This window comes from Diabrotica virgifera, chromosome 1 (genome assembly GCF_917563875.1).
Source record: "Diabrotica virgifera virgifera chromosome 1, PGI_DIABVI_V3a".
Classification (NCBI taxonomy): domain Eukaryota; kingdom Metazoa; phylum Arthropoda; class Insecta; order Coleoptera; family Chrysomelidae; genus Diabrotica; species Diabrotica virgifera.
Window position 1 is genome coordinate 154605738 of NC_065443.1, and position 66109 is coordinate 154671846.

The 66109-nt window shown below is 31.5% G+C and overlaps 1 protein-coding gene and 1 long non-coding RNA gene across 3 annotated transcripts; one reads left to right on the forward strand and one right to left on the reverse strand.

Moving 5' to 3' along the window:
- Positions 1-23875: 23875 nt before the first annotated feature.
- Positions 23876-53333, reverse strand: LOC114334400 (putative leucine-rich repeat-containing protein DDB_G0290503). Of its 2 annotated transcripts, XM_050641650.1 has the most exons (3): positions 53003-53333; positions 30600-30798; positions 23876-25778 (listed from the first exon to the last, which is right to left on the reverse strand). In XM_050641650.1, exons 1-3 carry the CDS (start codon positions 53225-53227, stop codon positions 23941-23943), a joined length of 2262 nt encoding a protein of 753 aa, XP_050497607.1. In that variant the 5' UTR covers positions 53228-53333; the 3' UTR covers positions 23876-23940. The 2 variants fall into 2 exon arrangements, with proteins under 2 accessions (XP_050497607.1, XP_050497608.1); XM_050641651.1 differs by lacking the exon at positions 30600-30798 and having other exon boundaries at positions 53003-53152.
- A 100-nt stretch (positions 53334-53433) lies between these two features.
- On the forward strand, positions 53434-56622 carry LOC126878767 (uncharacterized). The gene is made up of 2 exons (XR_007695773.1): positions 53434-53882; positions 54213-56622. It is a non-coding gene; the product is annotated as an uncharacterized LOC126878767 (long non-coding RNA).
- Positions 56623-66109: the final 9487 nt, after the last annotated feature.

The following is a 66109-nucleotide window of genomic DNA, read 5'->3' on the forward strand; positions in this document are numbered from 1 at the left end:
CCGTGCCGGCTCCTGAAAAGAATTTTTTTTATATTCAAATTACAACATAATGTCAATATAACTTATAAAAGATATAATAATGAAGTTTTTAGAACCATAGATAATGTAAACTAGTAGATTCTTCTCCTTCCTGGTCTGGTCAGTCCTTTGTCTTTGTTCCTGTATTTTTAAGCTGATGATGGCTCGGGAAGAGCCGAAACGCGTCCTTGTATGACCTTTTAATATATACATTTTGTGGTACTTCTTTGAGTTTTTGTACTTCGTTACCTCGAGAAAACATTTGAGAATGGATACTTCTCTTCATGTTAATAAATCGTTAGTTTATAAGAAGAAAAAATAGTTTATAAGAAGGATTTGCGGACCAGTGGCGTAGCTAGCCTCACAGGGGTCCCATATCAAACTTTGTCGCGGGGCCCTTTTCCACCACTGATTTGACATAGCGCTAAAAAATGTTCAACAAATGAAGCAAAAACGCTTGTATAGAATACAGTGCCAGGCATACGTTAGAGCTATAGAAAATTATGCTCATTTTCAAAGTTGATTTTTTCGTGAAGAGATTAACGGATTCCGCTATTTTTTTATTTTTAGATTTTTCTTTAAGATTTAAGCAGTTGTGCAAAGGTTTATTCAAACTTCGTTTTTCTACTTATACCGGGTGCAAGAAATGAAATGTCTTTCTTATGTTAAGTTTGAGACACCCTGTAGGGAGGACGAGGTACAAATGTGAGTATACCTACATCGGATCGTATTGTAGTCTTATGTTTTGTGGACATTTTGTTTTTTGAATCTCCCTGACATCTTTAGAAACAAAGAAAATAGGGGGTTTTACTCTTTAACACAATTTATCTGAAACAAAACTAAATTAACAATAAAAAATAACAAAAAACCATGAAATCCTTTATAAAAGGTATATTTGTTAAAATCCCTATACAGGGCTACATCATAAAACAAACATAACTAGTTTTCAATCGGTTGACAGATCATCATCAGTGTTTCTTGAATCAAACATGCTAACCACCAAAGTAAAAATATTAGGGTAAAAACCCTTTAAAATTAATACGTCATAGGAACATATAAAAATGATGTGACTTTACACATGGATGTATAAAATATCCAATGTTTCACGCTCGAGGTATCATTGAGCTAAATTTGACTTGTTCACATCATGACTGTGTGGAAGCAAGTATTGCTTCCACATGATGTATGACATCTTTGGAGATAAATTATTTTCATCGCCAGTTATTTTTACATACCGGAAAATAAAACTAAGCTGATCGTATTTTGAAATATCTTGAGTGGTATCAAATGAATAAAAACAATTTTTTAACAACTCTTTCAGTTTCTTGAGTCAGAAAATTTATAACTTCGTCTTGTTTTTGGGGGCCCAAGTAATTTGTTTTTAAGTTATTGTTTTTATCAATTAATTTAGCTAAAGCAGGACCATATTTAGCTAGTAAAAGAACCACTGACAAAACGCTGGACGGAAGGGCCGGCCGAGAACTTTATCGTACCGATCTATTATCGTTATCGTACTAGATACTGGCATTCTATAAAAATAACAAAGTTACTCGTTATTCTGATATTCTAGAAACACCTTGTATACTTGAAAATATTTTATGGTTCTACGCATCATTAATTCCTGCATTTGAGAAAATGTTCGATGCCATATTTCGGGGACACACTATAGATATATAGATTATTGCATAAATCAATAGAATATTATGGTAGGGGAGCCCAAGCTGGGATTTTTGCAGTTACTCAAGCGCGTCAGATTATTACATGGGGAGATTATTACCTTGTACCCTGAAAATGTACCTCTACCATATATTGGCTCTTAATGCAGGGGAGTTCGTTAAGGGAGGGCCGAAAAAAAATATATCCTTAGAAAAACTCGAAATCGTCAGATTAAGATAAGGTAAGTTAAGTATTCAAAACAGTGTATATTTCAAAAATCTGACGATTTGAGCGGGGCGTAAGGAAATGGCCGAGTCCCAAAGTTACACAAGAAAAAAAGCGAATATTTCGCGAAATGAATGACAGATCGAAAAATTAAAAAATACAAAAAATACGTACTCAATATTTTTCAAAAATCTATCGAATGATACCAAACACGACTTCTCACGGAGAGGGGTGGGGGTAAAGTTAATATTTTAAATACGAATCCCGCGATATTTCGCGAAATGAACATCAGATAGAAAAACTAAAAAATACACTTATTCAATATTTTTGAAAAATCTATCGAATGGCACCAAACACGAAACCCCACGGAGGTAGGGTAGGGACTTTAAAATCTTAAATGGAGCCCAAATTTTTTATTGCAAATTTGGATTCCTTACATAAAAATAAGTAACTTTTATTCGAAACATTTTTTCCAATTTAGGATCCCAACAAACATATAATAGCTGGTCAAGCTAAATACTGAGTACTGCAGCTGATTAGTAGTCGCATAAAAGTGACAAAGGCTGTTTAAGCTATTTTGCTGTTTAATATGTCGAACAAACACTGCTTCAGGTTATTTGTAAGCCCTTTTGCAGCCAATTGACTTAAGCTGAATATTAGACTGGAGAAGCGCTATTTAAGGCACTTTGTATTATAGTATTCAGCATTTCTTATTCAGCTGAATGCTAAGCTGAACTAGCGCTGCTGGAGAATTTTTGTCTACTTTTGATCAACAATGTAAAAAAACTGAACAAGAGGCTGGGGAAGCGCTATTTAAGTCAGTTCATAATACATTATTCAACCTTCTCTATTCAGTTATATTCTGGGCTGAAATAGTGCTTGTCCAGAACTTTTGTAAGTACTTTTAATCAGCAACTTTATAAAAGCTGATATAAAGCTGAAAAGGAGCTTTAATTTAATTAAATCGTTCATATTCGTTGCAAAAGGTGTATACTTAAGTTCGATGAAAAATGGCTTCTGCAGCTGATGATTTTAAGTATTATACAATTGCTTATATTTGCTATATAATTTTAATTATTTAGATAAAAGGTATACACTGTGCTTTACTTAATATTTAAAAAATATGGATAAAAAATCAATTCAAAATTAAAAAAAAAATAAAAAAATCTGGCCATTATTACCGAAAATTAAAGGTAAACCGTTCAAATTATGAAGAGTTTTTAAAAAATCTATATGCACCAAGTAGTGTTTCTTCTCATTCAAAAGCTTACGACACAGCATCATGATCAGGTAATTTTGTTTTAATTTTGTGAGTATATTTTAAATAAAAAATAATTTGTTACATAGGTTCTAAAGAACAGGAGTGTATTTCTAGCACAGCAAGTGATCTTGACGATAATCTAATGGAAACCAGTGAAACATCAGATGATGGTGACCAGTTTATTGATGAAGACATTTTTAAAACAGAAGATACTGAAACGCAATTATTGCCTTGTTCAAGTACCGAATTAGGAAATTGGGCAATCCGACATAATATTACACATGCAGCTCTAAAAGATCTACAAATAATCAAGAGTCAGTATGATTCTAGTTTATTTATCGATGCTAGAACATTATTAAAAACGCCACAAAATACGAAAAAAAGTTGTAAAGTTATACAGGGTGGAGAATATTGGCATCAAGGTCTTGACGTTTGTCTAACGAACACTTTTAAAAACTTGTCAAAAGACATGTTAATACAGCTCAATGTAAATATAGATGGGTTGCCAATATATAAAAGTTCCAAACGTCAGTTTTGGCCAATTTTATGTAGCATATATGAAATGCCTGATATACAACCTATGATTGTTGGCATTTTCCATGGAAATAACAAGCCTCTAGATATAAATGAATTTTTGGAGCCTTTTGTTGAGGATATTAAGCAGCTGCAATCAAATGGACTCTGTGTTAATGGGCATATGATTCACATAAAAATCAGATGCTTTATTTGCGATTCACCTGCACGGGCATTTATTAAAGGTATCTGTTTTTTTTAATTATATTGCTTAAATTGACTAGTTTATTTTACAGGTGTAGTCAATTTCAATGGGATTAATGGATGCCTTAAATGCACTACTGAAGGCGAATATTCTTATCTTTCTCGAACTGTTGTATTTCCTGATATAAAATGTCCTCTTAGAACTGATGCAAAATTCAGAAGTAAACATTATGGTAAGCACCATAAAGGGCAAGAGTCACCAATTTTGAAAATTTCCGAAGTTGACATGGTGCAGGATTTTATAGTAGCACATGAACTACATCTTTTAGAGCTAGGTGTGATGAAGCGTTGTCTAACAGGATGGAAAGATGGTTCTATGGGTTTCTCAAGTAAGCTATGTGCTCGTGATATTGAGAGGATCTCCAAACATTTAATATCTGTGAAACTTCCATCTGAAATTCATCGTTCCACAAGAGGATTAGATTGCCTGGCATACTGGAAAGGAGTAGAATGGCGCAATTTTCTTAATTATATTGGAATTGTTATTTTAAAAGATGTGTTGAACACTGACGTTTATAAACATTTTTTACTTCTTTTTGTTGCTGTTAGAATATGTTCTTCTGACATGTATGCTGAAAATCGTTCGGTTGCCCAATTAATGTTTGAAAAATATATTGATGATTTTAAGATTATTTATGGCGTACAATTTATTACAAGCAACATTCATAACTTAGAACATGTGGTTGATGATATTAATAGATTTGGACAACTTTTTACAATATCTACGTTCCCATTTGAGAATACATTATTTCAACTAAAAAAATTCTTGCGCCAAGGAAATAACAGTTTGCAGCAAATTGTTAATAGAATTGGCGAAAGAAATTTAATATTGAGCAATGATACAAACAAGACAAGTTTACAGCCAGAAATTAAGAAAAGGGGGAATGTTATCAAGTGCTACATTTATTCTCATAATTTTTGTTTAAGTAATGTTTTCAAAAATTCATGGTTTTTAACAAATGACAATGACATTGTTCAAATGAATTCTGCATCAGAAAAAGGTGGTAAAATATTCATACATGGAAAATCTGTTAAGAAAAAAAAATTTCTTTAGTTATCCCATTCGATCATCAAATTTACACATATATATTTGCAACATTACAAATTTAAATAATATGAAACTTTATTTGCTAGAGAATGTTGTTTGTAAAATGGTTGTTATAAAATACAATGAAAGTAAAATTGTTTTTATTCCTCTTCTACACACTATTAAAAAATAAACAAAACTTGAATGTAAATTAAAAAGTTTTTTTAATAAAAATGTTCTTTTAGTCCGTGTCTGTATCATTATTATCTTCCTCTTCAACCTCGTCATGTTCTATTATAGCATCTTCACCGTCAGCTTCATATTCTTCCATACCATATTCATCGTTATCTTCATCATATTCTTTTTCTTCTTTAAATGATTGCTCATTTTCATTAAAAATTTCATTTTCGCCTGAAATAATAATTTTTATGTTATACATTTTTTTAATATAGGTACCTTTACCTTGTCTTTGAGCAACACCTTTTCTGTTTCCACTTAAACGTTGTTTTTTGACCATTGATTTTTTTCTTCTATGTATTGAAGATTGGCGGATGCCTCCAGTTAAACTACGCTTCTTTGCATTTCTTGTAATTCCAATTATAAATTTTTTCAACAATGCCTTCGAAAAATCTTTATTGGAACTTTGGACTATTGTAAAAAACACTTCTAAAATATTTTTGCAATTTTTAATACAACATTTTTCAGTGTTGCTTCTACTTCCTCCCGTCCACGAACACTGCACCATAAATTTTTTCTCAAAAAAATAATCTACAATACTATAGCAGGTATCCAAACCATTACTAGTATCAGGAATATTACCAATATTTTTTTTTAATAATTTCTCTAGAAAACAATATCAACATTAAATTTAAAAGATTAAATGAAAACTGAAATAATATAACTTACTACTTTCTTTTCATAATTTGGATCTTTGAGATTTTCCTCTAATTGACTTAACTCCTGTGAGGTAGAAACGGCATGAAATTCAAATTGAATATTGTCATCATCCTGATGATTGTTTTTAAAATTCTGCATTGCTGACAATAATTTGGCATCAAAATCTGATTTAATTGCCGCAACTGCCTTCACCAACATATCTTTTACGCTCTCTGTTATATCATTTTTAAACTGATTAAATTTTTGCTCAATGTCATTCAACTTGTTAATAATGTCGTTTTTACTTTCTTCTCCAATCAAAGACTTATAATTAAGGGTGCAAAAAAAGTAATTAAAGTAATAATTTTAAATGTTTCCAATAAAAACTTACCTGTTCGATGACATTTAAAAACTGCGCATTTGCAATTGCTTCAGGAGAAATAATTGCCTCATCCGAAAAATTGGTTTCCAAAATTATATTTTCGCTTTCAACAACAGGCTCAGGAGTTTCTTCCGGTATGATTGGTTGAAACGAACAAAATTTTGACGATGATGATGCAAACAAAGATCCAACATTTTGTTGACTAGTGACCTTTTTTGTGTTTCTTACTTTATTTTTTTCTTTCATTTCTCCTAAAACCTCGGAATTAGTTGAAGACGTTGACGAACCTCCCGACATTTCTAAAAGTTCAGTTTCAGCTGCAATGCGATTTTTATAATAATTTCTTTTGATGCGACATATTATTTTATTCCACGTAATGTCTGGAGTAGAATTGACATCCTTTATCAGATTTTTCACGTTTTTTGGTGGCCAAAATAAAATTTTGTTTTTTATCCACTTATGTGGAACAACAGTTAAGACCGACTTTCCAGTTTCTATCGTCTCAACGATTTTAAAATGGGGTTCTGTAATAAATTAAACTAATTAAAATTTCAAATATTAACTACAATATTACATACATAAGTAGAAAAAAAGAAGTTTTAAATTTCATCCAATGCATAGGCAACTCATATTACGTTTTTATAATAAAAGTATACTTTTTATTTACCCATTATTTTAATAAGAAGATTTGTAACTTATTAGTAGTTTGTTAATATCAGTCTCCTTATATAAATAAATATATCCCAGGTTTATTCTAATTATTTAAGACCAAAATATTTCATAATAAAATAAGTTTAATACTAAATGTAAAAAATAATTAACCTAACTTTTTTTAAATGTATAATATTGATAATTATTAATATCCATTTTTACGAACACTTTATATACTTAAAGAATAAATAATAAACAACGTACTTACCTGGATTACAATTATTCATTTTGACTTAAAACTTACGCAAAATTCACTATAAAAATAGGAAAAACAAATAAATTTTGATCTCCGTTTACAGACAAGACAGTATTTTCGCGGTAAATCCAAGGAGTGTTTTGTTCTGCTAATAATCAATCTCAATTCATCTAAAATTTAGTGAATGTGGCGTTGTTTACTTTTGTAGCAAGTATTCAGAAGTTATTCAACTAAAATTCCGATAATTATTTTCAGCTTTTGTTCGACAAATAAACAGCGCTTCTTCAAATTTATTTCAGCTGTTGTTCAGCTTCCAAAGCTTTTCCTTTATACAATAAAATACACATTTTTGGTAAGTACCAGATTAGCTCAGTGGGATAGGCAGTGATATATGGATCGAGAGGTAGCAGGTTCAAATCGCACAGAAGACACTATAAAATAAAAAAAGTAAGTATTACGATTTTAAATAAAATAATAAAATAAGTGTGAAATTGAAGTTAAAAGAAAGCTAATGTCGATAATAAATCGTAATAAATATATAAAAAAAACATTTTTGTTTTATTTATAAAAAGCTGAAGAAGAGTTGAAAAATAGACTGTATAATATCTGCAAAAGCTACTTTTCAGCAAGGAAACAAATTATATAACACGTGAAAATTGGTCAAAAGCAGCTGAACAAAGGCTGAAAGTAAAGCTGTTTAGAACTGAATAAGTATTTCTTCATTTTGCAGAAGTGGTACAGTAGCAATATGAATAGCCATATAAAAGTTGAAGAAGCGCTTATAAATGCTGCTTTATTCAGCTTTAAGCTGATTATCTTCTCCTTTTTCGCCTGTTTAGAAACTGAACATATGCATAAACAAACTAATCGACTACCTTTGTTCAACATGCAAGCTTCTAAAATTAGCTGATGAAACGTTAAATCAACTTAAAATGTTTGTTGGGATAGATCGCGTTATAATCTAAAAAAAGGATTGTTGGAAGTGGAAAATTAAATTTAAAATGGGCAAGTCCCCACTAAAATGGAAAACTTTACTTAACTTTTTTTGGTTTTAGGACCTACTCTTCACAACCTAATAGGTCCCCAAAGCGCTCGAGTGAGGAGTGACTGCACATTTAGCATCCTTTGCTCCCCTACCATTATAGTCATACTTTCATTTCAAATTAGTTCATTTTTCTGAGAAATTAATAGTTTACAATATTTGCATTTCATTCTATTTCTATTACGCCAGTCAATGCGCGAGATTAAGAACAAGATATTATCTCCGAATTCTATCCTACTGCATGGATTTTAATAAAATTTTGGGAATAGCCCAATCTCCTAATCCAAAGTCTATCCTATATACTATGACACTTTTATCATGGGGGCGGTTCCCACCACTTCTCGGGGGTGGAACATTTTTATTTTCGAATTACGAATTACATAGAAAAAAAGGAAGATTTTTAAGAAAATTTAAAAATGCATTCTATAATTTGATCACATTTTTTACAAAAACCATTCATTTTAAACCCGTTCAACTTTTTGAAAGTAGAAATAACACTGTATTAAAAGGTATTGCAAAAGAAAAACAATGCATTCATATTCTGGTGGATGAGGGGTTAAATGTATGTACTTCTCATTTTTTCTTAAAGTACATTAGTCATATATTTTTTTGCACCATATCTCGCTTAGTTTGAATGTAACCGACATTTAACGGTGCCCGTTTTAAAGGCCTTTTCAAACACTACAAAAGGCGTTGGTAGCATTATACACCTATACAGAGCCAAATACCTCTGTTATTTCAAGTTGAATATACCAATTTGAGCATGCACAAAAAACAAACTCTTTTTACCTACCATATATCTTTTTGTATTATAAATAGAACATTTACGAAGGAACGAATCTCTTTGTTATTTATAATCTAAAAAAATGTTTTACGTAGTGTTTTTAGTTCGATATATAGTTTTTAAGGTACATATTCACAAAAAACCGTCCGAAAAGGTGTGATTTTTCAAAGAAAATGGCCAATTTTCAACTACGCATAACTCAAAAAGTATTGAGTTCTCAAAAAAAAAGTATAGACCAGTTTTTGCTTAGAAATAGGTTCTCTAGCCACTTCCGTGCTTATTTTGACCAACAAATTTTCCACCCCCTTGAAGGGGTGGGAACCGCCCCAAGATAAAAGCGCCATAGTATATAGGGTAGATTTTGTTTCTTGAGCTATTTCCTACTTACTGTGAAAATATCAAGTACATCGATGTAGTAGGATGGAATTCGGAGCCAAATACTCTCATTGACTGCCCTATAATAATGCTCTGCTACCTACTATCGCGTGAGAGAGGACACACACAAGATTATAGCAAAATTTCTATTTACTGTAATTTTTCGAGTTTTTGAGCTACAGCAACGAGTTTTATGTCATGGGAAAGGTAAATTTGGATTCTTTCAAAATATGTAAAAATATACAGGGCATATCTAAAAAAATTAAAGATTTTTTTTTCATTTCCGGTTCAACCGGAAGCCATATTTTGGGTAAAATTTATTGTAATAATAGATAATAAAGTACCATATATGTCCGCAGAATTTCAAATTTTAGTGTCTATTACAAAGGAAGTTACGGGCACTCGAATATTTTTTTATAAAAAATTCATAACTCCCCTCCTATGGGGAGTTAAGAAATCTGACTAATGCCATTCAATTTACCGATAGGATATCAAAAATATGTATATCAAAAAATAAACAAATTCCTTGAAGCCATTTTTGATAAAATCTAGTTCAAAGTTATGTCAAATTTTGACCCCTTAAATATAGGCAACCCATAACTTTTTCTGAAAAACGATATTTTTCTTATAGCCCCATCTTTAGGCTATATAACGACTTTTTCAAATCAAACTTATCTTATAGCCCAATAAATGACCGTTTTGGAGTGTAATTTCCAGGGGCAACTCCGAATTGCATGAAAATTTGGATTTAGGTTCTACTTACCCTCCACTTCAAAGTTGAATTTGTGCCGTTGGTTGCTTTTACTTGGGGGGTGACATTTACCCCTTCTCCGGGGGTGAAAAACGCGTGTTTAAAATAAGGTCGGAAATGGATAAATTGACTTATTTTAAGCACCTTTTGTTCTATAAAGTTTTTTACGTAAGTCAATACTTTTCGAGTTATTAGCGATTTAAAATGTTGATTTTTCGACAAAAAGACTACGTTTTCAGACCGTTTTTCCCAAATAACTCAAAAAGTAAATATTTTATCGAAAAAAATATTTTTAGCAAAAGTGTAGCCTATAAAAAAACGAAAAAAACGGTGTACTAGTAAAGTCTGCAAATTGAGTAGAAGCAAAGTTGGAGCTCATGAAAAATACGTTCTTAATTGTCTAATTCCAAATCGAATAATTCAACGCGAAATCACCGAAGAAAGAAGGGTTTTTCGGGAAAACCTTATTAACATTTTTAAAGTATCGAAAAAAGGCTTATTATTTGTTTTTTTACAAAAGTTTACAGCATCAAAAATAAACGAGTTACACTGAAAAAAAAAGTTAGCCCCTTTTTTTGGTAAAAAAAATCGTGAAACCTCCCTCTATTTAGCACCCTAAATGAAATTAATCGTTTGGCTTTACCATCTATTTTAACTGTATGTGTATTGTTTATATGATCTGTAAGTTTGATTGGTTTGAATTGCTTATTTTTAAAAACATTTGGTTTTATAGTAAAAAAAATTTTTCTAAAAATTTTTGAAAAATTTCATTTTTTCAAAATAACTTAAAAAGTATTAGTGATAAGAAAAATCTTTAAGAGTAAAAAAAATGTAGATTTTGCTATTATAAATATGCTAGTTTCATTTTGTTTCTCCATTGGTTAAGATATGGCTGTTCAAAATTTGCATACACTCGTGATTAGTGACCCATTCAAGCTTTCTCAATTATAACCATTTTAAAAATAAACACTTTAAACCGGTGAGACTGACAGATCATATAAAAAATAGATAGGTAAGTAAATTGTTTGTAAAGCGGTAGCGATTAATTTTATTTGGGGAGCTAAACACGGCGAGATTTTCATGATTTTTTACAAAAAAAAGAGGGCCAACTTTATTTTGAGCGTAACTCGCTTATTTTTAATGCTAAAACTTTTGTTAACAATTAAAACAAAGCTTTTTATAAACACTTTAAAAAGGTTAAATGGGTTTTTCCCGAAAAGTGCTTAATTTTTCGGTGATTTCACCTTGAAATATTCGATTTGGAATTAGACGAATAAGAACGTATTTTTCATGAGCTACAACTTTGTTTTTATTTGATTGATAGACTTTACTGATAAACCATTTTTTTGGGTTTTTTATAAGCTACACTTTTGCTAAGAATATTTTTTTCGATAAAATATTTACTTTTTGAGTTATTTGCGAAAAACCGTCTGAAAACCTAGTTTTTTTGTCGAAAAATCAACATTTTCAATGGCAAATAACTCGAAAAGTATTGACTTACGTAAAAAACTCTATAGAACAAAAGTTGCTTAAAATCAGTCAATTTATCCATTTCCGGTCTTATTTTGAACGTATGTTTTTTCACCCCCGAGAAGGGGTGACTGTCAAGTAAAAGCAACCAACGCCACAAATTCAACTTTGAAGTGGAGGGTAAGTAGAACCTAAATCCAAATTTTCATGCAATTCGGAGTTGCCCCTGAAAATTATACGGTATCGCCGAATTTCCCGTTCAGTTACTGGGCTATTAAACAAGTTTTTAGATCGGTAGGGAAATGTGTCGGGTGGGCGGTCGGCCATGTTGGCCGTTATTTTGAATTTGGAAATGTCAAATTCCGTATTTAAAAAAACTAATAACAAGACGCCTTCTTCAAAGAGCTCTAGCCTGTAGCTCCTTTAGGAATCATTTTCGGACTAGGTGATTTGGGTTAAACCTTAATATTTTGAACCCAGGTATCTATAGTTAAAATATTTCCAATTATTAATGAATATTGCAAAATGTATAATGTGTGTGTGTTCACAAAGAGGGGATGGCATTAGATAAACTTTTTGCCACAGATATTTGAAAGTTGAAGAATGAAGATGTCATATTAAATTTTTATTTTAGAATCTTTAAGAAATTGTATGATAATATCATTAATAGTTTTGGTATTGAAGCTTAGTAGATGTGAAATATTCAGCGGTAAACTTACATTCCGCTCCTGAAGTCTAGCAATTAGTGCTTTCGTATGGTTTTTATTAAGTTCACAATTAAAGATTATATGATTTAAATCTGCAATAGAGTAGTTATCACATGAACAGAGAGAGTTGATACGCATTCCTATTTTAGCTAAATGTGCAGGAAAATTGCCATGGTTTAATCTTAAGCGACTTAGGGATGTGGAATAAAATCGAGTAACGTGATAATCAAATATATGTGGGATATTTTGCGGAAGTTGTGGGTGTATGTGAGTGTATGGATTCCTCGAAGTTTGTACAAACTTAAGCCAAATAGTTTCCCATTTCTTTCTTAATTTTTTATGCAATTCTGGAATGTAATCGCTGGAGATTGTTAAATCTACTATTTGATTTAAAGTTGCTGAATTCTTTGCCATTTCATCCACTATCTCATTTTCTTTGATTCCGGCATGTCCTTTTACCCAGATAAAGACCAAGTCACTGCTATTATTTTTAAATCGAGCGATTGTCTTTCTAATATGGCATAACAACTCATTGTTGTATTTTTTGATTATTGGTTGTGATATTGCCTCGAGAGCAGATAAAGAATCTGATAGTATAACCGTGTCTCCAAAGTTCTGTTCAACCGCGTAAGTTAGGGCTCTTTCAATAGCATAAAGTTCGGCAGTGAAGATAGATGTACATTTAGGTAGTCTAAAAGAATTACCACTTTTTATATTAGAAACATAATAAGCGCTACCCACACTATTACATGTTTTTGAACCATCTGTATAGATGTATTTATAATTAGAAAATTCAGATAAGATTAATTTTATAATTTTATTGTTTTGGCATGGTAAGTTTCTGTATGTAGGTTTTATGATCTTTGGAAAGATTGCGATTTCCTAAATAGAAAGGTTATATATGGGTAATATTTGTTTAGTGTTAATGTTAAAGTTGTTAGTTTCTAGATAAGCATCTGTAAGAGGGGGAGAAGTTTAATTCTCCAATAAGAATTTGTTAAGTTATATTCAGTGAGACTGTTAATTTTACTTAATAATTTATGTGAGTCTAAAGCCCTGGTCTTTAATAGAAACTTATTAGACAAGAATTCTCTTCTAAGGTTTAGAGGAGGTTCCTGCGCTTCTGCTAGAATTGCAGCACATGGCGTTGACTTAAACGCACTAATACATATACGTATTGCCTTATACTGAATATGATCGATTTTTGATAAATTAGATTTTGACGATGAACCATATAAAAAGCATCCATAATCAATGACTGATCGAATATACGATTTATACAACATTAATGCTATCTTTGGGTCGGCACCCCATCTAGCTTTACATATGTAACGAAGCATGTTTAAACCTTTTTCGCATTTGTTGATAATGTGATTCACATGGAGTGTCCAGGTTAGTTTTTTGTCCAAAACCACGCCCAGATACTTATCAACATTACTTAAATTTATACTGGTAGGGGAACTTAACCTATGTCTAGTGAAAAAGGTGATGCTAGATTTCTCAGGGGATAACGTGAAATTAAAAGCCATAGACCATCTTTTTACACACTGCATTATCAGTTCCAAATCGCATAAACACTCATCATATGATTTACGGCTGCTGTATATACAGAAATCGTCTGCATACTGACTGATTTTAATTGTATTATTTGTTTCATTTAACATGTCATGCAATTCTGCAGTATAGATATTAAAAAGTACTGGATTTAGGACTGAACCTTGCGGAATTCCGACTGATAATAATCGAGGGCCGTAAATGTGATTTTCTGAATCTCGAATGAAAACTTCTCTGTCCCTATACAAATCTGTGATTCTTTGTGCGAATTTATAATTTAGACCGTATTTTATGAGCTGTACAGTTAGAATATCAATATCTAGAGTATCATAAGCCTCTTTAATATCTAAAAACAAGCATGCCGTTATAAGATTAACGGAAAGTGCATTCTGAATGTCGGAAACTAATTGAGCTAATGCTTCAGAGGTGCCTTTGCCTCTGCGATATCCAAACTGATTAATAGGTAATAAACAATTACTTTCAAAATGCAATTCCATTCTTAATTTGATAATTCTCTCAAATGTTTTTGTAATGCATGATATTAATGAAATGGGTCTGTAAGAGTTAGGTAGACTTAAATTTTTGTTGGGTTTAGCAAGTAAGCAAATTACAGTTTTTTTTAAACTTTGGTCATATAAACCTTGCAACCACCAACTATTAAAAATATTTAAAAGAATTTCTTTAGTAATTGCAGGCAAGTATTCAATCATTTTATATGTAATGCTATCAAAGCCCGGTGCTGTACTTTTAGATTGTTTGATTGCTAATCGTAATTCCTCCAAACTGATAGGCATATAAAATGATTCATTGCATGCTACATTACTATTGAATTTACTGAAGTCGATTTTATTTGATGCAAATTTGGGAATAAAAAACTCAAAAAAATCGTCCACCATATCAGCTGATATACTGTACGATCCCGTTTGATATTTTTTTTATAAATTGCCAAATTTTAGTAGGGTGCGTGTTTTTATTAATACTGCTTATGAAAGATATCCAGCTATCTCGAGCTTTTTTAGAAAATAGTAATTTAGTTTGACTAGCTACATTTTGGTATTGACAATAGTTTGTATAGTTTGAGACACGTTTATACTGGTTCAGGGCTTCTTTTCTGCGACGAAACATATAGCATTCGGTATCCCACCATATTGGACGTTGAGTTACTTGTTGTCTTGCTCTTTTTAGGGGAATAGTTGCGGATGCTGCCTCTGAGACCTTTTCCATAAAAATAGAGAAGCTTAGTAGATTGGAGTTTAGATTTTGGTTTGTACTAATTAACGAATTTTCCAGTATAGTGGAGTATGCAGACCAATCAGCTAATTTATCATTCCATTTAGATGCTGGATTTTTATTTATTATAACTCTATCCCTAATAATTTCAAATTTAAACAATGATCTGAACCTAACGCATCTGGTACGACGTCCCATACACAACAATCACTAGCCAAACTAGCAGAGCAAAATGTAATGTCTACCGCCGAAGGTAGCTCTTCTGGACGAGAAATTCTAGTTGGTTTACAATTACTGAGAACAACATAGTTATTATCATCTAAGGCTTCTACTAAATGATTACCACAAGCTTTATTAATATGAGATCCCCAAAGTGTATGATGGCTGTTAAAATCGCCACAGAAAATAACAGGAGAATTAAATTGCCGAAAGATATTTGACCAATCTGATTTAGAAACATTTAATTTAGGTGGTTTATACACCGATACTAGTATGATATTTAAGGACGGAAATTTAACTGCGCAAAGTTCTAAATCTTTTTTATGTGCAAAAGTAATAGGAAAATTTATAAATTTAATGTCTTGGCGAACTGCAATGGCAACACCGCCAAAGCCATTTGTACGATCCTGTCGGATAATCTTATACCCTTTTAGTTTAAAAGAATGGTTTGGTTTTTTGAAGGTTTCTGATAAAGCTATAACATCTACAGGATTATTGTGTAAAAAATTTAATAAACTTGGATGGTTTTTAGAGAAAGAACGAATATTCCATTGGATAACTTTAATGTTTTTACTATTGAGTGTACTTATCTTATTAGTGCATTGAATCATCAGAACAAGATTCAATATCGATTTCTGGAATTAGATTTGAAGGACTTAATATAGAGGAGATCATATTTCTAATATTTTCTTCTAAATTGTAATTGGTTTCGGATGAATCTGAATTAACTACTTGTTTAACTACGGTTATTATCTGACTTGTTAGTTTTTCCTTATATTGGATAAAGTCATCTCTGTGAGGATTTGGTATTATGGGATTATGTGAAGATTTGGTTTTTTTGATTGAAAATGGGAAGAAGTAGGCAGAGACTGAGAAATAGGTGGAGACTCCGGAGCAGATGGTTTCCGTTTTTTCACTTGTCTTTTGGGTGAAGTATTTCGAACAATGGGTTTACGTAGCAAAAAGCTAGAATTTGAAGTTTGGGACGTACTAGGGAGTGGCAGAGAGGGAAAATTAGTGGAATTATTAAGGACTGAAAATCTATTATTTGTAGAAATCTTGGCATAAGATGGATTATCATGCAATCTTTCAGCTTCTTTAAATGTAATATTTTCCCTGGCCATGAGTTGTTTGATATTTTTTTGTTTCTTATATACTGGACAATCTCTGGATGTAGAGCAGTGTTCATTATTTTGGCAATAAATGCAGAATTTTTCGCAAGAAGAGTCTGACGTATGATTTAGGCTAGAACAGTTTCGACAGTGAGAAGATTTGGTTTTACATTGCTTGGCAGAATGTCCATATCTCAAGCAATTAAAACACTGAACAACGGGGAATATATATGGTTCTACAGAGAAATTGCATAAATTAATTTGTATATTTTGAGGAAGTTCATTTCCTACAAATTGAACAATAACCATTTGTCTGTTTACATATGAAACATTACCGTCTTTATCTGTTACCTTTCGTTTCATGCGTTGAACTTGAACCACCTCTTTATTAGATATTATGGCATTTTTTAAATATTCTTCAGAAAAGTATGTGCCAATATTCCTCAACACACCCTTCTTGTGTGTAAAAAATTTGGGTATATACGCTACTAAGTTATTATTAGACATAATTTTATTATTAACTAGATAATTAGCTTTTTCATACGACTTAAAAATAACTTTAACGCGATTAAGACCAACCGATTTGATATCAAGGACATCGGATTTTATATAATTGTCAGTCAACAAAACGTGACCAATCCGGATTGGGAAAATTCTTCCCAAATGCTTACCATTACTCTCAATATATAGAAAATATGGACCTTTATCCTCAGTTCTATATCTATTATTTAAATCTATAAAATTATTTACATACCTATCCTCCTCTGCGTCCTTATTTTCGGGTGGCGAAGTGCCACCCGAGGTCTCATCCATTATATATTTTTTTAATCACTTACCTAACCTACCTATTATAAACAATAAAGAAAATTAACAAAAGGAACACTAATTAACACAATAACACACAATACACCGAGAACTGCTCGTTTGTATCGTTAAAATCAAACTATTAAAATGCGGAGAATAAAAATTCGTGTCCACGCTTTGACAGTTATTTGACAATGAAATGTATAATGAATATTGCAAAATTTAAATAAATTGCATATAGTGGAGTCACTGAAGGTTTTCACCTCCGATTTCGTTGAACCTTCATCGATTTTCATGAAACTTGGTGAGGAGTTAGAAGATACTTCAAGGAACAAAGGCGACATGATGCCAACTTGCGGTTTTACCCTGGGGGTGGAAGCCACCCCTTCTCGGGGGTGAAATTTTTTTTAATAAAAAAATACCCGAAATCGATAGAGGGGCAACTTCTAAGCCAAATTTGTTATATAAAGTTATTAGAATAAATCAATACTTTTTGAGTTATTAAATATCAAAAATTTTATTTTTTCTTAAAAAAATGCATGTTTTAAAGCTGTTTTTCACGTATTACTCAAAAACTATAAGCTTTTGTAAAAGAATTATTATAACCAAAATTAAAGATAATAAAAAATTTAATACACTCCCTACTTAAAGAACTAAACTAATGTTATTTCAGTATAAGTGAGTAATGGGTAATTGAATGTATATTTTTTTCGACGAGTACTCAAATCTAAGTATTCAAGCTTATATAACGGGAAAACGATGCATTTTATAGAAGATACTTGTCAAGCACTTGTCAAAGTACTTCAAAGTACCTATCAAATGAGCTCCAGTAGAAGTTAATAGCATTAAAATTAAGTAAGTAATGATGAAAGTAAGAGAACCCTTTCCATTTTTTCGGAAAAAGTGAAAAATAAAACATACGCCATTTTCACAAAAATTAAAATTTGTAGTAATCCTCACAGGAATTTCTTTAGGTTAACTTAGTTAATGATTTCAACAATTTTCACCGGTTTAGAATGCATATTTTTGAAAAAAAGTTACAATTAAAAAAAATCAGAATTTTTAAAATTATCGTACTTTTCATTTTCTTTTGATAATAACTTCAAAAATACTCAATATACATAAAAAATGATATTTAACTAAATTTTAGTTTTTTCTGTTAAAAATACTTTACCCATTTCACTATTGCCGTAGAGTAAAAAATAACCGAGATGGAACCGTTTAAAATTTCAATTTTGCTGCGAGAACCATGTAACCGGGGCCATTTAACCTTTTATTGTTAAAAAAGTGAGAGGTTTAAAAGACAAATTTTGACATTTTTTAATAGCTCTTGGAATCAACTTTTAAAAATTTTTTAGTTGACCTGATATCTTAAAAATTACCGGAGATATTTACAAAAATACAATAACATTTTTTGGAAAAATTTTTAAAAGATACATTTTGAAACATTTTTGGTGCATAAATTTTAATGCTATCAACTTGTTCGAGGACTTATTTGATAGATATTTCTATGAACTTTGACAAATGTTAAATAAGTTTACGTTATAAAATGCATCGTTTTGCCGATATTTAAGCTTGAATACTTAGATTTGGGTACTCGACGAAAGAAATATACATTCAATTACCTATAACTTACTTTTAGTTAACATAGAAAGGTTTTTCTAGTAAGAAATTTATTTTATTTTTTATTAGCCTCAATTTTGATAATAATAATTTTTTTGTAAAAACTTATAGTTTTTGAGTTATTTATGAAAAATCGGTTAAAAACATGCATTTTTCTCACGAAAAATTAAAATCTTTGATCTCAAAAAGTTTTGAATTATTTTAATAACTTTATATAACAAATATTGCTTACAATTTGTCCCTCTATCGAATTGTGGGGTTATATTTAATAAGATAATTTTCACCCCCGAGGAGGGGTGGCATCCACCCCCAGGGTAAAAGCGCAAGTTGGCACCATGTCACCTTTGTTCCTTGAGATATCCTCTAACCACTCACCAATTTTCATGCAAATCGATGGAGGTTCAACGAAATCGGAGGTAATAGCTCATACCCACCTTCAGTGACTGCACTAATAATACAACCTTAGGAACTAATAAGTTCTGCGTATAACACCCAAATATAGATAAAAATAATAAACCAAATAAACTCTAATAAACCAAAGTCGAAAAATAGATTTGAATTGTTGAGACTCATTGTTTGAAAACAGATTCAGTTTTTTCAAGCTAAGGGTGAATGAAATTACACGAAAGTGTCGATATCTTAACAATATACACTGTTTCAAAGCGTTTTAATAGTGAAATAATCGTAGAATATTTTGTTCAATTTTTTTAAATGGAATTTTGTTTCGACATGCCACGCTGGGGTCCCTGAACGACGGGGGCCCGTATAATTGATACGGCTGATACGGTGCGTGGTAGCTACGCCTCTGTTGCGGACATAGGTTTATGAAGCAAACGGTCATTATTTTCTAATGCATAATTACCCCTTAAAGTTTGTCGCACTTATTTAGAAACACACCCTGTATTGATAAAGAACATGGCTAGTTGTTAAAGTCCCTAACTTTTTTATTATCCAACATAAGTGAATAAATAAAAAAACAGAATGTTTAGAAAATCTGGGGCTATAGTTGGGTTTTAATTTCAATATTTTATAAAGGCTAGAATATTCCACAGGGTGTTGTGAAAATTGAGAAAAAAACTAAGTTTGATTGGTACACCCGGTATACAATGAGAATTTACCTGTCTAGCAACAATATTAGTACAGCGATATTGCTAAAGAATAAGGCTATAACATATTAAAAAAAATATTTAAATCGGACAACAGGTTTAGGAGATACGAGACATCAAAATAACCCATTTTTTGGGGTGCCTGTTTTCGTGCCGGTCAGTCTATATACATGAGTAAATTTGTTAATAATAAAATAAAGCAAAACGAAAATAATTTATTATTCTGGCTTTTGATTTAAGAAAAATATTGATTTGTGACATCAACAACTTGGCTTTATAGAAAACTTGTAATACTTGAAATAAATGACAATAGGCGGCGACACTAAAAACACCGACTATTCTCCTTAACCATAGGCAATTTACATTGCCCCAAATAAAATTTTTGTGAACATGCTCTTATTCGATTCTATAAAACGCAATAAGAACAGTATAGTTTGCGAAAATATTGCGTATTCATTTTTAAATGTAATAAATAGACTTTGACTAAAAGTAATAGACTTTGCAAAAAAAAAATTTGGTATAGACATGTGCCTGCAGGAACTAATAAAGAGGAACTGCAGGGAAACATCACTATAAAAATGATATCTGACAGCCGAATCGACTCCAAGTCAGTTTGGAACTATCTTCAGAATCTGATTCGCATCGGAAAAAGTAACAAAGTAAGTTTACTCCGGATTACTGGATATGCTGGCATTGAAGGGAACGAAAAAGCAGACCTACTTGACATGGGAAGGATAAAAGAAACATTCATAGGCCCATTGGCATATCAAGAAGCACAGCCAAAAGAAAACTATGAGACTGGGTGAAACGGATGAACCTTATCTAGCTATTGGTACGCACAAGTGGGCCTTGAAACATTCGACGGCTTTTACACATGAACCGTCAAAGAAGAGATCCACTAGATATGAATAGAATGATCTGCGAATTATCGTAGGTCACTATCACCTCAAGGGGCACATGAATAAAATCTGTGCACTATGAACAGAACAGCTTCTGTGCACTTGCTCAAAGTTGGATATAATAAGGCTATATTTGAGAATTATCAACTCCAGCCCAATGACATCATATAATTTTCAACAAATTATGTCGTAATACACTTTGTTCAGCTGGGCTGAACAGGACAACTCTAACCTAGGGATGGGCTACAATAGACCTTTTAGATCGAGTGGAAGGATGGTCAACCGCACACTCATATTGAGCCTTACCCCACGGTTCTTAGACATACTACGGTTGCCCAGATCGTCGGTGGTGGAGAGACTTCAATTTTTTACTTTACGTATTACGTCACAAGAATACAGAATCCCATATTTTTAAATGATTTTCGATCATTGAATGCGTATTATTGTGTATATATGTGTAGTATTTGTGTTATTATTAAATAATAAGACAAATAATACACATTTTATCTTATACCGGGTGGTGAATCGTAAAACGGGCAATAGGAAACTCAATGTAAAATTCTAAACTGTTGAATTCCTGCTTCCCTAATTATTTTAGACCAAAATTCATGAGAGAATATTTGTAGAAAATTGAAATCTGTATTAAAATCAAAAGTTAAAATTGTTCTATGATTTAAACGCATTCCAAAATTTTGAAAAATATAATACATTTGCCACATTTGTAAACGTTAGGCCACACGTTACTATTTAACTAACAGTGCTCACACCATTGACTGAATAAAAAATCTTTATTATACCCTATTCCACGAACATACGCCTGTTTTGGATTACTTCGACAACGAATATTTTACTGTGCAAAATAAGAAGAACGAAAGTAAATTGCAAATTACATTGTTCTTTATTGGAATAATTATTAGCGCCATTTACTTTCGTACTTATGTTGCACAGTAAAATATTCGTTGTCGAAGTAATCCAAAACAGGCGTATGTTCGTGGAATGGCCCATATTAATACTTTCTCCGCAGCTGAGGATATCTTATCAACTGTATTGCTATTAATGATAAAATAAAAATATCGACAGTTCAAAAATGTGAAAATAATAACTTCATTGTGACACATTATTGCACAGTGTGTGGCCTAATTTTGGGCTGAAAAACGTATTTTTACTTTACGCATTTTTACAAAATTTTGGAATATGTTTAATTCGTAGCACAATTTTAACAGTTGTTTTCAATACAGATTTCAATCCTCTACAAATAGTTTCTAATGTCTTTTGATGTAAAATAATTAGGGAAGCAGGAATTCAACAGTTTAGAATTTTACATCGAGTTTCCTATGGTCCGTTTTCCGATTCACCACCCGGTATATCCTAGTTTACTTTATATTTTTGTATTTGTAATTTTGGTGTTGTTTCTCGTAAAAACTTATTTTGAATTATTCATGAAATTTGTACATCGTACCTATTGTAGGAGTTTAAATAAGAATATATATTTATAAGGTAGAAAACGTTAAAATTCCATTATGTATTAACGTAATAATAATGTTGATGATATTTTAGAATGCCAGGTACAGGCTGTAGTGTGGCCAAATTTATTATAGTTTATTTTTTAACCAGGAGTACACTAAAAAGACTGATTCACCCCCAAGAAATACACTAGAATAATAACCAAATACATCTTCTTTTTTGGTTGATCTAGTCGGCCCTCAACGGTAATCCATAAATATTATATTAAATTAATACTTCGCTAGAGAGTTCCAAAAACAACTGCTTTTTATATAAAAGCAGACTAACAATCTAAAAATTAAAGGAATAACACAGAAAACACAAAAATCGCCGATATAACTTAATTAACCTATGAAATGTCACTAGTGTCAAAATTTGATAAATGCCATTAGTGTCAAAATTTTATAACAGTGGCATAGCCACCTTTACGTGGTGGCTATGACAGTGGAGTAAACATAGATGTAATAACAGAATATATTTGGCCAGTCCGAAAAATAGCATAACGCGGAGCAGTTCGGGTCGGTGGTCCATCTATTTCTCTCTACCGGCGCTTAGCTTTCTTTCTCTAGCATATGAGCCTGCCGCCTTTGTGTCACTGTCGTTCCATTACTCCCACCTCTTGGTAGATACGCTCACACTCGCACGACAGACAAAGATAGCTAGACCACCGTACTTGATATCGGCGTTACACCCCGATGCATTAAGTGGCATATGACTAGCCAGATCTATTGTTGACATATCTCTGGGAGTAAACTTGCCTGCGGTTGGACCAATTACAAACAAGCAATAGCGCGGTAAATTTGAATCACTCCTCTTGGTTAAAAAACAAACCATAGGAAACTATTATTTAAATTCTTCGACAAATTTTCAGTGTAGAATGGAGATTGAAGTCCTAGATTTCCGTAAATATTGCATGGATAAATATCAACAGTTTTCCATAATTAGGTACATATTATAATCCACATCTTTATTTCTTAACTATTTTGACTATTTTTCATACATCAAAGACATATAAATACCGATTAAGGGTAGGAGCAAAATGCAAAATTTTGACGCACGTCAAAATTCTCAATGTGTTTTAAATGTATTAATTTTTTTCGAATCCTGAGAAAACTAATAAATATTTTTGAAAAATTTAAACGCAGCATGAAAGACTACATTATTACCGAGGGCCGAAAGTCCCTGAAAACTTCTATAATGTTTATTTTAATAAGTTACAGGGCTGAAAATAAAAGAGAAGTGTGATTTTTAATTGCAAATATTTCATTCAAAAGAAACTTTTTATTTACTCTAAGGGACTTTTGGCCCTCGGTAATAACGTAATCTTTCATTCTGCGTTTAAATTTTTCTAAAATACTTATTAGTTTTCTCAGGATTCGAAAAAAATCATATTATGATTCAAATGACAGTATACTCGTGACGAAGTCGCACCCTTAATATTCATTGGTTAGTCGATCTGGGCAACCTTAGTAATGTCTAAGAACCGTGGCCTTACCCATTCTTTCACTTAACGCCTAAAAGATGTGCCAACTCAGCTTCGATTTATCTTATATTCGTCTAACAACAGTTTCAATTTAAAAAAGTTTTATATTTATATAATAAATAAGTAATCTTTATTTATATAATCGATATCTAGTCTATATTTATACAGTCTATATCTGATTGATCAGCATCTAAAATAATGCCTTCACCATCCTCTGCAGCGCTGTTATTACCTTCATTATTTTCTTCACAAACCTTTTGTTTTTTAACGTATGTACTTAATTTTGAATCATCCTCTGCTGCGACACTTTCTTGTTGTTGAGTGTGGTTGTCCAATTTGTCTACTGATGCCCCTGATTGTTGATTAGTTTTGGAGGAGCTGGATTTGATTTTATCTTTAACTTCTTTATTAGTTTTGCTATTACGAGAACCCTTATTTTGAAATGAATTATCTTTGTCTTCTGAATTATCCTCAGTTTGATTTTCAGTGATTTCTTTTTCATGGCCCGAGTTTTGAATTTTGGGGGAATTGGATTTGATGGTATCTTCAACTTCTTTATTAGTCTTGCTATAACGAGAACTCTTAGTTTGAACTGAATTGTCTTTGTCTTCTGCATTATCCACAGTTTGCTTTTCAGTGATTTCTTTTCCATGGCCCGAGTTTTTAGTTTTCGGAGAACTGGATTTGATTGTATCTTCAACTTCTTTATTAGTTTTGCTATAACGAGAACTCTTAGTTTGAACTGAATTGTCTTTGTCTTCTGCATCAACAATTTGCTTTTCAGTGATTTCTTTTCCATGGCCCGAATTTTTAGTTTTGGGAGACCTGGATTTGATTGTATCTTCAACTTCTTTATTAGTTTTGCTATAACGGGAACTCTCAGTTTGCACTGAATGATCTTTGTCTTCTGCATTATCAACAATTTGCTTTTCAGTGATTTCTTTAACATAGTCCGAATTTTTAGTTTTGGGGGAACTGGATTTGGTTGTATCTTCAACTTCTTTATTAGTTTTGCTATAACGAGAACTCTTAGTTTGTAATGAATTATCTTTTTTTTCTGCATTATCAACAGTTTGCTTTTCAGTGATTTCTTTTTCATGGCCCGAATTTTTAGTTTTGGTGGAACTGGACTTGGTTGTATCTTCAACTTCTTTATTAGTTTTGCTATCACGAGAACTTTTAGTATGAAATGAATTGTCTTTGTCTTCTGCATTATCAACAGTTTGCTTTTCAGTGAGTTCTTTTCCATGGTCTGAATTTTTTCTTTTTTGTCGGTGTTTTACCTCAGTAGCGACATCAACCACGGACTTTTTTGATTTACCCTTTGGAAGAGGAATTTCCGATATAGAGTTTGCACTGCTCTCACTGACGGAATCGTGACTTTTCTTATTCATCCCATTTTGTCCAGCTTCTTTGATTATTGAATTTTTAATGATTCTGACAGTTCTTGTAAAATTAGTCGACGCTGTATCTATCATAACATTTTTCCAACTTGTACTACTACTTTGATCTTCTTTGTGGGTCGATTTCTGGATTAATTTGGTTTTATTTTTAGCTACTGCATTCTTTTCCATTTCAGAGTCACTTTCTAATTCGTTGTCTTCTGCTGCTTCCTCACCCTCAGTATCACTAGATGATATTATTATTTCTTCATTCTGTGGACTTTCTACTATAATTGCATCTTCTTCATCACCCTCTTCATCCTCGATTTCATTACTAGGTGGGGCTGTTTCAGCAGGTTTAGTGGATTCCAAAACTAGTTGAGATTTTATAGCTCTAGCCCTGGCTTGAAGTTCCAGTAGTTCTAGTACACTCATCAAATTCTTTTGACTCATGGGGTTCGGTTCTGTTTCTTCTTTTTTGCTTTTGTCCTTTCTGTACTTTTCTGAAGCATGATCCTTGTCCTGTTTTTCTTTTTTTATCCTTTTGTGTTTATGTTCTTCTTTTATTCTGGTCCTATGTTTTTTACCCTTCTTCATTTCAGAATCTAAAAATAAAAATTTAATTATTACAAAAATAGAACACATAATATTATTCAAATTTAAAATTTCGTTGTGTACGTATCAAATTCTTCATAATCAAAAAAAGGCCTTAAGCTATCTTTATTAGAATCTATGAAGAATATGAATAGGATCCTTAATAGTAGATACATTACTTATACATCAACTATTTATTAAAAACTGGCTTTAAGCAAAAAAATCATCGGAATAATTATCCATAAACTGTAATAAAATAACACTTCAAAGTATCCAGGAAACTTTATTCAACAATATTCAAGTCTCTGGTCAAATTATTAGATGCACCATAAGAATTTATAAAAAATGTTAATTACGAGGTGATACTAAATAGGCTTTTCATATGTATCAGACAAAATGTATGTTGAATGTTGTTTGGTTGTCCATTTAATTGTCTATATATTATCACAAATAAAACATCAGTAATGAACAAATATTAGTCCTGAATCCCGCGTACTAAAATTTAATAGAAATTTATTCATAGCTTAACGGTGTTAAATCGGACAAACTTTGATATCTCGGAACACTGGAACAGGGGCAGTTTTAATTGTGGAACACGATAAACGTGTCCTCCTGACAAGTTTATGATTGTGAAAAATAGCAAGTTGTGCAAGTTTTTTTTAAGATTATTCAATAGCCAACATTATATATAATATATGAAAAAATGTTTGTTCGACAAAAATATTAGGCAGTTTAATGAGTCCGACATGTAGAACATGTCACATGATAGGAATTATGTTGGTAATAAATATCAGTCTGATTTTTGCATGAGAGTGTAATGAAAGGTTAAAAATCAATTGGAAGTTCTGTCCGACAAAAGTAGATAATGGGAAGTTTTCGTAGTCCGACGTTCTAAACCTGTAAGATATAGACAAAAATGCTGGTGATAAATAGCATGATAAAATTTTGATTTTTTTATGTACACATTATATTTTGAAACGCCAAAAGTTATATGTGAGACAAAAAGTTTGGGAAAATAGAAGGAAATAAATCAAAAATCATTTTTTCAGAATGGCTTAGTTGCATATTGATAAAGCTACACTGGGGTGCAAAATTAACCGGACACCTTAAAAATGGGTCATTTTTGATGTCTCGAATTTTCTAAACCTTTTGTCCGATTTAAGTGATTTTTTAATATGTTATATACAGAGAGAGTCTGTAAAGTGGAATAAATTCAATATCTCAAATACTAATTGTTTTTTTGGAAAATGCTCAGACCCGTCGATTAGTATTTCAAATTGTCCTTTTTGACATTCAATAAAAATGTATACAGGGTGTCCCAATTTAGAGATATGACGTCATCGTCGATTTTCTTAAATGGCAACACTGTCATTTTGATAGCTAATTTGATAGGGTTTGTAAAGTTATACATAACTGCAAAATATCAAATTTTTATTCTCTACCATTTACAAGATAATAGAAAATAACAAAGTTATATCTGTAATTTGGAATATATTCAATAATTAAAATACTAACTGTTTTTTTGAAAAATGCTCAGACCCGTCGATTAGTATATCAAATTGTCATTTTTGACATATAATAATAATGTATACAGGGTGTCCCAATTTAGAGATATGACGTCATCGTTGATTTTCTTAAATGGCAACACTATCATTTTGATAGCGTGTGCAAAGTTATACACATCTGAAAAATTTCAAAATTTTATTCCCTACCATTTACAAGATAATAAAAAATAACAAAGTTATGAAGAACAAGAAGTAATCAAATAATAATTGAATTTATTTATTTCAATTAAGCAAATGCTCATAACGTTGCCCATTGACAATTTGACAATAATTGAGGGCAACATTATGAGTTTTTGCTTAATTTATTGAAATAATTAAATTCAATTATTAGTTGATTACTTCTTTTTCATAACTTTGTTATTTTTTATTATCATCTAAATGGTAGAGAATACAAATTTGAAATTTTGCAGTTGTGTATAACTTTACACACCCTATCAAAATAGCTATCAAAATGACAGTGTTGCCATTTAAGAAAATCAACGATGACGTCTTATCTCTAAATTGGGACACCCTGTATACATTATTATTATATGTCAAAAAGGACAATTTGATATACTAATCGACGGGTCTGAGCATTTTTCAAAAAAACAGTTAGTATTTTAATTATTGAATATATTCCAAATTACAGATATAACTTTGTTATTTTCTATTATCTTGTAAATGGTAGAGAATAAAAATTTGATATTTTGCAGTTATGTATAACTTTACAAACCCTATCAAATTAGCTATCAAAATGACAGTGTTGCCATTTAAGAAAATCGACGATGACGTCATATCTCTAAATTGGGACACCCTGTATACATTATTATTGAATGTCAAAAAGGACAATTTGAAATACTAATCGACGGGTCTGAGCATTTCCAAAAAAACAATTAGTATTTGAGATATTGAATTTATTCCACTTTACAGACTCTCTCTGTATAACCTTATTCTTTAACAATATCGCTGTAATCATATTGTTGCTAAATATGTAAATTTTCATTGTATACCGGGTGTACCAATGAAACTGTGTTTTTTCTCAAACTTCGCATCACCCTGTGGAATATTCTAGCATTTATAAAATACTCAAATTAAAACCTAACTATAGCCTCATGTTTTCTCAACATTCTGTTTTTTGATTCATTCGCTTATGTTGGACCGTAAAAAAGTTAGGTACTTTATCAATTAGCTATGTTTTTCATCAATACAGGGTTTTTTTTTAAATAAGTATGGCAAACTTCAAAGGGTAATTCTACATGAAAAAATAATGACAGTTTGCTTTATAAACCTATGTCCGCAAAGTTTCTGAGATAGAGGGTGTTAAAATTTTTCTTACAAACCGACGATTTATTTATTGCTTTAAAACCGGTTGAGATATGCAAATGAAATTTGGTGAGTTTTAAGACGTAGTTATTGTAAATTTTTTCACATACAAGTAAGATTTTAATATTCACCACTGTCATCAATTTCACACAATATTCACAATGGAGAATAATAAATTCTTACTTGTATGTGAAAAAATGTACAATAACTACGTCTTAAAATACAGCAAATTGCATTTGCATATCTCAACCGGTTTTAAAGCAATAAATAAATCGTCATTTTGTAAGAAAAATTTCAACACCCCCTATCTCGGAAACGAAGCATTTGCGGACATACCGTTTATAAAGCAAACTGTCATTATTTTTTTATGCAGAATTACCCCTTAAAGTTTGCCATACTTATTTAAAAACACCCTGTATTGATGAAAAACATGGCTAGTTGTTAAAGTACCTAACTTTTTTATTATCCAACATAAGCGAATGAATCAAAAACCAAAATGTTGAGAAAATATGACGCTATAGTTGGATTTTAATTTCAGTATTTTATAAATGCTATAATATTCAACAGGGTGATGCGAACTTCGAGAAAAAAACACAGTTTGATTGGTACACCCAGTATACATTGAAAATTTAACTGTTTAGCAACAATACTATTACAGTGATATTGTTAAAGAATATGGCTATAATTTATTAAAAAAATCACTTAAATCGGACAACGGGTTCAGAAAATTTGAGACATAAAAAATGACCCATTTTTAACGTGTCCGGTTAATTTTGCACCCCAGTGTATTTTAGTTGTATGTTGTTATGTTGTTATTTTTTATATTCACATACTTGCATTTGTATATACATACACGCACATTCCAAAAACAGTGAGGTAAGTATAAATGTATGTATATATTTAAAAAACTTGTTATTTTTTTTGGGTGGAATTTGCTGTAGATATCTATCATATTTTTAGGGTTCTCAAAATGATAAAAGATAATGTCATAGAACATGTGAAAATAATCTCTTTTAGGGTTTTCTAATTAGGCGTATCAGAAAGTATGGAAAATTTCCTACCAAAAAACGTTGTATGCATTTTTTTAATAATCAAATCTAATCCTGTAAAACGAGGTTGAAAATGTGAAGAATGTAAAAATTCGGTGCTTATCAGCATAGACGTAAATATGACACATGATTAGAAGTATGCGAATCAATCCGCATTAACATTTTGGTTTTACAATAATTGGTTGTGTGACTTGGCATCTTCTACAATTTTTCTCCATTTGTTCCTGTTTTTGCTTATGGTTACCCATTCTCTGACTCCCATCTTCTTAAGGTCCTCGACTATCTGGTTCTCCCATCTAGTTTTGGGTCTTCCTCGTGGTCTGCCTGATACTGGTCCCCATTTGGAAATTTTCTTGATAACGCCTTCTGGATTCCTCCTTTCTATATGTCCCATCCATATGAGTCTGTGTGCTTGATAAATCTGACGATGTCTTCTCCTTTCAGAAGTTCTCTTACTTCGTGGTTCATGAGTTTTCTAAATTCATCATTACCTAAGTTTAGTGGGCCTGCTATACTCCGAATTATTTTCCTCTCTAGGATCCTCAATCTTTCTTCTCTTTCTGTGTCAGACACATTCCTACAGCACCACATGTGATTATGGTCTACTTACTGCTTTGTAAATGTTCAGTTTAGTATTCTGAGTAAGTTCTTATCTTTGAGGAAGTTAATATATTTCCAGTAGGTTCCGCTTCCTGCCTGGATTCTTTCATTAATTACGATGCTTCTATTATTAGTTCTATTATGAGAGACACATACACACACTCAAATAATGAAGGTGGTGGATATGGAGCCATGGGCAACTCAGTCTTATTTTGAGTGTGCACTAATGGATATCTTGTAAATACATATATAAAAATAATTAATTACCAACAAGTAATACCAAATATGCGATGATTAAAAAATAAAAAACATTAACCTTGATCCAATTCTATAATTTCCAAATCATCATCACTAATGTCATCTAAAGATATAATATCATCAGGCTGGTCCTCTGGATCAGTTGAACTACTTTCCTCATTCAGATTTTGTCCATTGAAAATATATTTTAGCCTTTTATTAGATATGCCTAGGAGTTCTTCCAACAGCATTGAATTAATTTCTTCATTGTCCATACTCTATAAGATAATATATATTATATATATTAATTTTACAATAAAAAAAGAATGTATTTAAAAAGTACATGACAGGACAATAGTGCGCTTCATAAAAAAATACTCTTTTGTTTATTATGTGTATATCAATTTGCGTGCATATAAATCGGCCCACTTAAAATTTGGTAATTTTGATGTCTCGAATTTCCTAAACCTGTTGTCCGATTTAAGTGATTTTTTAATAATTTATAGCCTTATTCTTTAACAATATCGCTGTAATAATATTGTTGCTAAACAGGTAAATTTTCATTGTATACCTGGTGTACGAATTAAACTGTGTTTTTTTCTTAAAGTTGACATCACCCTGTGGAATATTCTAGCATCTATAAAATACTGAAATTAAAACCCAACTATAGCCTCAGGTTTTCTTAACATTCTGCTTTTTGATTTATTCGCTTATGTTGGATAATAAAAAAGTTAGGTACTTTAACAACTGGCCATGTTCTTTATCAGTCCAGGGTGTTTCTAAATAAGTGGGACAAACTTTAAGGGGTAATTCTACATGAAAAAATAATGATAGTTTGCTTTATAATCGTATAATCGCAAATGCTTCGTTTCCGAGATACGGGATGTTGAATTTTTTCTTACAAACTGACGATTTATTTATTGCTTTAAAACCGGTTGAGATATGCAAATGCAATTTAGTGGGTTTTAAGACGTAGTTATTGCGCATTTTTTACATACAATTAAGAATTTTATATTCACCACTAACGTGCATACTGGTAATATGATCGGTCTTACAGTTTGCCATACACCATGTATTAATGGAAAACATGCCTAGTCGTTAAAGTATGTACCTAACTTTTTTATGGTCCAATATAATCGAATGAATCCAAAAGCAGAATGTTGAGAAAACATGAGGCTAAATTTGGGCTTTAATTTCAGTATTTTATAAAGACTAGAATATTCCACAGGGTTATTGATTCAGTCAATTTGTACCCTACGAGCTCCCTAGTGGGAAAGTTTTGGGGTAGTTCTGATTTCTTTCATTATATATGGATTTTGGGATGCTGAATCTGAATATGAGGTTTGCGAACAAAATTTCTTGCCGAAACATTGAAAAAATCGCGAAAAAAACGAAAAATTTCAGCTTTATTCCGCTTTTTTGCGCAAATCTCGAAAACTATTAACTTTTAGTAAATGGTCTGTTAACAGAAATTAAAGTACTTAAAATTATCTACAAACATCACTATTTACTTGATGGATTCGACCGTTACTTGATGGAAGTTCATTTTATCTAACAATTAAACACTGAAAACGTTTGTTTTCTATACTTCCACAAAATTTATTATAACTAAGTGACTACAGCTGTTTCGGCGGAGTGCCTTTCTCAAGTGATATAGTTTACAATGTGTTTGCCTTTTTAAGTCTTCAACTGAAGAGGTTGAGGAGTGGGGAGCTGTTTGTCTCGAGTTGGTCATTCAGAATTATATCTGTATTTTTCAGTTTATTAATTTCCATAGATTCTAAAAAAGATAGCTTAAGGCCTTTATTTTGAATATGTAGAATTTGAAACTCTTCATTGAAAGAATGATTATGATCTAGAAGGTGAAGTGCGTATGTAGAAGTGTCTGTTTTTCTATTGTTGAATGTCCTTTTGTGTTCTGCTATCCGTTTGTCAAAAGTTCTGCCAGTTTGACCGATGTACGTTTTCGGACAGTCACCACAAGTTAGTTTGTACACACCACTCTGTAGTGGCTTTCTCTTTCGGCTTTTATTGTTCTTAATATATTTGCTTAAGTTGTTGTTAGTTCTGAAAGCTGGTGTTATTCCTTTCTTTTTTATGTATCTGGCTATTGTTGTTGTTATCTTACCAGTATATGTGAGAGAGCAGAAGGTACTGGGTTCTTTCTGTGGTGGTGGATACACTAATTTCAGGGCTTTCTTATGGAGTTTTTGGTTTAAAATTTTGTTAACTGTTTGTTCGTTATAGCCGTTGTTTACTGCTATTTGTTTAATGATGTTTAGTTCTATCTCGAAGTTATTTTTTGTCATGGGAATTTCTATTCATAATATTAATAATATTCATAATATTAAGGTATTTCTGTTCTGTTGGATTTAGTATTGATTTTGAATTTTCAATGGCTAGTTTAATTTGTTTTCGGTATTTTTCTGTGGGGTCTTTGTTTAGTTTTATACTGTTTTGGTTAGTTAAAAATTCTATTGTTTTGTTATTATAGTCTCGTTTGTCGATAGCAATAGTAGTGTTACCTTTGTCTGCTTTTGTAAATATTATGTCATGTTTTATTGATTTATTTTTAATTGAAACGGCTATTTGGTTTTCTCTGAAACAGGAATTATTAGTTTCACTACATACATCAGTAATAGATTTTGCAATGATGCTTTTTTCTATGTTTTTGACAGTTTTGTTTAACGCTACTTCACATTCTACACCTAAATATTCTAAATTTTTTTGATTATTATGTTGAGGCAAGTTGTGTTTGAATCCTTTCTCTAAAAGTTCTATTTCACTATTATTGAATTTAGTATCTGTTAAGTTTATAAATCTATTGAAAAAACTATGATTTGAAAAATTTGTTGTATGAGTATCGAGTTTCTTACTATTGCAAATTAGATTATTTAGTTTTTTACATTGTGTATTAAATTTTTTGTCTATTATATTATCTACTTCAGTTCTTACTTTAGAATCTAGGATGTCAAATTCTATATTATCTAATCTATAATGTAATTCTGAATGACATACCTTAAACGGGATAGGAGCACCCAATACAGAAAACGAGATATTATAGCTGTTTATCTTAAGGTATGTCATTCAGAATTACATTATAGATTAGATAATATAGAATTTGACATCCTAGATTCTAAAGTAAGAACTGAAGTAGATAATATAATAGACAAAAAATTTAATACACAATGTAAAAAACTAAATAATCTAATTTGCAATAGTAAGAAACTCGATACTCATACAACAAATTTTTCAAATCATAGTTTTTTCAATAGATTTATAAACTTAACAGATACTAAATTCAATAATAGTGAAATAGAACTTTTAGAGAAAGGATTCAAACACAACTTGCCTCAACATAATAATCAAAAAAATTTAGAATATTTAGGTGTAGAATGTGAAATAGCGTTAAACAAAACTGTCAAAAACATAGAAAAAAGCATCATTGCAAAATCTATTACTGATGTATGTAGTGAAACTAATAATTCCTGTTTCAAAGAAAACCAAATAGCCGTTTCAATTAAAAATAAATCAATAAAACATGACATAATATTTACAAAAGCAGACAAAGGTAACACTACTATTGCTATCGACAAACGAAACTATAATAACAAAACAATAGAATTTTTAACTAACCAAAACAGTATAAAACTAAACAAAGACCCCACAGAAAAATACCGAAAACAAATTAAACTAGCCATTGAAAATTCAAAATCAATACTAAATCCAACAGAACAGAAATACCTTAATATTATGAACCCACAACCTCCTAAATTATACTCTTTTATTAAACTACACAAACCTGACCACCCAATAAGACCTGTAGTTTCTTTTTATACAGCTCCGTCATATAAACTTTCAAAAAAACTGTCAGATATTATTACAGAATACACTAAATTTTCACCTAAATTCACCGTAAAAAATACACTAGAACTAGTTAATAAAATACAACATTTTCAATTGCCCAACAACTCCAGACTAATTTCATTTGACGTAAAAAATCTTTTTCCACCTACCTCTACCGAAAGTATACTTTTCCGGACCTGATTGTAGGGAGCAAAGTTGTACTTTTCCTCCCTAGGGAGGAAAATATTTTTCCTCCCTAGGGAGGAAAAGTAAAAGTGACGTCATGATATTTCATTCATGAAATATAACTTATTGACGCCCTGTATAAGATCTATTTTCTATTACGAAGTATCTGTACATTTTAACGTTTATTTATAAAACATCCTGTATTTTGCAGAATGGTAAAAAACAGTAAATTGTTATTTTGATTTAACAATGTTTACATTAATAATTTGACTTATATTTGACAGTTGACAGTTATATTGTACCTACTTGTTGTTTTGGTTCTAATAAATTTTGTTGGTTAGTTACATAAATAAATTAAGTAAAAATGAAAAAATTACTGTTATTTGAGGAAGGTGGAAAACCCATATGTATAACATGGGAGTAAAGTGCCTTTTCCTCCCTTGAATGATTACTGCCCTCCGCTACGCGTCGGGCAGTAAACTTCATTCTCGGGAGGAAAAGTTACACTTTCCTCCCTTGTTATACAAATAGCTATTTCCTAGTGTTCCTCCTACAGAAACTTTTGTTTTAGTTAAGAATCTTTTAGACCATAATAGTACAAATCCGATCATTGCATCTGAAATTTTACACCTTCTTGAAATTTGCATAAATCAAGACTATTTTGAATTCAATAATCAAATATACACAAACAACAGTGCAGGACTTATTATGGGTAATCCTCTAAGCCCATTGCTATCAGATATATTTATGAACCAACTTGAAACAACAATTTCTAAACATCCCGTATTTAAACAGTTCGTATATTGGTGGAGATACGTGGATGATATACTAGTATGCTTTACAGGAACTAACAGACAACTTGACCAATTTCTATCATATATTAATTCACTTCATAATAATATTGAGTTTACAATAGAAACAGAACAGAATAACTCCATACACTTTCTAGATGTAACGATTTCCAGACTACACAACAAACATGAGTTCTCCGTATATCATAAACCTACCCATACTGACACAACTATACACAATTCATCATCCCATCCTACACAACACAAATTAGCAGCCTACCATAGCATGATACATATACTGACAGAAATTCCCATGACAAAAAATAACTTCGAGATAGAACTAAACATCATTAAACAAATAGCAGTAAACAACGGCTATAACGAACAAACAGTTAACAAAATTTTAAACCAAAAACTCCATAAGAAAGCCCTGAAATTAGTGTATCCACCACCACAGAAAGAACCCAGTACCTTCTGCTCTCTCACATATACTGGCAAGATAACAACAACAATAGCCAGATATCGGTCAAACTGGCAGAACTTTTGACAAACGGATAGCAGAACACAAAAGGGTATTCAACAATAGAAAAACAGACACTTCTACATACGCACTTCACCTTCTAGATCATAATCATTCTTTCAATGAAGAGTTTCAAATTCTACATATTCAAAATAAAGGCCTTAAGCTATCTTTTTTAGAATCTATGGAAATTAATAAACTGAAAAATACAGATATAATTCTGAATGACCAACTCGAGACAAACAGCTCCACACTCCTCAACCTCTTCAGTTGAAGACTTAAAAAGGCAAACACATTGTAAACTATATCACTTGAGAAAGGCACTCCGCCGAAACAGCTGTAGTCACTTAGTTATAATAAATTTTGTGGAAGTATAGAATACAAACGTTTTCAGTGTTTAATTGTTAGATCACTATTTACTTTTTTTTCAGACGAACCGTTCGGCTTAAAGTACAAGTTGAAAATTGCCAATTTTTAACGGTCTCGGGAAAACCCACTTTTTACATTCCAAAACTTTATTTTTTTTATAATGCTGTCATTTGATAAATTTCTCCTAGTTTTCTGTGCAAATAATAAATGCTAGTTCATAATATGAATATGGTATGTCTCTTCTCACAGCTTCCATGAATCCATTCCATCCTAAAATACCGAGAATGTCTCTGCTTTTGCCTTAGAGCCACCGAAGATCAGGCACAGATGTAGTCACAGTTTCAGTTGATGTGAATATTCCCTTCGCATCTTGATTTCTGATAAATCTTGAGGTTTTGTCCTTTCAAAATGTATTAGTTGAACAGCTCTCTGACTTCCATAAACCTCAGGTGCGGGTTTAATTTTTAGCCGAGGAATGGATTGGTTAGGAGCTATTGCATGTTTTGGTGCAATACAAGAAATGCCACCCATGACGTAAAAAGTGTGGTATCCGTCGATTGTATGTACGTTAATCCTTTCTCTCCCAATGCTGTATATATATGTTTTTGAAAAAGTGGGTCTGTATTCCCAGCCGCCGTATATATAGGTACGTTCAAGGTGTTATGGTCTCAATTTACCAAAGCCGAAAATATGCGTTGCTTATAAAATTTTAGACTCACTGGTGTCCCAATGCCGTAGAAATATGTCCGAAAATGTTAGATTATTGTTCCCAAAGCCTCAAAATATTGGCACCTAAGACAGGTTACGCGGACCCATTGCAGTATATATTTGTTCACATATTTTAGATATATGCTATATTGTAGCACTGGTGGCAACGCTGTGTGCAAGTACTTGGAAGGGAAACGAGAAACGACCGTGCGCGAGTCGCGGAGAAATATTGCAACTATCTTAAATAATTCATATTGTCAATTGAAATTGTCAAATTGACGTATATTTCATACCTTCTGTCATTGAAGCAGAAAAATTATATATTGCTCCACAATATTGATATGATATACAATTATTATTTAAGGTAAATTTAATTAATTGTATTTTACTTGCAGTACTGCATTTTAATAACTAATTTTATTTACTACATACAATTGTTAACGTTTGCATAACATAACCTGCATCTTATTTTTTCTTCTTATTCTTCTTCTTTTTTTTGTTTTTGGTTTCGCTGCAAGGCGATTACCAGCACGATTTATTCGCGGTGTGCAAGTACTTGGAAGGGAAACGAGAAACGACCGTGCGCGAGTCGCGGAGAAATATTGCAACTATCTTAAATAATTCATATTGTCAATTGAAATTGTCAAATTGACGTATATTTCATACCTTCTGTCATTGAAGCAGAAAAATTATATATTGCTCCACAATACTGATATGATATGCAATTATTATATAAAGGTAAATTTAATTAATTGTATTTTGCTTGCAGTACTGCATTTTAATAACTAATTTTATTTACTACATACAATTGTTTACGTTTGCATAACATAACCTGCATCTTATTTTTTCTTCTTATTATTTTTTTGGACTATGGCCTTGACAATTATCCAGCAACCAGGACTAATATAATTGGCCAATATAATTAAAAGTGCGAATAAAAGTACAGAGCGTAGAAATAGAGGTCGCTTTGGCGAACTTGCACGGTCCCAATAGGCGACCTTGACGTGTCTGGCTCTAAGCCATACCAAAATCGCTGACTATGTTCTTGTAAGGAAGCTTTTGATGAGGTGTGATGATTATAATTAAATGAGATTAATTGGGTCAGGTTAAGTATGATTAAAAATTAAAACATAAATTAAATGACAAATAGCAACATATAACACGAATACATATAAACAGTTGAGCCTTGCAATTTGTAAGCTTATTTTGTTAATTGCTAGAAAACTCAATGCAGTTTATAAGCTTATTTGGTTAATTGCAAGAAAACGCATAATTACATTGACTGATTCTTCCGTTAAGGAACTTAGAATATTGTATATAGAGAGCGGTGTTTTGAAGTTCATGGAAATGAATTTTGTGTATATATCAAAATTAGGAATCACATTAATCGGGCATTCAAAAAAGATGTGGTTTAGATCCTCGAGGCGACCACATTCACAAAAAGGATTATCTTTTATATTCATTTTATACAGATGTTGTTTTGTTAAACAATGGCCTGTGCGCATTCTAATGATGGTGGTAGTGTGTCTTCTATTTCTATATGGAAAATTTGAATACCAAGGTTTTGTGGGAAAGAAGTCTTGAATTGTTTTGTATTGCGAAGTCTTCTTCTGGACTAAAGATTTCCATTTTTCTTGGTACTCTTTTATAATTTTTCCTCTGATGACTGATAGGGCATCCTGGGAATCCAGTTGTACTTCCATTGGTACATTCAGGTCTCTTCCTATTTTTGCCAGTATGTCAGCCTGGGTGTTACCAAATATATTAGAGTGTCCAAATATATTATTTTTTTGGACTATGGCCGACAATTATCCAGTAACCAGGACTAATATAATTAAAAGTGCGAATAAAAGTACAGAGCGTAGAAATAGAGGTCGCTTTACCGAACTTGCACGGTCCCAGAAGGTGAAGCGTTTGTAGCCACAGAAAAGACCAGAAAAAAAGAAGCGAATCGAGATACATATGTGCAAGATGCGGAGTCGGCCTTTGCGTAGTGTCATGTTTTGAGGAATACCACACAAAAGAAAACTTTTAATGTTAATTTACATTACATTATTTTTTTTAAGTTAGTTTCATTTTTTCAAGTTGGTTTTGCTCTCTGATGAGTATTTTTGAAAAGAAAACGTTTAAGTTGGTTAAAAAAACTCATAAAAAAACATGTTTTGGCCCTTTATTTGTTTATTTATATGCGACGTATGGTTCCATGACATCTCGTAACGCGACAGTTCGTAACCGGACAGTTGGTACCGGACAATACGTAACAGAGACAGTTCGTAACGGCGACACTTCGTAACGGCGACAGTTCGTAACTATACAAATTCGTAACGGACAATTCGTAACCTCAAAATTGAATTAGTCTGTTTATTGTTGTTAACGTGGAAACTAACTGTTATTACAGTTATAAATGAAATTATGTTTATCAATTTAACGAATCAGTATCAGGATAAACATTTTTAAGGCATTTCATATTTCGTGTTTCAGAATATAATAAAAGTAATTAAACCAAGTATTAAAGTATTACAAGCCATCCCTCTTATCAACTATAACCGTTGATTGAATGCCCCAAAGCTATTACCAATCACAAGATTTATTATAATAACAGGTAATTATAATCTTTCCTTTACAAAATATTTATTTAAAAAGTTTGGAATGTCTAAAGACGGTTGTCAGATTAAAGATTTCAGGAATTAAGTACTTCATTGTTCCTTTGTCTAGGTATATGCAAATTTAAGGAACGATAAGAGTGATAAAATTTGAAAAATAATGTTAAAAGTTTCTATGTATTTAAATATATTTGTTTGTGTTTAAAGACTTTTAAATATTCTGAAACACGAAATATAAAATGTGTTAAACATGTTTATCCGTACTGATTCGTTAAATTGATAAACATAATTTCACTTATAACTGTAATAACAGTTAGTTTCCATGTTAACAAAAATAAATATAATAATTCAATTTGGACGTTACGAATTGTCCGTTACGAATTTGTATAGTTACGAACTGTCGCCGTTACGAACTGTCGCTGTTACGAATTGTCCGTTACCAACTGTCCGGTTACGAACTGTGGCGTTACGAGGTGTCTGGTCACGGCGACGTATATATAAGGCAATGGGACTCTAAGCATGAAAAAGCTTTGGGATTGAGAGACCAACATGCAAATTAAGGCCTGGTATAGAAAGGGTTAAAATCAGCGTTTTCGTACACCTGTTGTGTAAAGCACGGCTGGTCAATTTTCTCCGGATCGCCTGCGATTACTGACACTTCCAGATAAGCAACGCGCTTGCTCAAAGTCTTGTAGCGGTAGTAAGGCCGAGATAGTTGGTCTCACCATTCCTTGCAGGGTTGGCCGTTTTCTCTACAAAAAGTACGGCTCAAGAAAATAGGTTGATATAGTTTCCTCTTTGCGGTATGGTTCATCCTATACAGAAGCTGTTCGCCTGGAAGTGTCAGCATTCACAGGCGATCCGCAGAAAATTGACCAGGTGCACGATAACGCTGATTTTAACGTACATACAATAGACGAATACCACACTTTTCACGTCATATGTGGCATTTCTTGTATTGCACCAAAACATGCAGTAGCTCCTAAGCAATCCATTCCACGGACAAAAAAGAAACCCGCGCCTGAGGTTTATGGAAGTCAGGGAGCTGTTCAACTAATTCATTTTAAAAGGACAAAACCTCAAGGTTTATCAGAAATCAAGATAACAGATCCGAAGGAAATGTTCACACCAACTGAAACGGCCTCTTAGGATGGAATGGACTCATGGAAGCTGTTACAAGAGACATACTATACCTATGAACTAATATTTATTATTTGTACAGAAAACTAGGAGAAATTTATCAAATGACAGCATTCTAATATAGTCCATTAAAATGTTACATTTTTTAAGCCGTACCTTGCATTTGTTAGAGGAGTCAATTTTATTACTTTAATGTATAGGGGGGATCAGTAGAAGCTTAAGTTCAAGTTTTTGGGGTCGCCACCCTTGTCCCCCGGCCGCCATCTTGGAAATGGGGTGCAAAGGAGTTTCGCGCTATATCTCGTAAACTACCAACCCTACGGAAAATCTAATTAAACATAAAATGTAGCAAATTAAATTTTCTACAATTTTGTTTCTATTACTTTTTATCGTCAAGTGACCAACAAAAAAGATATAAACAAAAATACGTAAAATTTTTTTAACAAGTTTCTTTTGGAGATTATAACTTTTTTTCAGTTCATTTTAAAATAAAATAACATTTTAGCAACTTTGTAGAGGGTTTTTCAGCGAACAATTTCCATTATAAATTTGTTTAATTATTTATTTATATAGGTTTTACAGCGCTCCAAACTTGACCAGATTTTCGAATGCTCATAGGGATACAATAAAAACAAAAGTTAGGCTTACTTTTCTATCTATACATATTTTTTATTTATACAATTTATTATGATTTTAACATTGCTATACTATTATTAATCTGTTTTTGACCTTTCTGTCCATTATAAAACTTATAACCCTAAGCATATATAGAAAAGGCCCAAGAAGTTGTTTGAGGACAAATTCGCCGGTTCAGAAGAAGAATGACGCAACCGCAAAATGCAAAATTCTTAAGAAGAGCAAAAAAAACGATTTTTGATATCAAAATAATAAAGTAGGATAAAAATTAGCCATTCACCACAGCGTGGTCAGGATCTCGAGATATAAGCGTTTTTTGGGGTGTGCCGATTGTCTATGAAGTAGCATAACTTTTTTCCCATTATATTTTGACTTAAAATTTTCCAAAAAACTTCTTCATGAATTATATTTTATTGTTGTGTTGGTTAAAATTATAAACTAAAAAGTTTGTCACTCAACTTTTTTAAGTAAACATGAAACTAACGAAATATGATGACAAAATGTTTAAAACATAACAACTCCTTTTTTAATGTGTTTAGACATTTCGGACAAATTTCATTGTTATCTACATACTTCAAAGATCACACAATAAAATTTTCAAAAGGAAATATTCACAGCGACCAAAGATACAGCGAGGTAAATTTGAAAAATCATCAAAATTGATTTTTTGCATTTTTGTATAAAATTTGATTTTTGAACATGTTCCATCAACTCTGGATAAAAATAAACGTCATATTCGTATTCAGCGACCTCGAAGACATAAAAATAGACTAAAATTGGTCATTCACCTTAAATTTGATTTTCGTGGTCGGCATAACGGTTGATGCCGCTCGCCTAATATATAGATAGAAAAGTATTGTATCTCTATGAGAATTCGAGAATCTGGTCAAGTTTGGAGCGCTGTAAAACCTAGATAATAAATAAAATTAAACAACTTTATAGTGAAAATTGTTCATTGAAAAATTCTCTACAAAATCGCTATGATGTTATTTTATTGTGAAATGAACGGAAAAAAAGTTATAACCTCCAAAAGGAAACTTCTTACAACATTTTCTCTTATTTCTGTTTATAACTTTTTTGTTGGTCACTTGACGGTAAAAAGTAATAAATATAAAATTATAGGAAATTTAATTTTCTACATTTCATGTGTAATTAACTTTTCTGTAAAATTGCTAGTTTGGGAGATATACTGCTGTTTTATTTTAAAATGAACTGAAAAAAAGTTATAACCTCCAAAAGGAAACTTGTTAAAAAAATTTTACATATTTTTGCTAATATATTTTTTGTTGGTCACTTGACGATAAAAAGTAATAGAGACAGAATTGTAGAAAATTTAATTTGCTACATTTTATGTTTAATTAGATTTTCCGTAGGGTTGATAATTTACGAGATATAGCGCGAAAGCCCTTTGCTCCCCTTTTTCCAAGATGGCGGCCGGGGGACAAGGGTCTCAACACATTAAAAAAATAAAATTGACTCCTCTAAGAAATGCACACTAAATGTAACATTTCAATGGACTAATAAAGAATAAAGTTTTGGAATGTAAAAAGTAGGTTTTGCCGAGACCGTTAAAAATGGGCAATTTTCAACATGTACTTTAGACCGAACGGTTCGTCTGAAAAAAAAGTAAATAGTGATGTTTGTAGATAATTTTAAGTACTTTAATTTCTGTTAACAGACCATTTACTAAAAGTTAATAGTTTTCGAGATTTTACCAAAAAAGCGGAAAAAAGCTGAAATTTTTCGCTTTTTTCGCGATTTTTCAATGTTCCGGCAAGAAATTTTATCCGCAAACCTCATATTCGGATTCAGCAGCCCAAAATTCACATACAGTAGAACGTCAATAACCGGATTAATTGGGACCGGACCCCATCCGGATTATCAAATTATTCGGATTATCGAAATTACCTTAAAAAAGGCCAGTATACACATTAAAGTACAACAAACGTTTTACAATTTTCTGTTTTCTCTTGTACAGTAAAGTGTCTAGAGGTGAAATTAATCAAAAGATTGTTTTATGTTTAAACACTGTATTGTAATTAATTTATAATAGCACCATGTGTACAGTAAGGCACATCAAAGAAACATGAAACGTAAATTACGTTTCATGGAAATAAAACACTGCTAAACAAATATACGTCCGGCCATTTATGAAACTCTCCGAAAATAAAAATGTGTCATGAGCATTGAATCACACTCGTTTCATTGGTAGGCGGACTTTGAGATTTGTTTACCAGTGTTTTATTGTCATGAAACGTGTTTCACGTTTCATGTTTCTTTGATGTGCGGCTTGCCTAAAAACATCAGACACTATTTCTGCTTTTAAAAAGTATTTTTAAAATATTTTTGAACTGCGGTAGAGGTTCGTTTTTCGCAGCGAAGTTCTTAATTTATTTTAAAAGAATCAGATATTTTTGCTACATACAAATCCGGATTATTGACGGTCCGGATTGTTGACGTCCGGATTATCGACGTTCTACTGTATAATGAAAGAAATCAGAACTACCCCAAAACTTTCCTAGTCAAAACACAATTTTATTGAATCATATACGAACTTTGAGAAAAAAACACAGTTTGATTCGTACACCCGGTATACAATGAAAATTTACCTGTTTAGCAACAATATTATTACAGCGGTATTGTTAAAGAATAAATATTGTTAAATAAAATCACTTAAATCGGACAACAGGTTTAGGAAATTCGAGACATCAAAAATGACCAAATTTTTAAGTAGGCCGATTTCTATGGACGCAAGTTTATATCATATATTATTATTTATAAATGCAAGTATTTTAATTTATTATTATTATTAGTTCATTTATTATAGAAATGATTACGATGTTTCTAATGTACTTTTTTAAACTAGTATCCCTATTCCTTTCTGTACTCTCGGTTCATACTGTTAGAGCTGGGATGCAGATGTTAAATTTTTGAGTTTCTTTAACAATTTCTTCTAATTTTATTCTGATACTTTCTATATTTTAAGTTCACAATAATTCATAATCAATTTTCATCTCTTAGTTTGATTCTGTGTTTTCTGTCCATGTATTCAATACAAATCAGGTATATCAAATGTGACTGATTAATGTGCTAATCATATAATATAGAAAGTGAATTTCAACTAAAAAAAAATAACTACTGCTTCCATAAAAGAATCTGGCTTGTTTAATGATAATGTTGACAAAAATGAAGTGTTAGTATCACTAGATATTTATATAAAGTTCTATCAACCCCTTCAATACGGTGAATCACCCGTGTGCATCATGCTTGACAGTCACACTGTGACATTCACACAGGCGCATCATGAGTTTGCGTCCGCCATATTCGGCGGTGCAGACGTATCATTTAAGGTATTTTTGTTCGATCCGAATGTTCATATTCAAACCTAGTAGGTCTGGATCCCGCGTGTGAAAAAAAAGTTGATTAATAGTAAGCTGGAAATTTGTTAATAGCTTAAGGGTGTCTCGTCGGACAAACTTTGATATATGGGAACACTGGAACAGGGGCAGTTTTAATAGTGGAACAGGTTAAAAATTTGGAACGGTCAGACCACGAAAACGGCACATTTATTTTGTCCGACAGAACAGACTTAAACTCTCCGAACAAAGCTTAAACTCTCATGCAAAAACCAGACTGCTATTTATCACCAAATGGGAGTTTTAATGAGTGAAACATGTAGAATATGTCAAATGACAGGAATTATGACAGGTGATAAATAGCAGTTTGATTTTTGCATGAGAGTTTAATCTCTGTTCGGAGAGTTTAAGTCTGTTCTGTCGGACAAAATAAATGTGCCATTTTCGTGATCTGACCGTTCCAAATTTTTAACCTGTTCCACAATTAAAACTGCCCCTGTTCCAGTGTTCCCATATATCAAAGTTTATCCGACTAGACACCCTTAAGCTATTAACAAATTTTCAGCTTGCTATTAATCAACTTTTTTTTCATACGCGGGATCCAGAACTAAAACTTATTCGAATAGATAACGTTCTTTTAGTCTCAAAAATGACATCGCTAAATCACTTAACACATTAGTCATTTACAAATTAGAGAATTGGTCGAACACTACTGGCCTAGAATTTTCTCCCACTAAAACGAAAGCAATAATCTTATAAGTAGGTAAAACTTCAAAGAAGCACATTATATTACCGAAACTCTACCTAAATAATTTACAATAAATTGTTCAGAATCGATTAACTTCTTGGGAATAAAACTGGATAATCGTCTATCTTGGCAAGACCATATACATTCACTCCGACTGTCAGCTGAAACGGCCTGAACTTAATGAAAAATATCTGCCATAAACAATGCGATGCCGACTTCCAAACTCTTGACTGTTCACTGAAAGTTGGATTTCAACCTGAGATACAAGATGCTAAAGTGTTACGCTTGGCCTGCTCTCTTATATGGTATGGAAGCATGGACATTAAAGGCCACCTCCAGTAACAAACTTGAAGTCTTTGAAATGTGGTGCCTGCACTGAATGCTTAAAATATCATGGAGAGACAGAGTAATAAATGAGGAAGCATTAAGAAGAGCTGACTTCCAGGACAGGAAACTTTTTAGTTATGTAAAGACGACTGCATACTTAGGGACATATGACGAAGAAGACTGCATACTTAGGGACATATTACGAGGAGCACAATATACTTGTCGGCAACTGGTACTCGAAGGAAAGATAGAGGCTAAGAGAGGTCTAGGAAAAGAGGTTATGGCTGCGTATAATATTCGCCGAATGATATTAATGAAATTATTCATAATAGAATAATTTAATCCTGACTATCTAATATCTCACCTGACAAGACAATGCACGGTGAACACCTACTCAGAAATACACGTTGGAAATCATATTGGCAATCATAACCTTGCTGGCTGCGGCTCGAAACAGTTGCAATATGGACTGCAGCAGGGAGTACCGGTGATGATTTCTCATAACGTGCCCAGATACTGCAGTTTTATGCGTTTAATGGTAAACACAATCTCCGATTCCTTCTTCATTCTTTCTAGAACTTCCTTGTTCGTGATCGTTGCTGTCCAGGGTATTCTCAGCATTCTTCTATACAGCCACATCTCAAACACTTCAAGTCTTTTAATAGTGGCCTCTGTAAGCGTCCATGCCTCCGCTCCGTACAATAATATAGAGAAAACATAACATCTCAAATGTCTCATTTTTGTATCTAGGGATATGTTGTGGCTTTTGAAGATGGCGCTCATTTTGTTAAAAACCATTCTTGCCTTTCCTATGCGGCACTTTATTTCCTGTACGTTATTCCACTGCTCATTTATAATAGTTCCCAGGTAGCAATACTGTTTTACGCGCTCTATCTGCGTTCCATTAATGTACAGATGAACCCCATATATATTCTCCTTGCTGATAAATCCTTTGTTTGGTTTTTTTGGGTATTAATGTTTCGTCCGTACTGTTGACTGTACTCGTTGATTGTGTCCATTAGCCTCTGAAGTATTCAAAAGTTTTATGTTCTTTTTGTTCAAAATACACTCGATTTATTAAAAAATTATTAAGCAGACAACATAGTGAAACTTGGATAATTCGAATCTCTGGGGGACCGTTAAACATTCTAATTATCCTAAAAATTCTAATTAAAAAATAAATCTACAAAAACAAGGATTACCTACAAAAATGATAAATATCAGTCGTTGATCAGCAAAAAAACAGTAGTTGGTCATTTTTATCGCCTGGAGATGTTTTTGTTCCTATTCTTGCCCGAGTTTTGTCAACCTAAAAAAATGGGCTAACAAAATTCGGCCAAAAATATCAATTAAAACATTTGCAAGCTATAAAAAAGACCGACTTTATTTTTTTCCAAAGAGATCCGAAGATATTCAGAAAAGATAGCAGAAAAGTTCGAATTATCCAAAATATAATTCGAATTATTCACGACTTTTTACCATTACTTATACTATTACTTACCATTACTATAGGAAATGCTAGGGACCAGAATAAAAATTCGAATTAAAGAAGATTTCGAATTATGGAAGTTCGAATTAAGCAGGTTCCACTGTATTACATCAAAACAACAAAGACTTACATTAGAATAGGGCTTTTCAACAACAGTCAATTGTTTCAAGCTTCTCTCATGTGTCATATAATATACACGTCATACGTTATTGGTATATTATACCAATGATACAAACCAAATACGTATGACGTGATATATTAATATTATACGACACAGGGCCGCGTTTAGGTCAATTGCCGCCCTAGGCAATTCTCTAGTAGCCGCTCTTCAAGCATGTACCATTTTTGCGAAAAAAAAATTGCAAGCAGATTTTTTTATTTAAATAAGAATACATAAAAATTGTCATTCCAGTTCGATCACATCAGATTTCTTTCTTGAAATCATCTATAATGTCGTCATAATTTATCGCCTTTATTACGTCACTTTCTATGGACAAAATCGACAAATTGTTAAGAAGTTTTTGCGTCATACTTGATCGAAATTATTTTCATGACTATTTTCAATTCTTGACATTTTCGAAAATGACCTTTCAGCGGATACGTTGGTTGGCAACTGGGAGGCACAAATAAATGCGCAAAGCAATATCAAAATTAGGGAAAATATCTTTCAATCCCCTCTTCTTTAAATATTTAGATATGTCAATTATTGGTGATCGGTGATTTTATTGTGGTATCCAAATGACCCTTTAAGTGAATGCATTTATGTATGAATGATGTATGTATATCTATTATTAGTGAAGTCAGTGAGGGTATTTGGCTCCAAATTCCATCCTACTGCATCAATTTACTTGGTATTTTCACTGTAAGTAGGGAATAGCTCAAGGAATAAAGTCTACCCTATATCCTATGGCGCTTTTTAACTTAGGGGTGGTTCCCACCCGTTCTCGGGTGTGGAAACTTTTTTATCAAACTAACACCGGAAGTGACCTGAGAACCTAATTCTAAGCAAAAACTGTTTTATAAATTTTTTTGAAAACTTAATATTTTTTGAGTTATTCGTGGTTAAAAATTTGTCATTTTCATTGAAAAATGACACTTTTCGGAGACTGGTTTTTGGGAATACCATAAAAATTGTACATTTAACGAAAAAAACTATATAAAACATTTTTGTAGTTTATGAAAAATCAGAGAGATTCAATTTTTCATAAATCTTTTAGTTTTAATAAAAGAAGAGATGGTAGGTGAAAAAAGATTTTTTTTTTGGTGCATGCTCAAATCGGTGTATTCAACTTAAAATAACAGAGAAAGGGTCGATTTCATAGGCGTAACCAGGATGAAGGGGGGGGGGTTACAACTACTGGAAGGTCTCTGAGGGGTATGGTGTTAAGAGTATAGAGCTCAAAGTCCATCCTAATGGGGGGGGGGTTATAACCCCCAAAACCCCCCTGGTTACGCCTATGGTCGATTTTAGGGGAATAATGCTACGAATACCTTTTGTACCGCTTGAAAAGACCTTTAAAACAAGAACTGTTAAATGTCGGGTACATTCAAACTAAGCGAGATATGGTGCAAAAAACTTATGACTAATGTATTTTAAGGAAAAATGAGTATAAAATAAGAAATAGTATACATAAATATAGAAAAAAAAGTATATTTAACCCCTTATCCACCAGAATTTAAATGCATCGTTTTCCTTCTACAATACCTTCTACTATAGTATAATTTCTATATTCAAAAAGTTGGACGGGTTTAAAATGAATGGTTTTTAAAAAGAATAAGATCAAATTATAGAGCACATTTTTAAATTTCCTTAAAAATCTTCCATTTTCTCCATGTAATTCGAAAGTGATAAGAGATACGTAAAAAAATACCTTACAAAAATGTAGGTTTTCTTTTAGATAACAATTTTTTTTTCATTACTGTATCTCATTATCATTTTCGAGTTACATGGAGAAAAAGGAAGATTTAAAAAATTTAAAAATGCTCTCTATAATTTGATTTTATTTTTTTTTTCAAAAACCATACATTTTAAACTGGTCCAACTTGTTGAACATAGAAATAACACTATAGTAAAAGGTACGGTAGAAGCAAAACGATGCATTTAAATCTGGTGGATGAGGGGTTAAAATATACATACTTCGCATTTTATCTTAAAATAAATTAGTCATCCTTTTTTGATGCACCATATCTCGCTTAGTTTGAATGTAATCGAAATTTAACATTGCGGTCGTTTTAAAGGTCTTTTCAGGCAGTACTTACAAAAGATATTGATAGTATTATACCCTTAAAATCGACCATTTCTCTGTTGTTAAGTTGAAAACACCGATTTGAGCATGCACAAAAAAATGTCCTTTCACCTACCATATCTCTTTTTATGTTATCACTAGAAGACTTATGAAGGAACTAATCTCTTTGATTTTTCATAAGCTACAAAAATGGTTTATATAGTTTTTTTTCGTTAGACGCATAATTTTTAAGGTATTCGCAAAAAACCGTCCGAAAAGGAGACATTTTTCAATGAAAATGGCAAATTTTCAACCACGAATAACCCAAAAGGATTGAGTTTAAAAAAATTATAGAACATTGCGCCCGCGGCCTTTGCGATGCTGCCGACGGCCCAATAATCCCTAAATTTACAACTTCTGTCCTTTTTGAATGAAAAGTGTTAAGAAAATGCAATTTGTTTTCTAGAAATGAATGCCCACTTATATTCCATTGATGGATGTACGATGTACTTAAATGTTATTCAATTTGAATTTTTATATACAAATAGTTTTTGTACAGTATTTTTGCCGCCCTCTCATAATTTGCCGCCCTAGGCAACTGCCTATATTGCCTAATGGACAATCAATGAAAAGCCCTATTAGCTTCACATCCATGAAGACCTTGAGAATGAACCAAAATGTCTTTAATGTCCTTTGTAACCACTTTATTAAACTCCATTTCTTATCGACTGGTAATCTAATAAATATTTTGTTGGGGATTTCAATAGTTTTAATTTAGCAGAATGGTATTAAACAACACTTTTATAGTATGTATTTACTTTTATTTTCCATAATAAAAACACACACAATTCAATACTATCTCTTCAATAACTGTGTTAGACTCCAAATAAGTAAACAAAATTGTATGTAATTTTAAATGAGACATTAGAAATGTCATATAAAATATAATAATAATATGACGTAACAAGGGCCGCATGCTTTTTAGATCGTTTGAAATGATTTAAATATACAGAAGATTTTAAATTTATGCTTCTAAATTATTATGAGGTTTTGAGGCGTGAAATTTTGGAAACCTTTTTTTTGAACGAAACTGAAAATTATTATTTAATCAAACAAAAATGTTAAAGTTCGTCATTAGCATCTCAAATGAAATTAATCGTTACCGCTTCACAAGTTACTTTACTTATGCATTGTTTATATGATCTGTAAGTTTCATCGTACATTTGGTTTTACAGTAATTTTTTTTAATTTGAAAAAATGCCTTTTTTCAAAATAACTTTATAATTATCAGTAATACAAAATATCCCAAAGCGTAAAAGTTTTGCTTTTCTTTTATATTTTGTTTATCTGTAATAGAAAAACGGGTTAAGATATGGCTGTTCCAAATATGCATACACTCGTGATTAGTGACTCGTTGAAGCCCTTTCACCTACAGCCTTTCAAAAATAAGCACTTTGAACCGATGCAACTTATAGATCATATAAACAATACATAAGTAAAGTAACTTATGAAGCGCTAATGATTAATTTCATTTTTGATGTTAATTAGGAGGTGATTAAGATTTTTGTTACAAAAAAGGGATCAACTGTATTTTGAGCGCATCTTGTTTACTTCTGATACTAAAAACTTTTTTAAAAATAAAGCTGTTTTTAAACACTTTAAAAAAGATATGATGAGTTTTCCCTGAACAGTGCTTAATTTTTTGGTTATTTCACGTTGAAATATTCGATTTGGAATCTGACGAATAAAAACCTACTTTTCATTAGCTATAACTCTGCTTTTACTGGGTCTACGACTTCATATGTCGTATACCTATAAAACATTTTTTTCACTTTTTTATAAGCTGTATTTTTGCTATGAATATATTTTTTTGTGAAATACTTCCTTTTGAGTTATTTGCGAAAATCCGTCTGAAAACGTACCTTGTTTTGAAAAATCAATATATTCACTCAAAAATAACTCGAAAAGTATTTACTTGTGAGGTCAAGACTAGTAAAAAAACTCTATAGGCAGTTTATATTTTCAACATTTTTCCAGAAAAAAAACAAAAAAAAAATTAATACAGATTAGTATGAGAGCGACTGCTGCGTTAACATCTTGAATACGGCCCACGTAAAATAAGGGATTGTTCTTGGCTAGTTCCAACAAATTTACTCTAGGCGCACCACTATGCTGGCAGATTTTGAACGGAACAGAATAATGTGTAGGCTTTCGCATCTTCCCATATATTTATCAATCAACAGTAATAGCATACAAGTATTATATTTTAGTTTATATTTATAAAAAAAAGTGTTTATATTTAATTCAGTGCAAGACCATTTTTGCTGAAAGTATTATAGTTCAAATTCAATAAGATTGTCAGGGCAGACATGCTGTAGTTTGTAAATACTTGATGGCAAGCAGCTATGTATTAATGTGCTTAGCAGTCCTTATTTTCCCTTATCTAAAAATGTACACACCACCATTGAAAATAGTTGACTCCTGTCTTGGGCCCCTCCAGAGTCTATCATTTTTAAATGATACCCTGACAATGCTATTGAATTTCAACTATAGCTAAGTTCACAAGCAACTCTATTAGAGTTGTCTACTAGTTCTTCAAAGCTGTGGTGAGACATAATAAAATTGGTGTTATCACCATATTCAAGGATCTTATAAGGAATAACACAACATTTACTGATATGACTGATAAAAATGATGAAGAACACAGGACCAGGGACTGAACCCTGTGGTACTCCAATAGTACAGATAAGTTGAAGGGATTGTTCATTCTCAAAAATAATGGTTTAAGAGCAATTAGACAAATAATAGGATTTCACCCAGTAGTATGGTTTACCATGTATCTCCATGCCTTCATAAATCGTAAGAGACTGTGTGCTTTGTTTCTCATTAAGTGAATTATACATAAAGTTTAAGCACAGAAACCGACGAGCCACTCTGCAGCGCTACTGAGTGGATGGTGGTGTCCATTACAAAATCATTGGGGCTACAAAATCACCTGTTTAAGGCACTTTATGGATCCACTAAGTAGAACTGCAGAGTGGCTCATCTGTTTCTGTTCTAAACAATCATAAACAGCTGTGTAGCAGTGGATTTGTTTTTCTTACATTCATGTTGAACCTTCAATAATAGATGCATACAACTTCTAAGAAGTATGCAAATCGACTGTTGTTTTTCAATGAAATAATCAGTCACATGCAGGTAACACATTTTTATTGCTCCATCTCTTCGGTAGACAGACTATAATAGTATGCAATAAGCCGATTCAAATATTTTTGCACCATGACTAGGTATAGAAATCAGCTGGTAATTATTAGTAAATCAGTTGCCGAACTTTTATTCTTATAAACATAAATCATTTAGATTTCTTTATGTTGGTGAACAAGTTTGTAAAGGATTCATTAATTAAGTATGATAAAGGTTCGGCAATATAATCGACTACCTTCCTTATACATGGTCTCACTAAATTAAGTACAGGGGACATAAGAAGAATATGAATGAAGAATGATCAAAATAAAAATTTATTTAATAAAGATCTTACCTTCATGCAATCCGGTGCCATACTTTTAATCTTTCTAGGTTTAATGATCTTTAACACTTCTTTCATTAATTTGACTCTATCATTTAAATAGTAGGATAATTCATGTTCACTGCCTTCATCTTCAGATTCAGATTTGGATTTTATAAGTTTTATTAGTTTTTTATCTTTCTTTGAATGTTGCCGTTTATTTCTATTTACTCTACTATGCTTCAACAAACTGCTCATCTTTTATATTAATATGATTTCAAATAGGATAGGTATTAATTATATAAATATTTCTTGTTATTAAGATTTGTAAATATAACCTTCATTTTGTACTGTGAAGTTAGCAATGAACTGTCAATACGGATGGAATAGGCCATTTCAAGACTTTGACGTTTATGACACTAATTGAAAGCTGGAAGGCAAACATTGAAATTATTTATATTTGTACCGCATTGAGTTTCTTAAGTTTTTTACGTTTAATAGTTTTTTTATAAAATAGTTATTGTTGTTATAAAATAGTGGTCTATATAATTGTTTTTATATAATAGTTTAATCGTTGTATAATAGTTTTTTATAGTTGTATTTTCCGAACATTTTGCTGTTGACTTCTGTAGCTTCCAGCTGTAGAAGTACTTTAACGACTGTATTTAGTTGTAAGCAGTGAATAAATAAACATAAGTAAATATTTTCAAAAGCTTTTGGTATATAGATCCATTTTCCCTCAAGGGGTATGAGTTAACCTACAGTAGAAAAAGTTTTTCAAGGGTGACAACATGGACAAATATAGTTACTTACATGGACATAGTTTTTTTTGTATTTGGAGCTTAGTAATAGTTTTTACACAGGTCAACAAATGAAGGCATTCAAGAGTTTAAATTCTTACAAATATTTTGAGGTAGGATTTGTATATAATTGTGGAGCTATAAAAATAAATAATTTCATCATAGTGGTTCACCCCAGATATCTTAAAAAATTGACCTTTTAAAGAATTTGTACAGTCGGAAAAATGAAAGAATACCCATGAACGGTCACGTCGAACAGGTACAATCACATATTTTGTATTTGCTGTTCTTTTTCTATAAATAACAAACGATAGAGATTATGTTAATAATATGTGATCGTTCATGGGTACTCTTTCATTTCTCCGACTGTACCTGCAGTGAAAAAATTTCAAGAGAAGAAACTGAGAATCTGCCGGAAGAGGTGAAATGTTTTTTGATTTTAGACAACGCTCCTGCTCATCCCTCTGAAAATATTCTATGATCAAAACATGGCAACTTTAGTTGTATGTTTTTGCCAAAAAATACATCGCTTATTCAACCCATGGATCAGGAAATAATTTTAGCAACAAAATGAATATATCGCAGAAAGTTTTTAGATGAAGTAATTGTATGATGAAGATAACACAGAAGATACAAGAGGGCAGCATACTTTGCAAAACTTAACTGTTACAATTTGAAATCAACAATTTGTTAAGTTTGCTACAGCATGGAAAGGCAGTTATTAAGGGGTTACATAGGTCTTGCGGGTAAAAAAGTGACTTTTTAAAAAAATTATATCTTGGAAACTAAAAATTATTTTTATTTATAATTGGAACATGTAAAAGTATAGTACACTCAAAAAAATTTCAGCCAAATATATTCATTTTTGTAGAGTTGACTGCAATTTTTCGACAACAGCCCTTTTTTTGCGGTGAGCAGCATAACAAGTCCAGTCTCATCTGAAATTTCTTGTAGTTTATACCTCTGGTTAGTGAATGAACAAAGATTTTTTTATTAGATGAGGTCATTTTTGTTTTATCAAAAAAAACTACTTTAAAAATGAGAAAAATTGGGGTCAAAAATGTGTTTAAACTTATGTAAAATCTTCAAATTTCATTTTTTTAAATTCCTTCGTTCATTTACTAGCCAGAATTATAAACTACAAGAAACTTTTTGATTTCAAATGAGACTGGACTTAGTTATGCTGCCCACCGCAAAAAACTTAAACTCTACAAAAATGAATATTTTTGGCTGAAACTTTTTTTGAGACTACCTTAAGTACTATACTTTTACATGTTCCAATTATAAATAAAAATAAATTTTAGTTTTCGAGATATAATTTTTTTAAAAAGTCACTTTTTTACCCATAAGACCTATGTAACCCCTTAAAAAAATGTTTGATGGCCAAGATGCATACATATATTTAGAAGGAAAGTTCCTAATTTCTGTAGTATAATACATAATACCGAAGAGGAAGTAGCTCTAAGAGCCGGACTCGACTTGCGATTTGTAGTCGTGAAGATTGAACACATTCTTTCAAATAGAAGTCAATCCATGATTATTTAGTTACAAATGGATTGACTTGTATTTGAACAATGTGTTCAATCTTCCTGATTACAAATCGCAAGTGGAGTGTGGTGCTAATAACACCAAAATATTCCATATATGTCCATAGAAGGTACACAGACATTGAAAAATTCCTGGAATATCCCCGAAAACACATTCCCTGAACATCCCAGGAAAATCCTGTTTCAGCATTTTAAAAATTACCTGAATGTCTTATTGGAACATTCCATGAATGTCCACGAATGTTCTTTGGACATTCAAAATATATTTTGTAGACATTCCCTGGATATACCAGAAATACAGTGATGAGCGCTCTAATAACCTGCAAAATAGCACAAAAGATGGAAAACGTATTAAGTAGTGAGATAAAAAGAAATGAAACTAGTCGAGCTGGGAAATTTAGCGATATTAACTTATACATTTAGATTGTATTGATTGTGTACCACCTTCAGACGTATCAGACGAGTTTGGAAACTACCACTGTCACAGTGACAGTTTTAGTTGATATACTCCTCTGATATGTGTAAAGGTGGGAAACAATCAATATAAAATAAAATTTAAAGGTTAATTTCGCTAAATTTCCCAGCTCGACTAGTTTCATTTCTTTTTATCTCACAACTAAATATGTTGCCCGTCTTTTGTGCTATTTTGCCGGTTATTAGGGCACTCATCACTGTACATCCTTGCTGATGTGACAATACCTCCTATCTGTTTTTTCATGAGTTTTGTAGGAGAGATGGAAAAACATGTTTTAAGGTCACCTCCTGTGTTCATATGTAAGTTTTGACTTGTTTTGTAGTTCATAGATAGTTTAATTTACTACAAAACAAGTCAAAAAATATCATATGAAAACAGGAGGTGACCCTAAGACAAGTTTTTAGTCTCACGAAACTCATGAGAAAACAGATAGGATGTATTATTACATCACTGACGATATGTGGCCATACCAATTAATACATCCTTGATAAATATAAACATTTTTATTGAACAAAATCTTTTCATACATTTTTTTAATGCAATTTACTGATATTCCTAAATATTTCAAAAAAATGTGTCACATTTGCTTTGTAAACCTTTCTTTTGCCTTTCGTAGCCACATATTCCGTTTCCTTCCTGGGTTTTTGTAGACCACTTCTCTCAGCTGATTCTAAAAAAATAAAATAAATGGTAATTTTTCTATCCTTTACAATTAACAATCAGAAGAAATATTTACAGGTAATAATATGCATAAATAATAATATTTTGTATTTTGACAATGACGTCTGATTTGGAAGTCGAAAGATTAATAAAATTATTTTTTAAGTTAAATTGTGGCTTATTTCCCAATTAGAATAGTTAATTACAAAAATGCCTCAAATAACTAGCTTCAGAACAATAAATAATTCGTTTCATACCAACATTCGTCCAAAGTCAATTATACCTGTAGTATTTCCATGAAAAGATTCTTTAAGTGAATTTTGCATAGTTTTCTTTAAAATATCTCTATCAGGCCAGAACACAAATTTTTTTTAACCTAAGACACATTATATACAAAGTATTTTTGAAATAAGTTGATACCGGGTAGGGTGAAATACTAAACCTATATCCCAAATCTTTATAATCTAAGTTTAAGCTTAGTTTAGCTAAAGTAAGCAATACTTGATCACTTGGTGACAAAACAGTATTTTGATGGTATTTGATAAATGGTGTAATATACTTTAAAGCTATTTTAAAAACATTGTAATTTGCTAAACCAGTATAATTTTTAGTTTTGGCATCATCATTTTCTATACTTTCACAAGATAAAGCTAATTTCTTAAGCTGATATTTAAAATCCTGTGTTAATGTTAATGACATAAAATGTATTTGTTAATTTTTCCATTGTAATATATGTTTGACTATTTGGCAAAATCTTGTCTTCTACTAAACTAGCTTTTATACCAAATAACTGCTATCTACCACTAAATCCACTGTTTCTAAATCTACTAAAGTAACAGTAATGTATCATTAATGAAAAATGTGTAAAATCATAGACCTACCTAGTATTTGTAGAATATAAGACAGTCCAGTGTCTTATAAATCATTTCAAGAGGAATAAAAAAGCAATTTTTTCTTGTAGGTACCATTTTCTTTTAATTCTCCTTTGGTACCTTAATTCCCATTTTAGATTTTGGGGAACTCATTTCATTGTGTTTATATACCCCATATTTATTGAAGGAACCCAATCTGGATTGTTATTATCAGTTAAGTCGGCTGGTTTTCCTACAAGATTAGACTGTTAACATCTTCAAAAATCGTTAATGTTCAAATGTTGTAACTTACCAGATATAAGATGATTACAGGGGAATTTCCACTTTGCTAGTAAAATCTTTATATTTTATTGCATTTTACCATTGTTGTTGTCTCTCAGATGATAACTATAACTTATTTAGTTAAATTGGTTCAGTTTTGTGCTTAGAATGTAGCACTGATGGTAAGTGGTAAAAGCTAACTTTATCACGATTACTTTGCATTTCACACTTCGGACTTCATTAAATTGCGGGGTCCGAGAAGTTAGCTACAGATACAAGGAAATGAAGGCCTAACAGTGTTGCCATGTGTTCTTAGAATAAATCGGGAAAGAGCATGTGATATGTTTTTATTAATTTATTTATTGACAATAAATGTAAAACATTAACTATGTAGATAAAATAACGACAAATTTTTTTAAATTTTTAATGTTCTCTAATTATCTGGAAATACCAAGATTTTAGTATCAATAATAAAGTTAAAAAGTGTAAAATAAGTAAAATTCTGCTGCTTCAAGATTTTACTATATATTTTTTGTTTATTATAATCTATATGAAAATGAAATTTGTAAAATAAAGTGCAAAGTAAGTAAAATTCTGCTGTTTTAAGATTTTACTATATACTTTATTTATTATCTATATAAAAATAAGATTTGTGTAAATAATAAAGTCGCCAATACAATAATTACAGATTATCTAGTAATATTATTACATAGTATCTTTTCAGTTGAACTTATAGCAATCGAAAAAACTCTAACATTCATTAAAGACAAAAATATTAAAAAGCTGTGATAATAAGAGACTCCAGAATATATGCAACTGAAAATACAGATATACAAGTCCACAGAAATAATAAAGCTGTGATACAGGCTCCAGACTATATGCAACTAAAAATACGGATATACAACATACAAGTCCACAGTACTATTATAGGAAAAATATATAATTTGTTTAAAATGGAAGTGGTAACTATTTATATGGGTAAAGGGTAGGTATATATTTTTTTGTATAAATATATAATATGTATTATAATTCCATAACAAAACGTCAACCTGGTAACAAATGTAAATTAGTGTTGTGTATTATAATGTAATGTTTATTATTATTAATTAAAGTACTTATTTGAAATGACAAATATCGCGATAATAATGTGTTTTATTTATCAAACCGACAAACGCAGAAATTAAAAAAATTGCTATTTGTAATAAGTATAAATAATTTACATACAACTGTCAGAACATTAATAATTAATTAAAAGAAATATATGTGAATCTAAAGTGAATCGCTCTTCCCGCATTTGCGATATGTTCCAAAGTCTTTCACGTGCTACAATAGTTGTAGGCATTTTAATATTTAAAAAAATACAAAATGAACACAAAAATAACGTACTGACGAAGTAAACACTTTTCAGTAACTAAAAGCATTTCAGGTACATTCATTTCAAATAATAAAAAGAAATATAATATAATAAAAAGAAAGTCATAAAATGCATATCTGCGGAACATCTGTGCAATCTGGCAAACGCAAATTTAAACGTTCTCACTGTATTGCCAAATCTACTCAGTAACCTATCAGGACAATTGCCACAAAACAATTTCTAATAATTATCTGCAATTATTATCAAAACAAACAACAAATATTTATTCGTTCGTATTTTACATACATTAAAAAATAGCAAAATCCACAAAATAATGTAAAAAAGATAGTTTTCAAAGCTTTCTCTGTATATTTGAAGCGTGCAACATATTATACATTATATACATTATAATCACATGGCAACACTGTCAAACTTCAATTCAACGTTCTATGAAAATCTAATGTGGCTAACTTCTCGGACCATCCAATTTAATGAAGTCCCACACTTCAAAACACAACACCAATGAGGCATATTATCTTTCTAAATTAATACTTCCAGAGAAAATGTTAAATTAATCTTTGTACAACAACTAAAATGATCTAAAACCATAAGAACCTGATTGAATAATATTCAATGTTTGCCTTCCAGTAGCCATATTGTTTTAATTTTGACAGCATCTTGGAACGGCCTATGGCCATGTCCCATTCAAATAGTGACAAGCGGATACCTATACATTCTCAGCCATCGTCCCGGCACAGGGCGCGTGCGCGAAAACTATGTATATTTGTAATTTTATTAATTATTCTCGACAATGATTATCAAATTTCAAATTATTGGTTAAAATAAGAAATAATATTGTTTTTCTATTTTACTAGTCCATTATAATTAACGGGTTGCCAGAGTTGTAGCTAATATGATTCAGACTAGGTATTATTTACTTTTTTGACGATAAAATGAAAAATACAGTCTCTAATAATAATTATTCCTTGAAGTAGAGGATCCGATGTAAGGTCGATTTAAGTAATTAGCATGTTAGCAATTACAAAAAACAAGGGTTGCCCTATCTAATCTTGTTCTTAACTATAATTAATTAATAATTAAAAAAACACATTTTTTTATCAATTTAAAAAAAATTCGACCCGGGCAGATATTATTTAAGATTTTTTGGATCATTCTAAGCAAAAAAGGTCTTTTGTAATTTTTCTCTAAAGTTGATCGTTTTCGAGTTATAAACAATTTAAAACTGAAAAAAGAAGGAAAGATGACAATTTTCAAGGCTCAAAATCACAAGTAAAAAATATCATTTTTGTATTCATCAAGAAAGAACATAAATTCAAATTCAAGCCTTATTATATCAGTTCTTGATAAGTCTTTTGGACTTTCATTACATTGTTTTTTAGTTGTTAATGCCCGCCTCCCCATAAGAAACTTTTCTCATATGAACAATTAAAAAAATATGTTTTGAGGATAAAACATGGCTAAAATTCTTATCGAGACCTGATAGAAAAAGGTTTGAACTTGAATTTAGGTACTCGATGATGATGATTACAAAAATGATACATATTTTTTATTTGTGTTTTTGAGCCTTGAAAATTGTCATCTTTCGTTCTTTTTCAGTTTTAAATTGTTTATAACTCGAAAACGATCAACTTTAGAGAAAAATTACATAAAACCTTTTTTGTTTAGAATGATCCAAAAAACCTAAAATAGTATCTGCCCGGGTCGAATTTTTTTTAATTCATAAAAAATGTCACTTTAATTATGAATTAATTATAGTTAGAACAAGATTAGATCGGGCAACCCTGCTTGTTTTTGTAATTGTTAACATGCTACATATGCAATAGTTTTTATCCATTAAACAGATCGGTGCAAATCGACCTTATATCAGATCCTCATCTACTCTTCTGCAAGGTATAATTTTATCGTCAGAAAAGTAGGTAAATAATACGTATTATTTAGGTACTAGGTACCTAGTCTGAATCATATTGGCTACAACGCTGACAACCCATTAATTATAATAGACTAGTAAAATAGAAAAATAATATTATTTCTTATTGTAACCAATAATTTGAAATTTGATAATCATTGTCGAGAATTATTAAAATTACAAATATACATAGTTTTCGCGCACGCGCTCCTGTGCCGGGACGATGGCTGAGAATGTATAGGTATCCGCTTGTCAAATACAGAAGCAAGATTGACACCAACATACAAGAGAGAGGTCCTAGAGAGAGACAGACAAGGTGGTGGAGAATTTGACAGGCCGTGTAATTTGAGTTGCCTATATAAATGGACCCGATTGAATCAGTATTTACAGTTCGTTGAATATTTTAACTTATATTTTAACTTGGCTAAGGCCTAATGCTGATTGGCAGTACATATTTCAAAATTTAACCACTTTTTTGTAGTTAGGGGATAAATAGAGTACACAGTGCCATACTTGGTGTTTAAATACTTTTCAGAATTGTTATTTGTATTTATCAAAACAAATACCTACTTTCCTAAAGTATTTGGGAGTTAAATAGTTTTAAAACTGTTTAAATGCTAAATTAGTGTTTTATATAAAGTGAAGAAGTCCTTGATTATGTTATTGTTACTTTTTTTTTTCAATAATTTTACGTAGGTATATACATACAATTTATTCTATTGTAACTAAACTCCCACAATGCATAAACACTTTTAGGAAACGGTTCCAACAGATCTATTAAGGGTAATAGCATTGTAATAGTAATAAATTTGCTGAATTAATATCAGTTTCACCACTTCAGAATAAAGAATACTTTATAATAAAGAATTAAATTCGAAAAAAGCGTTGTTGCAATGTGTGTGGCCTAACATAACTGTGGCATATGTTAATTTAAAAACTGAATAACATTTTTTACAAAATTTTGGAATATGTTTGTAGAACAATTTTAACAGCTGTTTTTAATATAGATTTCAATCCTCAATAGTCTCCTACAAATCCTAGTAATCCTACAAATAGTCTCTCATGTCTTTTGATGTAAAATATTTATTACTACAACCTTCAACTACCGTCTACCACTATGAATTTGTTTGTTTACGAAAGGTGGCGATTATCTTCCCTCTTTCCCTGGCTATTGCTCTCATTCTGACCGCATTAAATCCCTTTATTTGTATTTAAATACGTCAGAACTCTCTTTTTCATTAAAAGAAGTACTGGTTTTAGTCTTTGCTTTTGGCATATTCTATTTTGTAGGTTTTAGAACTGCGCCATGATATATATGTCATTTTATTGTGTATCACTTAATGACAATGACAAAAAGACAGATTAAAACCAGTACTTCTTTAAATGAAGAAGAGAGTTCTGACGTATTTAAATACAAAAAAGTATTTAAATTTGGAAATACTGCCCCATCAGCCCAGTTAAAAAAATATGAGGTCCATTTCCCCGATTTAAGTTGATATAGGCAACTCAAATTACACGGCCTGTCAAAGTTTCCACCACCTTGTCTGTCTCTCTCTAGGACCTCTCTCTTGTATCGTGGCTGCATTAGTTGTCTTTGTGCCTATTCCATCGATTCCATCCGTATTGACAGTTCATTGGAAGTTAGCCATTTCTAGTTCAAAATGAAGACCGACTTCTTTTTCTTCTCCTTTTTATTAGTCTACATACTCGTGCCGCCAGCACTTTGCGCAAAAACCATTTCAGACAGAGGGCGCTCAAAATCTCAAAGATGGACGATACTTGCGGGAAAACAATTAATTAATTAACAATTATTATTGATCTCGAAGCCGCAAAACGTTGAATATAAATTATTTACACGTGTGTTTTGCCAAAGTGACCATTAAGTTTTACCACTAAGACATCTTATGGGTTTAAGACGACTCAAAATTATGTTTCATCTGTAGGTATAGTTCGTAAGCTATAACTTTTCCCATGCGTCACGATTTATTTTCAAACAAATTAAGTCAAACCATAAAGTGAAACGAACGTCGATGTGTATATACAATTTGTATACTATATACTATATACTACACACATCGGCGTACGTTTCACTTTATGTTTTGACTTAATTTGTTTGAAAATGAATCGTGTAACGCATGGGAAAAGTTATAGCGGAAGAACTATAGCTATGCATTCATTAATATTTGATGCTAACTACTGATTTGTTTTTATCGTTTTTCATTAACTAAAAACTATCAATAATTCAAATTCAAATATTTATAAAATAAATATTTGAATGTAATAAATAATATAAATATCAACAAAATCATTTTCAAGTTAAATTGTGGCTTATTTTCCCATAGAAGACCAAATTACATAAATGCTAGGTACATATTTGCATCTGAGTTATTCATAGATTAATGTAAGGAGCTTTTAAAATGCTTTCATATTAAGCCATCAAATGTTTGGTCAAAATATTTATAAAGAAAAAGAAAAGTTTTATTAAACTAAAGTCGCCATTACCTTTTATCCTGCTCGATATACTTCTTCTTTAATTGCCGTCTCCTAATCAGAGGTTGGATATTATCATCCATCACTATCTTTACTCTATCTACCGCTGCTCTAAAGAGTTCTATGGAACTGCATTTAAATCAGTCCCTTAAATTCTTCAACCATGACACTCTCCTTCTTCCCATACTCGATATACCCAGTACACCAAAAAATATAGCGTCTGATAATCACACAGCGTTTTAAAAATTATTAATCCATATTACAATTTCTAATTTGGTACACTAAAATTTATTTTACATTAACAGATATCTATTTTTAATTAGGGGAGTGCATATAGATTTTCACTTCGAAAAAAATCAAACAAGATAGAACTTTTTGTAATTTGATTAAGAAATTTTTAATAAACAACATATCAAATAGTTCTACTCGAAAAGTGGGGCTTCATTTTTTATTAAACAAATGAATTGCGAAATTAGATGTTTTTAAAGTAACTTGGAAAATATAAACTTTAGAAAAAAACTGACTTGACCATTAAAAAATTCAGAAAATTTTACAAAAAAAACCTTATATAAAGATTTTTCTAAAATTAAATCTGAAGCTTCTATAATATTTTATTTATAATGCTAAAGTCACACTTCTCACAAACATTGGCGCACTGTAAACTAACGTTCGGAGAAGTGCACGGTTGAGTTATTTTAATCTAATTCTTTAACTAATGAATCAAATAAAATTTTACAAATTGGACATGAAAGAAGAATAATTAGGCTATCTTATGGTTATAATAAAAAGAAATAAAATGTATGGGCATAAGTACGGTGTGGGTGGAAAGTGAGACTTACATGAATTTTGTTTAAAAATTATTTAAAAATGTGTAAATAATACAATTTTTCTTATAAAACTCTCAATTTTGCACAACTTACCTTTCAAACACCTTACTAAACGATGTTTCGTTCAAAAAAAAAAAAAAAAAAAAAAAATAAGGCACTCGTGGGAGTGCCGACAGAAGTGAAAACTTCTTACGAAGCAAGCCCCTTCGAGTACACACTCTATCCCCCCTCCAACCATTATAACTTCGGTCGAACATATACGCAATTCAACCTATAGTATATAAATTACTAATATCTGACGTGATATACCTACTGTGAAGAGAAGTGATATACCTACATTATATACCCATCAGGTGCATCCTATACTATTTATATATACATACACATAATACATAAACGTACAGAATTTATTTCGGAGAAGCGATAACGGTCACGAATTCAATGCTTTTTCCCCATCTAGAAAGTGTACAAAATCGCTACAGAAGTTTTCACTTCAAAAATACTTTAAACTCTAATCACTTATAATGATTGGAGTAGGGACCGTGTGGCCCCTTATGCGCTTGCTTCGCAAGCTCGTTCGGGTACACACTCTATCCCTCCTCTAACCATTATAACTTCGTTTGAACTTATACATACGCAATTCAACCTATAGTATATAAATTAGGTACTAATATCTCTCCGTAGCGATGACGGTTGGGAATTTAATGCTTTTTCCCAATCCAAAAAGAAGTTCTATACCTAGATTATAAACGCGTTGCGTGCGTCCTATACTATTTATATTTACATACACCTAATATGTAGATACCACAAACGCGAAAATTTCAAACCAATAAGCCTGTTGCCACATCCGTACATAATGCTTACCAAAATAATTACTAACAGGCTATCAAATAAATTCGATAGTTACCAGCCTGTTGACATAGTACCACAGAACACCTACAGACAATAACGACACTTATCGAAAAGTTCAACGAATACAATGAACCACTTCGTTTGGTATTTGTGGATTACAATAAGGCATTCGATTCCATAAAACTCTGGGCCGTATTAGAAGGAATGAATAAACGCAAGGATTGATTCTAGATATAGAATACTCCTCAAATACATATACGACAATGCAACTATGCAAATAAATGTATCAGAAGGTCTAACAACAAGCAAAATAAGAACGGGGAGAGAAGTTAGACATAGGACAAAATCAAATAAAACAAAAGTGATGACAAATCAATATATCACAATCGACTTAGATGGAAGTGATATCGAAAGTGTCGAAAAGTATACCTAGGTCACACGATCAAACTAGGCAAACAGAATCAAACGGCAGAAATAACTAGAAGAATCCGAATGACTTGGGCAGCAGTAGCAAGACTCAGTGATGTGTTGAAGAACAAAAAGATACCAATAACTCTAAAGAAAAGGGTATTCAACAGTTGTATTATACCAATTATGACGTATAGAATGGAGAGGATGACACTTACAGAGGTATCAGCCAATATATTGAGAACGACACAGATCTCTGAGGGAACATATTTATACAAAATGAGGACGTGCGAAGCAGGGCGAAAGTGAAATATGTAATTGGAAGAATTAAAATGCAAAAGAAACGGACCTGGGTAGGACACGTGGCACGACAAAACATCGAAACGTGGACGAGAAACATTGTACATTTGAGACCACGCGAGCACAGTCGTAGTAGAGGAAGACCGCAAAAACGATGGCTAGACAACATCAAAGCAAAAATGGGGAGAAACTGGCACCAAATAGCACAAAACAGAGAAGAATAAAGAACTCATGGGGAGGCCTTTGTCCCGGAGTGGATGCAAACAGGCTGAAGAAGAAGATAATATATATACATACAAAATTTATTTCGTCTAAATGATGACGGTAGCGAAATTAATTCTTTATCCCCATACAAAAATAGGTGTTA

Bases quoted from the DNA above. Each gene is read 5' to 3' on its own strand.
- LOC114334400 (XM_050641650.1), bottom strand. From the start codon at position 53,227: ATGAGCAGTTTGTTGAAGCATAGTAGAGTAAATAGAAATAAACGGCAA. The intron at 30,799-53,002 runs GTAAGATCTTTA...ATTATCTTATAG, and splicing joins TGGCACCGGATTGCATGAAG to AGTATGGACAATGAAGAAAT. The intron at 25,779-30,599 runs GTTAATGTTTTT...TTTTATTTTTAG, and splicing joins AATTATAGAATTGGATCAAG to ATTCTGAAATGAAGAAGGGT.